Source organism: Mytilus edulis, chromosome 7 (assembly GCF_963676685.1).
Source record: "Mytilus edulis chromosome 7, xbMytEdul2.2, whole genome shotgun sequence".
NCBI lineage: Eukaryota > Metazoa > Mollusca > Bivalvia > Mytilida > Mytilidae > Mytilus > Mytilus edulis.
The window spans coordinates 67,731,953-67,784,348 of record NC_092350.1 but is presented as its reverse complement, the minus strand read 5'-3'; the positions used below and the strand labels follow the sequence as shown (position 1 = coordinate 67,784,348).

Genomic DNA, 52,396 nt, shown 5'->3' with positions numbered 1-52,396 from the left:
AGGATTTGTAGGCTTTGGAAACTCGGAAAGATTTGAGTATCGCTTCTCGGCCTTTTGGCTAAGATCAAAGTGTAGTATCTGTTCTTATCAGCTTAATATCTGATACGTACCCCATGTGGGTACTTCGATATTAAACTGATTTTTGCAACTAGGTGAGATGTTAGGTGCTTGCACCGCTCTTGCCACGAGTTGGCCTGGTATTGCAGTACCTCCAGGATCGGCTCACTCCCCCTGTTTGGGGAGAAAATTAAAATAGAAAAATAGCTTTCCCTTCAATAGCCTGCGAAACAGCCCCAGTAAAATATTCTCTAATGCTTTTCACTGAGCACTACATGTGTACTTTTTTCTATATATCTTTCTTATTTAAGGAGTTTGCGTAAATTGTATAGTTTTACTCATTGTTGTAAATCATTCTACTTCTCGTGCATGTAAAATAAGTTGCATTTTCTTTTTTTTCTTTTTTATGTCTGTTCTCTAAAAAGTTCTTTTCTTTTCTTGTAATGTAATATTTTTGTTGTCGCTTGCTTGTATTTATAACAGCACATGTCAGTGTATTAATGTATTCTCGTTCCTAAAAAGAAACTCTATAAATTTTTAGCGTTACGGAAAAACGCGGGGAAAAGAATTACGTCCCCTTCTACTGTTTCAATCATCGTTAATAGCGACGTCGCCTCAGAACGAGGGCAAACGATGGAAACTGCAGTCGGCCGGTAAGTTTTTTCCTCCTTCTGAAATTTATTTAAAAATTGCTGTACCGGTCAATTCCTTTAAAAAATAGAACAGGTGAACTGTTTATGTTTGTGTTAACTAAACGAGACAGTGAAAAGTCCGTGCTGATTGTGAAAAAGCGTTGAATTTATTTTCTGATTAATGAAATTTCCTAGGCTTTAAAAACTGCGTTCGTCGGACCTAGGATGAATCAACATGATCATGTTATTTCGTTCGATTAAGATTAAATACGTATACGTATGTTATACGTTTAAAAATATATTCTGGCGACTTGCCGTATTTCACAAGCCGCTTTTTATTTTCACACCCGTTTTGTCATGCAGAAATCGTTTCATGCTGTCAGGTATTTGAAGCAAAGCAAGATCTCGTGTTTCGTGTGCTTTTTGTATATAAATTTGCAAAATTTGTGTAGCTTTGGTTAAAATTAAAACACCGTGTTTGAGTAAGAAATAGGATTTGTAGGCTTTGGAAACTCGGAAAGATTTGAGTATCGCTTCTCGGCCTTTTGGCTAAGATCAAAGTGTAGTATCTGTTCTTATCAGCTTAATATCTGATACGTACCCCATGTGGGTACTTCGATATTAAACTGATTTTTGCAACTAGGTGAGATGTTAGGTGCTTGCACCGCTCTTGCCACGAGTTGGCCTGGTATTGCAGTACCTCCAGGATCGGCTCACTCCCCCTGTTTGGGGAGAAAATTAAAATAGAAAAATAGCTTTCCCTTCAATAGCCTGCGAAACAGCCCCAGTAAAATATTCTCTAATGCTTTTCACTGAGCACTACATGTGTACTTTTTCTATATATCTTTCTTATTTAAGGAGTTTGCGTAAATTGTATAGTTTTACTCATTGTTGTAAATCATTCTACTTCTCGTGCATGTAAAATAAGTTGCATTTTCTTTTTTTTCTTTTTTATGTCTGTTCTCTAAAAAGTTCTTTTCTTTTCTTGTAATGTAATATTTTTGTTGTCGCTTGCTTGTATTTATAACAGCACATGTCAGTGTATTAATGTATTCTCGTTCCTAAAAAGAAACTCTATAAATTTTTAGCGTTACGGAAAAACGCGGGGAAAAGAATTACGTCCCCTTCTACTGTTTCAATCATCGTTAATAGCGACGTCGCCTCAGAACGAGGGCAAACGATGGAAACTGCAGTCGGCCGGTAAGTTTTTTCCTCCTTCTGAAATTTATTTAAAAATTGCTGTACCGGTCAATTCCTTTAAAAAATAGAACAGGTGAACTGTTTATGTTTGTGTTAACTAAACGAGACAGTGAAAAGTCCGTGCTGATTGTGAAAAAGCGTTGAATTTATTTTCTGATTAATGAAATTTCCTAGGCTTTAAAAACTGCGTTCGTCGGACCTAGGATGAATCAACATGATCATGTTATTTCGTTCGATTAAGATTAAATACGTATACGTATGTTATACGTTTAAAAATATATTCTGGCGACTTGCCGTATTTCACAAGCCGCTTTTTATTTTCACACCCGTTTTGTCATGCAGAAATCGTTTCATGCTGTCAGGTATTTGAAGCAAAGCAAGATCTCGTGTTTCGTGTGCTTTTTGTATATAAATTTGCAAAATTTGTGTAGCTTTGGTTAAAATTAAAACACCGTGTTTGAGTAAGAAATAGGATTTGTAGGCTTTGGAAACTCGGAAAGATTTGAGTATCGCTTCTCGGCCTTTTGGCTAAGATCAAAGTGTAGTATCTGTTCTTATCAGCTTAATATCTGATACGTACCCCATGTGGGTACTTCGATATTAAACTGATTTTTGCAACTAGGTGAGATGTTAGGTGCTTGCACCGCTCTTGCCACGAGTTGGCCTGGTATTGCAGTACCTCCAGGATCGGCTCACTCCCCCTGTTTGGGGAGAAAATTAAAATAGAAAAATAGCTTTCCCTTCAATAGCCTGCGAAACAGCCCCAGTAAAATATTCTCTAATGCTTTTCACTGAGCACTACATGTGTACTTTTTCTATATATCTTTCTTATTTAAGGAGTTTGCGTAAATTGTATAGTTTTACTCATTGTTGTAAATCATTCTACTTCTCGTGCATGTAAAATAAGTTGCATTTTCTTTTTTTTCTTTTTTATGTCTGTTCTCTAAAAAGTTCTTTTCTTTTCTTGTAATGTAATATTTTTGTTGTCGCTTGCTTGTATTTATAACAGCACATGTCAGTGTATTAATGTATTCTCGTTCCTAAAAAGAAACTCTATAAATTTTTAGCGTTACGGAAAAACGCGGGGAAAAGAATTACGTCCCCTTCTACTGTTTCAATCATCGTTAATAGCGACGTCGCCTCAGAACGAGGGCAAACGATGGAAACTGCAGTCGGCCGGTAAGTTTTTTCCTCCTTCTGAAATTTATTTAAAAATTGCTGTACCGGTCAATTCCTTTAAAAAATAGAACAGGTGAACTGTTTATGTTTGTGTTAACTAAACGAGACAGTGAAAAGTCCGTGCTGATTGTGAAAAAGCGTTGAATTTATTTTCTGATTAATGAAATTTCCTAGGCTTTAAAAACTGCGTTCGTCGGACCTAGGATGAATCAACATGATCATGTTATTTCGTTCGATTAAGATTAAATACGTATACGTATGTTATACGTTTAAAAATATATTCTGGCGACTTGCCGTATTTCACAAGCCGCTTTTTATTTTCACACCCGTTTTGTCATGCAGAAATCGTTTCATGCTGTCAGGTATTTGAAGCAAAGCAAGATCTCGTGTTTCGTGTGCTTTTTGTATATAAATTTGCAAAATTTGTGTAGCTTTGGTTAAAATTAAAACACCGTGTTTGAGTAAGAAATAGGATTTGTAGGCTTTGGAAACTCGGAAAGATTTGAGTATCGCTTCTCGGCCTTTTGGCTAAGATCAAAGTGTAGTATCTGTTCTTATCAGCTTAATATCTGATACGTACCCCATGTGGGTACTTCGATATTAAACTGATTTTTGCAACTAGGTGAGATGTTAGGTGCTTGCACCGCTCTTGCCACGAGTTGGCCTGGTATTGCAGTACCTCCAGGATCGGCTCACTCCCCCTGTTTGGGGAGAAAATTAAAATAGAAAAATAGCTTTCCCTTCAATAGCCTGCGAAACAGCCCCAGTAAAATATTCTCTAATGCTTTTCACTGAGCACTACATGTGTACTTTTTCTATATATCTTTCTTATTTAAGGAGTTTGCGTAAATTGTATAGTTTTACTCATTGTTGTAAATCATTCTACTTCTCGTGCATGTAAAATAAGTTGCATTTTCTTTTTTTTCTTTTTTATGTCTGTTCTCTAAAAAGTTCTTTTCTTTTCTTGTAATGTAATATTTTTGTTGTCGCTTGCTTGTATTTATAACAGCACATGTCAGTGTATTAATGTATTCTCGTTCCTAAAAAGAAACTCTATAAATTTTTAGCGTTACGGAAAAACGCGGGGAAAAGAATTACGTCCCCTTCTACTGTTTCAATCATCGTTAATAGCGACGTCGCCTCAGAACGAGGGCAAACGATGGAAACTGCAGTCGGCCGGTAAGTTTTTTCCTCCTTCTGAAATTTATTTAAAAATTGCTGTACCGGTCAATTCCTTTAAAAAATAGAACAGGTGAACTGTTTATGTTTGTGTTAACTAAACGAGACAGTGAAAAGTCCGTGCTGATTGTGAAAAAGCGTTGAATTTATTTTCTGATTAATGAAATTTCCTAGGCTTTAAAAACTGCGTTCGTCGGACCTAGGATGAATCAACATGATCATGTTATTTCGTTCGATTAAGATTAAATACGTATACGTATGTTATACGTTTAAAAATATATTCTGGCGACTTGCCGTATTTCACAAGCCGCTTTTTATTTTCACACCCGTTTTGTCATGCAGAAATCGTTTCATGCTGTCAGGTATTTGAAGCAAAGCAAGATCTCGTGTTTCGTGTGCTTTTTGTATATAAATTTGCAAAATTTGTGTAGCTTTGGTTAAAATTAAAACACCGTGTTTGAGTAAGAAATAGGATTTGTAGGCTTTGGAAACTCGGAAAGATTTGAGTATCGCTTCTCGGCCTTTTGGCTAAGATCAAAGTGTAGTATCTGTTCTTATCAGCTTAATATCTGATACGTACCCCATGTGGGTACTTCGATATTAAACTGATTTTTGCAACTAGGTGAGATGTTAGGTGCTTGCACCGCTCTTGCCACGAGTTGGCCTGGTATTGCAGTACCTCCAGGATCGGCTCACTCCCCCTGTTTGGGGAGAAAATTAAAATAGAAAAATAGCTTTCCCTTCAATAGCCTGCGAAACAGCCCCAGTAAAATATTCTCTAATGCTTTTCACTGAGCACTACATGTGTACTTTTTCTATATATCTTTCTTATTTAAGGAGTTTGCGTAAATTGTATAGTTTTACTCATTGTTGTAAATCATTCTACTTCTCGTGCATGTAAAATAAGTTGCATTTTCTTTTTTTTCTTTTTTATGTCTGTTCTCTAAAAAGTTCTTTTCTTTTCTTGTAATGTAATATTTTTGTTGTCGCTTGCTTGTATTTATAACAGCACATGTCAGTGTATTAATGTATTCTCGTTCCTAAAAAGAAACTCTATAAATTTTTAGCGTTACGGAAAAACGCGGGGAAAAGAATTACGTCCCCTTCTACTGTTTCAATCATCGTTAATAGCGACGTCGCCTCAGAACGAGGGCAAACGATGGAAACTGCAGTCGGCCGGTAAGTTTTTTCCTCCTTCTGAAATTTATTTAAAAATTGCTGTACCGGTCAATTCCTTTAAAAAATAGAACAGGTGAACTGTTTATGTTTGTGTTAACTAAACGAGACAGTGAAAAGTCCGTGCTGATTGTGAAAAAGCGTTGAATTTATTTTCTGATTAATGAAATTTCCTAGGCTTTAAAAACTGCGTTCGTCGGACCTAGGATGAATCAACATGATCATGTTATTTCGTTCGATTAAGATTAAATACGTATACGTATGTTATACGTTTAAAAATATATTCTGGCGACTTGCCGTATTTCACAAGCCGCTTTTTATTTTCACACCCGTTTTGTCATGCAGAAATCGTTTCATGCTGTCAGGTATTTGAAGCAAAGCAAGATCTCGTGTTTCGTGTGCTTTTTGTATATAAATTTGCAAAATTTGTGTAGCTTTGGTTAAAATTAAAACACCGTGTTTGAGTAAGAAATAGGATTTGTAGGCTTTGGAAACTCGGAAAGATTTGAGTATCGCTTCTCGGCCTTTTGGCTAAGATCAAAGTGTAGTATCTGTTCTTATCTATAATTATCGAAGCGAACTGTGGGGGTAGCCGCCTAGGGGCTCTATTACCCACGGTCCAGAGATGACAAGCCAACATTACGACAGGGACGCGATGAGGCAAACGGTGAAGGTCAGGTTTTTTCACGGTACGAAGAAAATAAACACCAGAGAGAGGGTCTTGAAGGAAGTCGCTGATATTTTAGATGTCACACAACTGCAGGCAATTTATAAGTGTGGAGATGGTCGAGAATGGTATTTGAAATTCTGCGATGAGACGATTCCTAGAAGTTTAGGCCACGGGGATGCTTTAGATGGGAGTGATGGGATGAAGATCCGGATGGACAGGCTGGACAAGAGAAAAGTAAAGTTTCGTGTGCATTGGTTCCCAATGCACATGAAGATGTCTCTTGTCCAGGATTACTTTGAGTCTCTTGGGAACAACGTTATTGTGGATCATGAAGACCAGACCTACGGAGCACTGCGTCTGCAGACTGGGGCCATCAGAGGTGAAATGATTGTCACAGAAGATCAGTACCATGGGATTCCATATAGGGCAGCCATTATGGGCAGACCTGTCCTGATTACCGTCTTGGGCAGGAGATCACAGTGTTTCAAGTGTGGTTCCTTCGGCCACCAGAGAGCAACCTGTCCAGACGGAGGAAAACAGCCCCCAGTGCAACGGCGCAATTACGCAGGGGCTGTTACAGGACTAAACCCAGTAGCCTCTGAGGTCCCTGATGTAGAAGTAGTGCAGACGGCAACACCTACAGTGACTACCCAGGAGGATGGTAATGGGCTCCCGCAACCTCAGTGCGGTGGAGCGGATGATGGTACAGATAACCAATCCCAGGCGACATCACCTGAGGTAGGAGAGGAGCAAGTGGTAGTGGAGGACGATGTGATGGACTTGACCGGAGACAGTAAGAAGAGGATGAGGAGTGATAGTGGTGATGAGGAACAGGACGAGACAGCGGAGGATAGTGGTGGGAAAAAGAAAGCAGCATGGAATGGTGGATTCAAGCAGGAAGTTATCCCAGGTATGCTTATGAAGCCGATAAGTGACACCCCGGACTCTAATTTGAACGCTTAATGGACTATGAGAATATTGTAACCCCCCTTGTTTTGATTACGGAAATGCCCACGGACTATGAGACTGAATTGAGTATAATAACCCTTTTGTATGGGTTTATTTTGTTTAATTATTGTAGTATTATACTTTTTCTTGTTATGTATTTAATTTTCATTCTTTTTTTCATTGAGATTAAGTTTGTTTATTTAAATCCCCCTTTTTTATTTTTGGATTTAAAGTTTTCATTTAGAGCCTCAGTGCACTTTTCTAAAGTTTCTTTTCATTGTTCTTTTTTTCGTTCACCTGTTGATAAAATTCTGTTCACCTGCCTTATAATTACGTTTAAATTTTCAAGGCATTTAATTATCACCTGTTTTATTTTTGTTACTATTTTTAATCACACCTGTGTCGTGTGTTTATACCTTTATTTACTTTATAGACTGATTAGTATATATTATCTATGTAATAATATTATTTTTTTCAAACTTTAACCTTTACAATGAATACAACTGATAAAAATGTTTTGAATGTAGCTACCTTAAATGTAAATGGATTATTAGATTACCAGTGTCAGTATACCTTAAAAGAATTTTGTTTACAGCATCATATAGATATTCTTTTTTTACAAGAAACACATGTTTCTAATTCAAATATTTCAAAAAAGTTAGATAATTATTTTGATTTTTATAGATGTTTTTGGAATTTTGGCTCTAATAGAAGTAGAGGAACAGCTATTTTTATATCTTTTTCGTTAAATTTTTCTATTGTAAAATATCATAGAGATTTAGATGGTCGTTTTCAATATATTGATATTAAAATTGATGATGTATTATATAGATTGTTAAATATTTATGCACCTAATAATGAAGGTGAGAGGAAAGTTTTTTTGGATGATATATATCCTTTTATTTTAACACAGAATTGTAAGATTATGGGGGGTGATTTTAATTGTGTAATGAATCCTAAAATAGATAAGAAAGGTGGTAATCTAGAACGTGGTTCTATCGGGTCAGATAAAATTAGTCAGATCGTCACAGATTTTGAACTTGTAGATGTATATAGACATTTAAATCCTACGAAATTTAATGTTACCTGGTATAGTAAAAATATATCATGTCGATTAGATAGATTTTACTTTTCACGGGCTTTAAAGCCTTATATTAAACAGTGTTATAATTTACCTTTTTCTTTTTCTGACCATGATTGTATTGTGTCTAGTTTTATTAATAGTACAGAGGTGAAAAAAGGTGACGGTTATTGGAAATTAAATGCTTCTATTTTAAATGATAAAGTTTTTTGTGATAGTTTTAGAGAATGGTTTATTGAATTCACTAATGAATTAGATATATGTATTGAAATGTGGGATTATTTTAAAGAGAAAATTAAAGATTTTTGTATTAACTATTGTAAAAAGAAAAATAAAGTTAAATATAATGTTATTAAAGAGTTGGAAAGAAAATATTATAGATTATGTGGTGCAGAAAAATTGTCACCTGGACAATATTTTGAACAAATTAATGAGTTGAAAGTTCAGATTAAACATTTTCATTTAGATAATTTTAAAGGTAGCCAAATCCGAAGTAAGGCAAAATTTTTAGATACTTCGGAAGTTCCGGGTAAATATTTTTTTCAAAAAGAAGTAAAAAAAGGTAAAAAGAAAAATATTACAGAAATTAGAGATGTAGATAATGTTTATAATAAAATAGATGATATTGTTTTGCAATTTGAAAAGTTTTATACTAATTTATTTATGGAAGAAGAGATAGATGAAAATATTATGAATTTTTTCTTAAATGATTTACCTCAATTAGAGGCTGATGATAAAGATATTTGTGAGCAATGTATTACTATTGATGAAATAATTGAATCTTTAAAGGGTATGGAGAATAATAAATCTCCAGGACCCGATGGGTTATGTAAAGAGTTTTATTTGAAATTTATTGATATATTTGCACCTATGTTATTAAAATTGTATGAAAATATTTTTGACGAGAATACTTTGTCAGATTCTCAAAAATTAAGTTATATAACTCTTATATGTAAAGATCCATCAAAACATTTTGATGTAAAATTTTATAGACCTATTAGTTTGATGAACTATGATGTTAAAATTTTAAGTAAACTCATTTGTAAAAGAATGGGTATTGTATCTGATAAGATTGTTGGTATTGATCAAACCTGTGCTATTAAAGGTAGATGTATTTTGGATAATGCCCATTTACATCGTAATATTATTGATTATGTCAATCAGAAAAATTTGAAATGTTGTTTTTTATCAGTTGATCAAGAGAAAGCTTTTGACAAAATTATTCATAAATTTTTGTTTGCTGTTTTAGAAAAGTTTAACTTTGGTCCGAATTTAATTAAATGGATCAAAATTTTATATCATGATTTAAAGTCATCTATTATTGTTAATAATTTTATTTCGAATCCAGTAAATATTACTAGATCAGTTAAACAAGGCTGCAGTTTATCGCCTTTATTGTATATTTTATGTTTAGAACCTTTTGTTCGAAAAGTTTGTTTAGATAAGGATATTGTTGGTTTAAAATTACCAGGTTCGCCTGAAGAGTGTAAAGTATCTGTTTTTGCAGACGATACTATGGGTATTCTCACAACTGATGAGAGTATAAAAAAATTTGTTTATCTTATGGATCTTTTTGGTAAAGGATCAGGTTCAAAATTAAATAAAAGTAAAACGAAAGGCATGTTTTTAGGTGCCTGGAAAAAGAGAAAAGAAAACCATAGATTTGGTATTGATTTTGTTGATAATTTGAAAATTGTTGGTATTAAAATTGGAAATAATTTAACTGAAGATGATATTTGGAATCCTATTTATATAAAGTTTGAGAAAGTTTTAAATAACTGGAAAAGTAGAAATTTATCTTTATTGGAAAAATCTATTATAGTTAATACTTTAGCATGTGCTAAAATATGGTATGTTGGTACAGTTGTACACATGTCACAATTTTATGTGAAAAAGTTTCAAAAATGTATATTTTCCTTTATTTGGAAAGGTAGAGTGGAACCATTAGCCCGTAACACTTTATATTTAGATAAAGTTGCGGGCGGTTTAAATGTAGTTAATATTGATTTAAAGCTGAAAGCGTTACGCTTGAAGCATTTACAAGATATTGTTAACAATAAAGATGTAAAGTATTTAAAGTTTTCTATTTATTGGGTGGGCTATTCATTACGTTGTTTTAATAATGAATTAGCTTCACTATCCGTTCCACATAGTGATCTCATGTCACCTTTTTATAGCTATTGTGTTAGTATTTTGAAACTGTTTAAGGACAAGTGTCCTGATCAAGTTTTAGGTGGTTTGACCACTAAGTTATTATACAAGGCATTGTTGGAATATAACAAGTATGTACCTAAGGTGGAAACGAAGTTTCCAATTGTTGTTTACAAACCTATTTATAGGAATGTTTTTGACAAATTTATAGATAAATTTTCAAGGGACGTAATGTTTAAAGTTGTTCACCAGATTTAACCGGTGAATAACTTGATGTTTAATTATAATGTATATAAAAGTAACAAATGTACTTTGTGTGCGAAATCACCAGAAACTATTAGTCATTTATTTTTTGAGTGCAAACATGTTGCACAATTGTTGTTATTAATAAAAAATTGGATCTTTTCCCTGTCGAAGGGAATATTGAGTTTGTCTTTTTGTCATATAATGTTTGAAGATATTCATTTGTCTGATAAGCATATTAAAAGTGTTGTATTATTATTAATTGGTTTATACTGTAAAACTATATGGATTAAAAGAAATATAAAGAAATTTGAAAGGAAACATGTTTTACCAAATGATTTATTCATATTTTTTCTTTGTCAGGTAAGACTCAGAATTTTGGCAGATTTTGAGAGGTTACCGGAAGAAACTTTTAGTAAGTATTGGTGTCAAGACAACCTATTTTGTAGAATAGTGGATGAAAAATTAGAAATTTTGTTCTTTTGATTTGATGATTTATAGAGTAATTTATTCAAAAAGGGGGGTGTTCCACTCGTCTACTAGGTTTTTATATCTAACAATGAACCTGATAGCAGGTTCTTTGTCTAAGTATTTACTATTTATATAGAATAATTTAATCAAGTATATTTGGTATTATCTATTATTATATACATATTTCTGTTACAATTGTACTGTCTGTGATATTATGATTTTATAATTGATTGTATACAGTATATGATATGATATCTTTCGTAATAAAATGTTTGAAAAAAAAAAGTATCTGTTCTTATCAGCTTAATATCTGATACGTACCCCATGTGGGTACTTCGATATTAAACTGATTTTTGCAACCAGGTGAGATGTTAGGTGCTTGCACCGCTCTTGCCACGAGTTGGCCTGGTATTGCAGTACCTCCAGGATCGGCTCACTCCCCTATTTGGGGAGAAAATTAAAATAGAAAAATAGCTTTCCCTTCAATAGCCTGCGAAACAGCCCCAGTAAAATATTCTCTAATGCTTTTCACTGCTACATGTGTACTTTTTCTATATATCTTTTTTAGTATTCTATTTAAGGAGTTTGCGTAAATTGTATAGTTTTACTCATTGTTGTAAATAATTCTACTTCTCGTGCATGTAAAACAAGTTGCATTTTTTTTTTTTTTTATGTCTGTTCTGTTCTCTAAAAAGTTATTCTCTTTTCTTGTAATGTAATATTTTTGTTGTCGCTTTCTTGTATTTATAACAGCACATATCAGTTTAAAAATGTTTTCTCGTTCCTAAAAAGAAACTCTATAAATTTTTAGCGTTACGGAAAAACGCGGGGAAAAGAATTACGTCCCCTTCTACTGTTTCAATCATCGTTAATAGCGACGTCGCCTCAGAACGAGGGCAAACGATGGAAACTGCAGTCGGCCGGTAAGTTTTTTCCTCCTTCTAAAATTTATTTAAAAATAGCTGTACCGGTCAATTCCTTAAAAAAAAAAGAACAGATGAACTGTTTATGTTTGTGTTAACTAAACGAGACAGTGAAAAGTCCGTGCTGATTGTGAAAAAGCGTTGAATTTATTTTGTGATTAATGAAATTTCCTAGGCTTTAAAAACTGCGTTCGTCGTCGGACCTAGGATGCATCAACACGATCATGTTATTTCGTTCGATTAAGATTAAATACGTATACGTATGATATACGTTTAAAAATGTATTCTCGCGACTTGCCGTATTTCACAAGCCGCTTTTTATTTTCACACCCGTTTTGTCATGCAGAAATCGTTTCATGCTGTCAGGTATTTGAAGCAAAGCAAGATCTCGTGTTTCGTGTGCTTTTTGTATATAAATTTGCAAAATTTGTGTAGCTTTGGTTAAAATTAAAACACCGTGTTTGAGTAAGAAATAGGATTTGTAGGCTTTGGAAACTCGGAAAGATTTGAGTATCGCTTCTCGGCCTTTTGGCTAAGATCAAAGTGTAGTATCTGTTCTTATCAGCTTAATATCTGATACGTACCCCATGTGGGTACTTCGATATTAAACTGATTTTTGCAACCAGGTGAGATGTTAGGTGCTTGCACCGCTCTTGCCACGAGTTGGCCTGGTATTGCAGTACCTCCAGGATCGGCTCACTCCCCTATTTGGGGAGAAAATTAAAATAGAAAAATAGCTTTCCCTTCAATAGCCTGCGAAACAGCCCCAGTAAAATATTCTCTAATGCTTTTCACTGCTACATGTGTACTTTTTCTATATATCTTTTTTAGTATTCTATTTAAGGAGTTTGCGTAAATTGTATAGTTTTACTCATTGTTGTAAATAATTCTACTTCTCGTGCATGTAAAACAAGTTGCATTTTTTTTTTTTTTTTATGTCTGTTCTGTTCTCTAAAAAGTTATTCTCTTTTCTTGTAATGTAATATTTTTGTTGTCGCTTTCTTGTATTTATAACAGCACATATCAGTTTAAAAATGTTTTCTCGTTCCTAAAAAGAAACTCTATAAATTTTTAGCGTTACGGAAAAACGCGGGGAAAAGAATTACGTCCCCTTCTACTGTTTCAATCATCGTTAATAGCGACGTCGCCTCAGAACGAGGGCAAACGATGGAAACTGCAGTCGGCCGGTAAGTTTTTTCCTCCTTCTAAAATTTATTTAAAAATAGCTGTACCGGTCAATTCCTTAAAAAAAAAAGAACAGATGAACTGTTTATGTTTGTGTTAACTAAACGAGACAGTGAAAAGTCCGTGCTGATTGTGAAAAAGCGTTGAATTTATTTTGTGATTAATGAAATTTCCTAGGCTTTAAAAACTGCGTTCGTCGTCGGACCTAGGATGCATCAACACGATCATGTTATTTCGTTCGATTAAGATTAAATACGTATACGTATGATATACGTTTAAAAATGTATTCTCGCGACTTGCCGTATTTCACAAGCCGCTTTTTATTTTCACACCCGTTTTGTCATGCAGAAATCGTTTCATGCTGTCAGGTATTTGAAGCAAAGCAAGATCTCGTGTTTCGTGTGCTTTTTGTATATAAATTTGCAAAATTTGTGTAGCTTTGGTTAAAATTAAAACACCGTGTTTGAGTAAGAAATAGGATTTGTAGGCTTTGGAAACTCGGAAAGATTTGAGTATCGCTTCTCGGCCTTTTGGCTAAGATCAAAGTATAGTATCTGTTCTTATCAGCTTAATATCTGATACGTACCCCATGTGGGTACTTCGATATTAAACTGATTTTTGCAACCAGGTGAGATGTTAGGTGCTTGCACCGCTCTTGCCACGAGTTGGCCTGGTATTGCAGTACCTCCAGGATCGGCTCACTCCCCTATTTGGGGAGAAAATTAAAATAGAAAAATAGCTTTCCCTTCAATAGCCTGCGAAACAGCCCCAGTAAAATATTCTCTAATGCTTTTCACTGCTACATGTGTACTTTTTCTATATATCTTTTTTAGTATTCTATTTAAGGAGTTTGCGTAAATTGTATAGTTTTACTCATTGTTGTAAATAATTCTACTTCTCGTGCATGTAAAACAAGTTGCATTTTTTTTTTTTTTTTATGTCTGTTCTGTTCTCTAAAAAGTTATTCTCTTTTCTTGTAATGTAATATTTTTGTTGTCGCTTTCTTGTATTTATAACAGCACATATCAGTTTAAAAATGTTTTCTCGTTCCTAAAAAGAAACTCTATAAATTTTTAGCGTTACGGAAAAACGCGGGGAAAAGAATTACGTCCCCTTCTACTGTTTCAATCATCGTTAATAGCGACGTCGCCTCAGAACGAGGGCAAACGATGGAAACTGCAGTCGGCCGGTAAGTTTTTTCCTCCTTCTAAAATTTATTTAAAAATAGCTGTACCGGTCAATTCCTTAAAAAAAAAAGAACAGATGAACTGTTTATGTTTGTGTTAACTAAACGAGACAGTGAAAAGTCCGTGCTGATTGTGAAAAAGCGTTGAATTTATTTTGTGATTAATGAAATTTCCTAGGCTTTAAAAACTGCGTTCGTCGTCGGACCTAGGATGCATCAACACGATCATGTTATTTCGTTCGATTAAGATTAAATACGTATACGTATGATATACGTTTAAAAATGTATTCTCGCGACTTGCCGTATTTCACAAGCCGCTTTTTATTTTCACACCCGTTTTGTCATGCAGAAATCGTTTCATGCTGTCAGGTATTTGAAGCAAAGCAAGATCTCGTGTTTCGTGTGCTTTTTGTATATAAATTTGCAAAATTTGTGTAGCTTTGGTTAAAATTAAAACACCGTGTTTGAGTAAGAAATAGGATTTGTAGGCTTTGGAAACTCGGAAAGATTTGAGTATCGCTTCTCGGCCTTTTTGCTAAGACCAAAGCGAGTGAAAAGTTTACGTTTGCAAAGTCTTATCGTCAGAATGGAATCAGTAGACCTAGATATCCTGGAATGCAGTGTGAAGTTCATCTTTACTGATGGTGCTCCTGATAACCCTAGGACCTGGATCATCCGGACATTGAAGGCGGTAGTGGATTCTACGGACATCACAGCTGTCTTCAAGGTAGACGTTGGAGGTGCATGGTATACCAGTTTTACCACTCCCGAGATCGCGGAGAAGGTGGTGCAGACGGATTTTTCGTCGTTGGACACGAATATAAACGTGAGTAGGGCTGATAGAAAAACAGTTCAGTTAAAAATTCTTTGGTTGCCAGTATGGATAAAAGTTGGATCAGTTGAATTGTATATGGAACAATTTGGTACAGTGTTAAGTTGTAATAGGGAGACAGAATGTGTTGAAGGTGTAACGTTTTCTAATGGTAACATTCAAGTGGCTCTTGAAATGGCAGAAAAGGACGTTCCTAGTCTGCCATACCGTACCGTGATAGGTGGTAAAGACTGTTTGCTTACTGTGTATGGTAGGCCGCCGATGTGTTTAAAGTGTAGAGAATTAGGTCATATTCGTAGAAACTGTCCGTTAGTTAAGAAGTCAAAAGTACCGTCACAACCCGTGGCTGAGCCCGTGGCTATTCCAGAAACACAGGACATTCCTGGTAAAAGTGATGAACAGTCTGTAGGGTCTGAGCTATGGTCTGATATAGCTCAAGATCCTGGAAGTCTTCTTTCCGGAGAAGAAAACACAGATGATAGTCAAGTGATTGCCGAAACAGATTATCTTGAATTTCAGTCCGTTACTGAAGGAGGGAAAAAAGTGACTAAAGTTTTTAAGTTTAACAAGGAAAGAACTCAAAGTATGATAGTTGATCCGAATGCCGTTGAACAAGTTATAGGTAAAGAAAGGGATAAAACAAAACATGCTGAAATGTTACAAAAGGCATCAGGTGTTAAAGTGACAGTAAATTCTAATTATTTTGATTAGACAGTATTATATGTTTACAATTTGAACAGTTCAGTTAAATATTTAAAGGTAAAAGTAATTATCGTAGCACACATGACAATGCATTATGGACTTTAGTGGGTTGTGTGTGTACGATATTGATTTTGATGTTAAATGTAATCACTATGTATTGTGTATTTTTGATTTTGTTAAAGGTAAACATTATAGGTAAAATTTATCGGATGATATTTATTTATAGTTAAAGTTAAATGTAATACTAGTTTACAAAAACTGGTTTTAATTATAAAGGTAAATTATTTAAAGGAAAGTTTATATATAGATTGGTAAAAGGAATTTAAAACACTTTGTTGTTTATTTATAAATTGGGGGGTTTTCAGTAATTAATTAGGGGTTTTGAAAATAGATTTCATGTAAATTTATTTTTGGTAATTTCATTTAAATCTAAAAGTATTTGATTATCATTAATTTCCGGGACTTATTTAATATTGAGTTACAATCGTATTATCTGTGATATATGATTTTAACTATTGATTGTATTCAATATAGTTATCTATTATTAATAAAATGTTTGAAATATAAAAAAAGTATCTGTTCTTATCAGCTTAATATCTGATACGTACCCCATGTGGGTACTTCGATATTAAACTGATTTTTGCAACTAGGTGAGATGTTAGGTGCTTGCACCGCTCTTGCCACGAGTTGGCCTGGTATTGCAGTACCTCCAGGATCGGCTCACTCCCCTATTTGGGGAGAAAATTAAAATAGAAAAATAGCTTTCCCTTCAATAGCCTGCGAAACAGCCCCAGTAAAATATTCTCTAATGCTTTTCACTGCTACATGTGTACTTTTTCTATATATCTTTTTTAGTATTCTATTTAAGGAGTTTGCGTAAATTGTATAGTTTTACTCATTGTTGTAAATAATTCTACTTCTCGTGCATGTAAAACAAGTTGCATTTTTTTTTTTTTTTTATGTCTGTTCTGTTCTCTAAAAAGTTATTCTCTTTTCTTGTAATGTAATATTTTTGTTGTCGCTTTCTTGTATTTATAACAGCACATATCAGTTTAAAAATGTTTTCTCGTTCCTAAAAAGAAACTCTATAAATTTTTAGCGTTACGGAAAAACGCGGGGAAAAGAATTACGTCCCCTTCTACTGTTTCAATCATCGTTAATAGCGACGTCGCCTCAGAACGAGGGCAAACGATGGAAACTGCAGTCGGCCGGTAAGTTTTTTCCTCCTTCTAAAATTTATTTAAAAATAGCTGTACCGGTCAATTCCTTAAAAAAAATAGAACAGATGAACTGTTTATGTTTGTGTTAACTAAACGAGACAGTGAAAAGTCCGTGCTGATTGTGAAAAAGCGTTGAATTTATTTTGTGATTAATGAAATTTCCTAGGCTTTAAAAACTGCGTTCGTCGTCGGACCTAGGATGAATCAACACGATCATGTTATTTCGTTCGATTAAGATTAAATACGTATACGTATGATATACGTTTAAAAATGTATTCTCGCGACTTGCCGTATTTCACAAGCCGCTTTTTATTTTCACACCCGTTTTGTCATGCAGAAATCGTTTCATGCTGTCAGGTATTTGAAGCAAAGCAAGATCTCGTGTTTCGTGTGCTTTTTGTATATAAATTTGCAAAATTTGTGTAGCTTTGGTTAAAATTAAAACACCGTGTTTGAGTAAGAAATAGGATTTGTAGGCTTTGGAAACTCGGAAAGATTTGAGTATCGCTTCTCGGCCTTTTGGCTAAAATATCAAAGTGTAGTATCTGTTCTTATCAGCTTAATATCTGATACGTACCCCATGTGGGTACTTCGATATTAAACTGATTTTTGCAACTAGGTGAGATGTTAGGTGCTTGCACCGCTCTTGCCACGAGTTGGCCTGGTATTGCAGTACCTCCAGGATCGGCTCACTCCCCTATTTGGGGAGAAAATTAAAATAGAAAAATAGCTTTCCCTTCAATAGCCTGCGAAACAGCCCCAGTAAAATATTCTCTAATGCTTTTCACTGCTACATGTGTACTTTTTCTATATATCTTTTTTAGTATTCTATTTAAGGAGTTTGCGTAAATTGTATAGTTTTACTCATTGTTGTAAATAATTCTACTTCTCGTGCATGTAAAACAAGTTGCATTTTTTTTTTTTTTTTTTTATGTCTGTTCTGTTCTCTAAAAAGTTATTCTCTTTTCTTGTAATGTAATATTTTTGTTGTCGCTTTCTTGTATTTATAACAGCACATATTAGTTTAAAAATGTTTTCTCGTTCCTAAAAAGAAACTCTATAAATTTTTAGCGTTACGGAAAAACGCGGGGAAAAGAATTACGTCCCCTTCTACTGTTTCAATCATCGTTAATAGCGACGTCGCCTCAGAACGAGGGCAAACGATGGAAACTGCAGTCGGCCGGTAAGTTTTTTCCTCCTTCTAAAATTTATTTAAAAATAGCTGTACCGGTCAATTCCTTAAAAAAAATAGAACAGATGAACTGTTTATGTTTGTGTTAACTAAACGAGACAGTGAAAAGTCCGTGCTGATTGTGAAAAAGCGTTGAATTTATTTTGTGATTAATGAAATTTCCTAGGCTTTAAAAACTGCGTTCGTCGTCGGACCTAGGATGAATCAACACGATCATGTTATTTCGTTCGATTAAGATTAAATACGTATACGTATGATATACGTTTAAAAATGTATTCTCGCGACTTGCCGTATTTCACAAGCCGCTTTTTATTTTCACACCCGTTTTGTCATGCAGAAATCGTTTCATGCTGTCAGGTATTTGAAGCAAAGCAAGATCTCGTGTTTCGTGTGCTTTTTGTATATAAATTTGCAAAATTTGTGTAGCTTTGGTTAAAATTAAAACACCGTGTTTGAGTAAGAAATAGGATTTGTAGGCTTTGGAAACTCGGAAAGATTTGAGTATCGCTTCTCGGCCTTTTGGCTAAGATCAAAGTGTAGTATCTGTTCTTATCAGCTTAATATCTGATACGTACCCCATGTGGGTACTTCGATATTAAACTGATTTTTGCAACGAGGTGAGATGTTAGGTGCTTGCACCGCTCTTGCCACGAGTTGGCCTGGTATTGCAGTACCTCCAGGATCGGCTCACTCCCCTATTTGGGGAGAAAATTAAAATAGAAAAATAGCTTTCCCTTCAATAGCCTGCGAAACAGCCCCAGTAAAATATTCTCTAATGCTTTTCACTGCTACATGTGTACTTTTTCTATATATCTTTTTTAGTATTCTATTTAAGGAGTTTGCGTAAATTGTATAGTTTTACTCATTGTTGTAAATAATTCTACTTCTCGTGCATGTAAAACAAGTTGCATTTTTTTTTTTTTTTATGTCTGTTCTGTTCTCTAAAAAGTTATTCTCTTTTCTTGTAATGTAATATTTTTGTTGTCGCTTTCTTGTATTTATAACAGCACATATCAGTTTAAAAATGTTTTCTCGTTCCTAAAAAGAAACTCTATAAATTTTTAGCGTTACGGAAAAACGCGGGGAAAAGAATTACGTCCCCTTCTACTGTTTCAATCATCGTTAATAGCGACGTCGCCTCAGAACGAGGGCAAACGATGGACACTGCAGTCGGCCGGTAAGTTTTTTCCTCCTTCTAAAATTTATTTAAAAATAGCTGTACCGGTCAATTCCTTAAAAAAATAGAACAGATGAACTGTTTATGTTTGTGTTAACTAAACGAGACAGTGAAAAGTCCGTGCTGATTGTGAAAAAGCGTTGAATTTATTTTGTGATTAATGAAATTTCCTAGGCTTTAAAAACTGCGTTCGTCGTCGGACCTAGGATGAATCAACACGATCATGTTATTTCGTTCGATTAAGATTAAATACGTATACGTATGATATACGTTTAAAAATGTATTCTCGCGACTTGCCGTATTTCACAAGCCGCTTTTTATTTTCACACCCGTTTTGTCATGCAGAAATCGTTTCATGCTGTCAGGTATTTGAAGCAAAGCAAGATCTCGTGTTTCGTGTGCTTTTTGTATATAAATTTGCAAAATTTGTGTAGCTTTGGTTAAAATTAAAACACCGTGTTTGAGTAAGAAATAGGATTTGTAGGCTTTGGAAACTCGGAAAGATTTGAGTATCGCTTCTCGGCCTTTTTGCTAAGACCAAAGCGAGTTAAAAGTTAAACGTTCACAGTTATTTAGTCAAAATGGGATCAGTTGATGTACAGTTGTTGAGATGCAGTGCGAAGTTTATCTTCACAGATGGTGTTCCGGACAACCCGAGATCGTGGATTATCCATATTCTGAAAACAGTTGTCTCCCCTGAGGATATTACAGCAGTTTTCAAGTGTGATATTGGTGGTGCATGGTATGCAACGTTTACGTCAGAAGAAATTTCAGAGAAAGTTGTTAACTCTGATTTTTCAGCACTAGATACCAAGATTAATGTGAGTCGTGCAGACAAAAGAACAGTTCAGTTAAAAGTTTTATGGTTACCTATTTGGATTAAAGTGTTAGCTGTTGAAGATTATTTTGAACAGTATGGGAAACTACTTACCTGTCATAGAGAAACTGAAAATGTAGGTGTAACTTTTGCAAATGGAAATATTAAAGTGGCTTTAGAGATGAACGAACAGGATATATCAAGTATTCCGTATCGTGCCGTTATCGGAGGTAAAGACTGTCTGTTAACCGTATATGGAAGACCTCCAATGTGTCTTAAGTGTAAGCAAGTTGGACACATCCGTAAAAACTGTCCGTACATTAAAAAGGCACCGGTGCCTTCGCAAGAAGTGACTATACCTGAAACACAAAATAGTGATGTGACAGTTACAAGTGAACAGTCAAATGGTTCTATGTTGTGGAGTGATGCTGCTCCTGAACCCGAAACTCTTGTTATTGACACGGAAAAAACTGTGAAAAGTGGTAAAAAGAGAAAAGTGGGGAACAGTAAGGAGAAAGAGTACATTCGAGTTAGAAAGATGTTGGATGAAGATACAGGGAAAATCTTCACGGTAATAGGTAGAGTGGATGAGAATGGAGAATTATTTGAAGTGTTTGCTCAATCGGAAGTTGTTCAGATTTTAGGCGAAGATAACAAAGATAAAAGTAAGCATAGTAATTTGATAAAGAAACGTTGGCCAAAAATGACAGTAAAATTTGACAGTGATTACTATGATTAGTCAAAATACTGCAGTTTAGAAGTTCAAATTTGGATAGTGTTTGTTTTAATTTAAAGTTTATAGTACACGTTTAATTTAGAAAAGTGTTCTGTTTAAATGACATGAAAAGTTAAAAGTATTTATCGTAGCACACATGACAATGCATTATAGACTTTAGTGGGTTGTGTGTGTACGATATAGACCTTGATGTTAGATGTTAAATGTAATCACTTATAAATAGATATGTAGTTTGTGTTTTCATTCTGTTAAAGGTAAACATTATAGGTAAAATTTATCGGATGATATTTATTTATAGTTAAAGTTAAATATAATACTAGTTTACAAAAACTGGTTTTAATTATAAAGGTAAATTATTTAAAGGAAATTTATATATAGAATTGTAAAAGGAATTTAAAACACTTTGTTGTTTAATTTAAAAGGGGGGTTTTCAGTAATTATTTAGGGGTTTAAAAATAGATTTCATGCACATTTATTTTTGGTAATTTCATTTAAAACTAAAAGTATTTGATTGTCAGTAAATTTCGGATGTATTTAATATTGAGTTACAATCGTATTATCTGTGATATATGATTTTAACTATTGATTGTATTCAATATAGTATTTGATATCTATTATTAATAAAATGTTTGAAATATAAAAAGTATCTGTTCTTATCAGCTTAATATCTGATACGTACCCCATGTGGGTACTTCGATATTAAACTGATTTTTGCAACTAGGTGAGATGTTAGGTGCTTGCACCGCTCTTGCCACGAGTTGGCCTGGTATTGCAGTACCTCCAGGATCGGCTCACTCCCCTATTTGGGGAGAAAATTAAAATAGAAAAATAGCTTTCCTTCCCTTCAACAATAGCCTGCGAAACAGCCCCAGTAAAATATTCTCTAATGCTTTTCACTGCTACATGTGTACTTTTTCTATATATCTTCCTTAGTATTCTATTTAAGGAGTTTGCGTAAATTGTATAGTTTTACTCATTGTTGTAAATAATGCTACTTCTCGTGGATGTAAAATAAGTTGCATCTTTTTTTTTTTTTTTTTTTGTATGTCTGTTCTCTAAAAAGTTATTTTCTTTTCTTGTAATGTAATATTTTTGTTGTCGCTTTCTTGTATTTATAACAGCACATGTCAGTGTAATAATGTATTCTCGTTCCTAAAAAGAAACTCTATAAATTTTTAGCGTTACGGAAAAACGCGGGGAAAAGAATTACGTCCCCTTCTACTGTTTCAATCATCGTTAATAGCGACGTCGCCTCAGAACGAGGGCAAACGATGGAAACTGCAGTCGGCCGGTAAGTTTTTTCCTCCTTCTAAAATTTATTTAAAAATAGCTGTACCGGTCAATTCCTTAAAAAAATAGAACAGATGAACTGTTTATGTTTGTGTTAACTAAACGAGACACTGAAAAGTCCGTGCTGATTGTGAAAAAGCGTTGAATTTATTTTGTGATTAATGAAATTTCCTAGGCTTTAAAAACTGCGTTCGTCGGACCTAGGATGAATCAACATGATCATGTTATTTCGTTCGATTAAGATTAAATACGTATACGTATGATATACGTTTAAAAATGTATTCTGGCGACTTGCCGTATTTCACAAGCCGCTTTTTATTTTCACACCCGTTTTTGTCATGCAGAAATCGTTTCATGCTGTCAGGTATTTGAAGCAAATCAAGATCTCGTGTTTCGTGTGCTTTTTGTATATAAATTTGCAAAATCTGTGTAGCTTTGGTTAAAATTAAAACACCGTGTTTGAGTAAGAAATAGGATTTGTAGGCTTTGGAAACTCGGAAAGATTTGAGTATCGCTTCTCGGCCTTTTGGCTAAGATCAAAGTGTAGTATCTGTTCTTATCAGCTTAATATCTGATACGTACCCCATGTGGGTACTTCGATATTAAACTGATTTTTGCAACTAGGTGAGATGTTAGGTGCTTGCACCGCTCTTGCCACGAGTTGGCCTGGTATTGCAGTACCTCCAGGATCGGCTCACTCCCCTATTTGGGGAGAAAATTAAAATAGAAAAATAGCTTTCCTTCCCTTCAACAATAGCCTGCGAAACAGCCCCAGTAAAATATTCTCTAATGCTTTTCACTGCTACATGTGTACTTTTTCTATATATCTTCCTTAGTATTCTATTTAAGGAGTTTGCGTAAATTGTATAGTTTTACTCATTGTTGTAAATAATGCTACTTCTCGTGCATGTAAAATAAGTTGCATCTTTTTTTTTTTTTTTTTTTTGTATGTCTGTTCTCTAAAAAGTTATTTTCTTTTCTTGTAATGTAATATTTTTGTTGTCGCTTTCTTGTATTTATAACAGCACATGTCAGTGTAATAATGTATTCTCGTTCCTAAAAAGAAACTCTATAAATTTTTAGCGTTACGGAAAAACGCGGGGAAAAGAATTACGTCCCCTTCTACTGTTTCAATCATCGTTAATAGCGACGTCGCCTCAGAACGAGGGCAAACGATGGAAACTGCAGTCGGCCGGTAAGTTTTTTCCTCCTAAAATTTATTTAAAAATAGCTGTACCGGTCAATTCCTTAAAAAAATAGAACAGATGAACTGTTTATGTTTGTGTTAACTAAACGAGACACTCAAAAGTCCGTGCTGATTGTGAAAAAGCGTTGAATTTATTTTGTGATTAATGAAATTTCCTAGGCTTTAAAAACTGCGTTCGTCGGACCTAGGATGAATCAACATGATCATGTTATTTCGTTCGATTAAGATTAAATACGTATACGTATGATATACGTTTAAAAATGTATTCTGGCGACTTGCCGTATTTCACAAGCCGCTTTTTATTTTCACACCCGTTTTTGTCATGCAGAAATCGTTTCATGCTGTCAGGTATTTGAAGCAAATCAAGATCTCGTGTTTCGTGTGCTTTTTGTATATAAATTTGCAAAATCTGTGTAGCTTTGGTTAAAATTAAAACACCGTGTTTGAGTAAGAAATAGGATTTGTAGGCTTTGGAAACTCGGAAAGATTTGAGTATCGCTTCTCGGCCTTTTGGCTAAGATCAAAGTGTAGTATCTGTTCTTATCTATAATTATCGAAGCGAACTGTGGGGGTAGCCGCCTAGGGGCTCTATTACCCACAGTCCAGAGATGACAAGCCAACATTACGACAGAGACGCTATGAGGCAAACGGTGAAGGTCAGGTTTTTTCACGGTACGAAGAAAGTAAACACCAGAGAGAGGGTCTTGAAGGAAGTCGCTGATGTTTTAGATGTCACACAACTGCAGGCAATTTATAAGTGGAGAGGGTCGAGAATGGTATTTGAAATTCTGTGACGAGACGATTCCTAGAAGTTTAGGCCATGGGGATGCTTTAGATGGGAGTGATGGGATGAAGATCCGGATGGACAGGCTGGACAAGAGAAAAGTGAAGTTTCGTGTGCATTGGTTCCCAATGCACATGAAGATGTCTCTTGTCCAGGATTACTTTGAGTCTCTTGGGAACAACGTTATTGTGGATCATGAAGACCAGACCTACGGAGCACTGCGTCTACAGACTGGGGCCATCAGAGGTGAAATGATTGTCACAGAAGATCAGTACCATGGGATTCCATATAGGGCAGCCATTATGGGCAGACCTGTCCTGATTACCGTCTTGGGCAGGAGATCACAGTGTTTCAAGTGTGGTTCCTTCGGCCACCAGAGAGCAACCTGTCCAGACGGAGGAAAACAGCCCACAGTGCAACAGCGCAATTACGCAGGGGCTGTTACAGGACTAAACCCAGTAGCCTCTGAGGTCCCTGATGTAGAAGTAGTGCAGACGGCAACACCTACAGTGACTACCCAGGAGGATGGTAATGGGCTCCCGCAACCTCAGTGCGGTGGAGCGGATGATGGTACAGATAACCAATCCCAGGCGACATCACCTGAGGTAGGAGAGGAGCAAGTGGTAGTGGAAGACGATGTGATGGACTTGACCGGAGACAGTAAGAAGAGGATGAGGAGTGATAGTGGTGATGAGGAACAGGACGAGACAGCGGAGGATAGTGGTGGGAAAAAGAAAGCAGCATGGAATGGTGGATTCAAGCAGGAAGTTATCCCAGGTATGCTTTTGAAACCGACAAGTGACACCCAGGACTCTTAATTTGAACGCTTAATGGACTATGAGAATATTGTAACCCCCCTTGTTTTGATTACGGAAATGCCCATGGACTATGAGACTGAATTGAGTATAATAACCCTTTTGTATGGGTTTATTTTGTTTAATTATTGTAGTATTACACTTTTTCTTGTTATGTATTTAATTTTCATTCTTTTTTTCATTGAGATTAAGTTTGTTTATTTAAATCCCCCTTTTTTATTTTTGGATTTAAAGTTTTCATTTAGAGCCTCAGTGCACTTTTCTAAAGTTTCTTTTCATTGTTCTTTTTTTCGTTCACCTGTTGATAAAATTCTGTTCACCTGCCTTATAATTACGTTTAAATTTTCAAGGCATTTAATTATCACCTGTTTTATTTTTGTTACTATTTTTAATCACACCTGTGTCGTGTGTTTATACCTTTATTTACTTTATAGACTGATTAGTATATATTATCTATGTAATAATATTATTTTTTTCAAACTTTAACCTTTACAATGAATACCACTGATAAAAATATTCTTAATGTAGCTACCTTAAATGTAAATGGTTTATTAGATTATCAGTGTCAGTATACTTTAAAAGATTTTTTTGTTTACAACATCATATAGATATTTTTTTTTACAAGAAACACATGTTTCTAATTCAAAAATTTCAAAAAAGTTAGATAATTATTTTGATTTTTATAGATGTTTTTGGAATTTTGGCTCTAATCGAAGTAGAGGAACAGCTATTTTTATATCTTTCTCTTTAAATTTTTCTATTGTAAAATACCATAGAGATTTAGATGGTCGTTTTCAATATATTGATATTAAAATTGATGATGTACTATATAGATTGTTAAATATTTATGCACCTAATAATGAAGGTGAGAGAAAAGTTTTTTTGGATGATATATATCCTTTTATATTAACACAGAATTGTAAGATTATGGGAGGTGATTTTAATTGTGTAATGAATCCTAAAATTGATAAGAAAGGTGGTAATTTAGAACGTGGTTCTATCGGGTCAGACAAAATTAGTCAGATCGTCACAGATTTTGAACTTGTAGATGTATATAGACATTTAAATCCTACGAAATTTAATGTTACCTGGTATTGTAAAAATATATCATGTCGATTAGATAGATTTTACTTTTCACGGGCTTTAAAGCCTTATATTAAACAGTGTTTTAATTTACCTTTTTCTTTTTCTTACCATGATTGTATTGTGTCTAGTTTTATCAATAGTACAGAGGTGAAAAAAGGTGACGGTTATTGAAAATTAAATGCTTCTATATTAAATGATAAAGTTTTTTGTGATAGTTTTAGAGAATGGTTTATTGAATTCACTAATGAATTAGATATATGTATTGAAATGTGGGATTATTTTAAAGAGAAAATTAAAGAGGTTTGTATTAGTTATGGTAAAAAGAAAAATAAAGTTAAATATAATGCTATTAAAGAGTTTGAAAGACAGTATTATAGACTATGTGGTGCAGAAAAATTGTCACCTGGGCAATATTTTGAACAGATTACAGAGTTGAAAGTTCAAATTAAACATTTGCATTTAGACAATTTTAAAGGTAGCCAAATATCGAAGTAAGGCAACATTTTTAGATACTTCGGAAGTTCCGGGTAAATATTTTTTTCCAAAAAGAAGCAAAAAAGGGTAAAAAGAAAAATAGAACAGAAATTAGATATGTAGATAATATTTATAATAAAATAGATGATATTGTTTTACAATTTGAAAAGTTTTATTCTAATTTATTTAATATGGAAGAAGAGATAGATGAAAACATTATGGATTTTTTCTTAACTGATTTTCCTCAATTAGAGGCCGATGATAAAGATATTTGTGAACAATGTATAAATATTGATGAAATAATAGAATCTTTAAAGGGTATGGAGAATAATAAATCTCCAGGACCCGATGGGTTATGTAAAGAGTATTACTTGAAATTCATTGATATATTTGCACCTATGTTATTAAAATTGTATGAAAATATTTTTGACGAGAATACTTTGTCAGATTCTCAAAAAATCATTTATATACTTAGTAACTCTTATATGTAAAGATCCATCAAAACATTTTGATGTAAAGTTTTATAGACCTATATTAGTTTGATAAAATATGATGTTACAATTTTAAGTAAACTCATTTGTAAAAAAAAAAATATGTCCAGTGTTTGATATTCCGTCCGACAAATCAGACTATGTTGATGCAGAAAAACAATCTTACGCACAGATTATTGATATAAATAACAAATAACCAGAAAATATTGATGAACCTGAGAAATGGAAAAACATTAGAAACTAGAACAAAACCATCATTCAGACTTTTGTAAAGGAGATCAAGGACTTGGAAATTTTCGAGTCCTCAATGCTCTTCAACTTTGAACTTGTTTGGCTTTTTATTTGTTTTTGTTCTGAGCGTCACTGATGATTCGAATGTACACGAAAACGCGCGTCTGGCATATTAAACTAAAATCCTGATACCAGTGAAAACTATTAGTTATAATGGTAAAACATAGTGTGATATATATTTTTAAGACATGTTATATTAAACATGATTTTGTTATTTATGTCTTATCTTTTTTATTCGTCACGTTGTATATAAAAAAAAATGTTTTTATTACAAATAAAAATTGTTAAATTATATTCATTTGCAACATAGTAAAACAGATTTTTATTGATTGAAGGGTATTTTTAAATGATTCGCAATATCTAATTCTTTTAAGAGAAAATAATTGGATGATCTCAATTGTTCAAATGAACATTATTTTATATAATGCGTAAGTTTTCAACGCGAGCCTAGATTTGTAATAAAGAGTCCAGTTTTTCATAATTAAAATATAGTTTCTATAATGCCACCAAGAAAGAGTTACACTGTCGCCTTCAAGCAAGAGGCCGTTAAATACATGAAATATGCTACAGAAAACGGCAACCGAGCTGCAGCTCGCAACTGTACAATCAATGAGTCCACGAAACGCTCATAGAAAAACAAGAGAAACTGCGAGCTTCTGCTCACTGATGATACCTCCGCCGCAAGTGGATAATATTAATAGTGTAAAAATATGCAAGTGTTGGGTAAACAGGAAGTTGCCGAGTGATGAATCTGTAAACGCATCACACGATGTAGCGGACTTATATCAAGCCTGAAACCAAATTTTAGAAATCCTTATAGTATAGTTCCTGAGAAAAATGTGACGAAAATTTTTAACTTGGCTATCAGGTGTAAAATGATACAAGTGTTCGATAAACAGGAAGTTGTTGAGTGATAAATCTGAAAATGCATCACACATTAGAGCTGACATATATAAACTCTGAAACCAAATTTCAAAAATCCGTGAAGTATAGTTCCTGAGAAAAATGTGACGGATGGACTAACGGAGGTAAAACAGTATACCATCCCCACCCCTTTTTTTTTTAAAGCGGGGGTATAATCAACTAAGTCTGAAACAGAAATCTTAGCGTACCAGGGGTCAAAAGACAAGGTGGTTTGCCTTAGAAGACCAGGTTAAGAGCTAGATCTTCTAAAAAAAAGGCAACAGTAGTATACCGCTGTTCAAAACTCGTAAATCTATGGACAAAAAAACAAAATTGGGGCAACAAACTAAAACTGAAGGAAACGCATTAAATATAAGAGTAGAACAACGACACAACATTAAATTGTAACATACACAGAAACGGACTAAGCATTTAACAAAATCCGATGAGAATAACAAATATAACATCAAAACCAAATACATGCATTTGGGATAGAAAAGTACCTTGACACGTCTTATAGTAATGTGAATTCACACTCAAATATATGAGAAAACAAACGACACAACGGAAACACAACGTTAAAATGTTACACACACATTCTAACAGAGTGCATCACTTATTGGCGTTAGTACTTCCCATACTTGTCTTAAGGCGGTTGCTTCTGCCAACTAAAAGGATCAACTTGTCAACTTTAGACAGTACTGTATAGACAAAATTACAGAATAAAAACATTTGTCCATACTCAGTCATTAACATGGACGAAGTCGTACTAACATTTGACATGCTAATAAATGCAGCAGAGAAAATGGTAAACAAACCATAAGCACTAACACCACCGGCCAAGAAAAATCTAGCTTCAAATGTGTACTATCGTGTACCGCCTCTGGATTCCTCTTACCACCAATACCCATCTTTAAAAGGAATTAGACCATACCAAAAGAGAACTTCCAAAAACGGCATCGCCATCAATGTGAACGAGAAAGGGTGTATTGACAATGAGATAATGAAACCCCGGATCACAGAATGTTACGTGAAACGTCCTGGTGGGTTTTTCAACGGCAGTAGTTTGTGTTTGTAATGGTAGTTTATTTTGCGAGTATCTTTTTTATCTGAGAAAGTACAACTGCAATTTTTAAACTGATAAAACTTTTGTTGTAGATTAAATTTCTGTTTTGATGGTAGGAAACACACATGATGATGTGGATCAATTGTTCAACAGAGTCAGCACTAAGTTATGCCAAGAAAATGCACCAACGCTTCAAGAACTTCATTCAAGAATTAGAGAAGCATCAACACCTTCACCCGTTGCCTGGACAGCAGTTTTAATTTTAAAGAACAAATAATAAATATAAACGGATGTGGCGGAATAAAATCTTCACACGAGTCTAAAGTTGTGAAAGATGGTTCAAGTGTGAATATGTCAATAAAAGATTGGCCTTTAGACTATGAAGAGTACATTGAATTTTGAGAACATTATAATATGATAGTGTAGTTAGTAATTGAAATAAGAATATATATCAAATGTTACCTTTGCAGTACTACCTTTAACTATTCTGTAAAAAGAAAAAAAGATACGACCGTGTATCCATTGACTCTAAATTGAATTGAAACAATAAAACTATGCGTGAAGTGCTCACCTGTTTTGGGTGTACACCCGAAAAACTTGCTAATAATATGCTCAGCCTGGTGTGCTTGTGCCCAGCTATTGTCAAAACACCAGATCAATCAGAAAAAGAAACTAGAATCACTGAATGAAATAAAATTAAAAACATCTGGGACTTTTATCTGGGCCACAAAATTGAATACTTATATATAATGAAAGACTGCTCAAAGTATGACCAACTTACCCATGTTACCATATCTTATGTTTTTATTTTATTTTAAAAAGCACACATGTTATATAAAACCGTTAATTATAATTATAAATCACACTGTATAAAATTGAGAATGGAAATGGGGAACGTGCCAAAGAGACAACAACCCGACCATAGAAAAAAACAACAGCAGAAGGTCACCAACAGGTCTTCAATGTAGCGAAAAATTCCCGCACCCGGAGGCGTCCTTCAGCTGGCCCCTAAACAAATATATACTAGTTCAGTGATAATGAACGCCATACTAATTTCCAAATTGTACACAAGAAACTAAAATTAAAATAATACAAGACTAACAAAGGCCAGAGGCTCCTGACTTGGGACAGGCGCAAAAATGCGGCGGGGTTAAACATGTTTGTGAGATCTCAACCCTCCCCCTATACCTCTAGCCAATGTAGAAAAGAGAACGCATAACAATACGCACATTAAAATTCAGTTCAATATGATAGTGTAGTTAGTAATTGAAATCAGAATATATATCAAATGTTACCTTTGCAGTACTACCTTTAACTATTCTGTAAAAAGAAAAAAGATACGACCGTGTATCCATTAACTCTAAATTGAATAGAAACAATAAAACTATGCGTGAAGTGCTCACCTGTTTTGGGTGTACACCCGAAAAACTTGCTGATAATATGCTCAGCCTGGTGTGCCTGTGCCCAGCTATTGTCAAAACACCAGAGCAATCAGAAAAAGAAACTAGAATCACTGAATGAAATAAAAATAAAACCACCAGGTTCTTATAAATGTATGGATTTAGACTTCAACAAAAGCATTATTAGATGAGGTTAACTTTTGATTGATAAATATACAATTATTGTATCGATTATCGAAACAAAAATCATTTGCTTTATATATCAGGAGTCTGACAACGTTTATGGCGTTATAGCAGCAATCAGCTTTAACAGGTTGGGGATAACCCACATTTTCATGGACTGTTACCCATATCGTCATTTGTTACTCCTTAGGGAAACGGAAGATTCATCATATGACGTATACCCTCATTTTCATTTAAATCCACGTCGTTGAAAGATGATTGGCATCATGACACCGACAGTTGTTAGTTTTTGATGTCTTGATTAAACTATTGAAGCTAGTGTTTACCTGAAACATGAAGTGAAAGACAGAGTAGTATGTAGGCTTGGACCGGAAAGTGTAAACTTGATGCTTAAATAACAATTATTATGTCACGAAACAATATTTGATACATAAAAAATCACCGACATTTTTATGTTGCTTTCTGCCATCTTGTCCAATATGAATGGTAAATGGTCAAACTAACCGATGAGAGGCAAATTGGACGACTGGCAAATATTACACGAAGTCACTTTGTATAAGGCGATATGATAAAAACAGTAGCACTGAAATATTTCGGACACTTTCCGCACGTACTTTAAATAATTATTCAATAAACATATTTTTTTCTCATTCTTCTAATTAATTTATAAGAGTAGTTGTGTTCTGTGTTACATAGATGAATAAATAAAGGCAACAGTAGTATCAGTGTATATAAAGTGCGAATCCAGCTAGTTCATTTTCACTGTCATATTCGGGTATGTCTATTGTAGAATAAAGGATCATGGGAAAACTGTATTTGTTTACGTTTTGAAAATACCAAATTAATTGATTTGAAGGAAAGTTTTTACATATTTTCATTGTGATATGTCTTTATTATGTACAAACATAGCATTAAAGTTCAAATAAGTGTTACAAAAGCAACATAATATAGCATATCGATTTTTGAAAGCGATCCATTTTAACTATAGATGCGGTGAATTATCACTGTTAGTGCAGTCATTTCTGATGTGGAATTTTCGAAGATGCGAGGAATTTTTATTGTAGAATTATGTGATAAATGCACTTAGTTGATGACTTTAGAATTTATGATAAATGTATTTTCAAATTGAAATACAAACTCCTCATTCATTCTTTATCAAATATATAGCTTTTCAAACTTGTAACAAAAACGCTTCTCAAAATGTCATATTGTATTCTTCAAATAACGTTTTTCCTTGATTTAAAAAAAAATTAAAAGATATTTCTGTATTTTTTTTAAGTCAAAGATTGATATTACGGAGTAAAAGTGCAGTCTGTGTAAAATAGAGACGAGTACATTTGAGGGCGTTATCTTCCACGCAATAAATACACAAGTTTGCGAACAGAGAAATATGCATCTTGAAACGCAATGGTGACAGAAAAGCTTATAAAAGATTAACTTTTCCCAGTTGTACCCTCAACTGCTTCAATTTCCATATTCTGAAAAAGACAGTTTTGGTAGAACAAATGTTCTTGACTCGATTGTTGCTTGCATGATTTTAACTGTATAAGGTGAAACGGTATGTGACATAAATTATCCAGTCATTAAAACATGAAATGTAAGGTGTGGGCGAACTTTTTTGTTTGCATTGGTACGTGAAGTAGAGCACCCTTGATACAAAATTTTTTATCCGTAATGAACAGCTCGATACCAGAGGAGGATTTAGGGGGACAGGGGGTTGCCCCCTTTTTGGGAAAACATTTGGTTACTTTTATATGGAATCACTGGAGCGGGCCCCCTCTTAGGTAGTCATTGAACCCCTACTTATAAAAATTTCTAGATCCGCAAGTGGATACTACCACAGAGGTCAAACAATGCACATTTGGGTAATTGTACACAACATGCATGCTACAATTCATGTTTGATGATCTTAGACCGTTTGGACCTCTATGTGGGCTGTTTCGGTAACTTGGTACAATGTTAGATTCAGCGTGTCAAAGAACCCCAAATATCCATAAGGTCTTTTGTCTATAAAAATGCATGCATGGGATACATTTGTTATTGAAGGCATGACTGTAACAATAGGATGAAGATAAAAAAACATATCTTATTCTGGGGTCTCATAGGGGGGGGAGTCTGATCCCTGATCCCGCTTACTGCTTTATCAGATTCCCGTATCCCGCTTATACTATGCAGTTCTCATTTTTTTAAATTTTCCATGTCTCGCTATACTTTATTTCTCGTTTTTACGACACAATCATTTGACTATCACGTGTCACGCTTACAAAAAAATCGGCAATTCCGCGTCACGCTTACACCAACGCGACCCACTATTCTACTCTTTTCTGACTCGTATTAAGCCCATTATAAATATATTAAAAAAGTGTGTTTTTTATCCCTTTTTATCCCGTCTCGTTTCGGGTTGAGCCACAGATAGATAAGATGTCAAATGTGACAATGAGACAACTCTCAAAACGAGTCACAATTTATAAAAGTATACCTTTATACGTCAAAATACGGTCTTCAACATGGAGTCTTGGCTCACACCGAACAGCAAGTTATAAAGGGCCTCAGTGTAAAACCTTTTAAACGGGAAAACCAACGATTCAATCTTTATCAAGATGTACGTAATTAGTGGTGAAGTGTCATGGAAATGGATAAAAAAACAAGGATATGGAAATGGATAAAAAAACAAGGATATGGAAATGGATAAAAAAAAACAAGGATAAAGATCCCTATACGATTCATAAGAAATTTTAAAAATGGAATACATTTGAAATAAATGTTATTTCTATTGAATTTATTTAGAGTGTTTTAAAACCAAACTTTCCTCCGTAAGTTAAATTTTATCAAATCCGTCTCTTACTTTATCTATTGTTTGAGCAAGTCGGCTAAATTAAGGCTTTACAGCTAATTTCCTAATGCATGTAAAGCAAAACTTTGGTTGACTTGATTGCTTAGTTTGTATAATTGTTTATACAAACTTTGTAAATAAGATTGACATCTTTAAACAATATGTATCGGCATAGTTTAACCTGTATTTATATAATTATTATATTTGAATTAAATTGGGTGTTATCATAATGATTGTACAAAAAAAAACGAAGCAAGCACGCTAACTAAAGTCTTGCTTTACATGCTTAAAAAAATACGCCGTAATAGATAAAAAAATAAATATATCATACAGTGAAAATGCGCCGCATATACAATACTAATGAATCGCTATACAGTGAAAATGAAAGAATAGTATCATTATTCGACAGTAAACATGACTCGCATGAAGAAAGCATCATAGTGGAATTCAGTTCAATATGAAGAAACTGAATGACAAATCCTATTCTACGTTATACAACTTTAATAATTGTGTTGAAATGAATATTTTTTCTGCAACATCTTACCTGTTAGTTATAAAACACCTGCACGATCTGTTCGTGAAATGTCCTAAATATTCACCTATTTTTTGTATATATTTCACAGCTATTTGGATTTAGGCGCGAAAAAAACCCGTTCGCATCTCTTACTTTGTTTTATTAGTATTATGTGTTTCTTAACATATACTTTTTAACTAATTTTCTTCATTTTCTTCAAAAATAAAAAAAAAGTCGTCTGTTTTTTTATCATTCTACATCAAAAATTTCTGGCATATACAGTGAAAATGATATTTTAGGATCCGCACTTTACATACACTGAGTATACCGCTGTTCAAAACTCATAAATCCATGGACAAAAAACAAAATCGGGGTAACAAACTAAAACCGAGGGAAAAGCATTAAATATAAGAGGAAAACAACGACATAACACTAAAATGTAACACACATAGACAAAATCCCACGAGAATAACAAATATAACATATATATATAACATCAAAACCAAATACATGAATTTGGGATAGACAAGTACCGTGACACGTCTTATCGCAATGTGAATTTACACTCACACATTGAAACAAGGGGAAAAACATGTTACTAAACTTCAATTATGTTGTATTTCAAAATTTTATGAGAACAAATTTGCACTTTTATTGTTACAAGGAGACAACAAACTAACCTGGAAGAACGTCCACAATAGAGATTGTGAAGAAAGGAAAAACGGCAACCATAAAATAATAGGAGATATAAGAATAAATATGTCTTTTTGTATGAGAAAAGAGACCGCTTTATACACAACACACACAACTGAATCGATTACAACACATACAACAAATAACATTAAATATCAACATAATACATATTTCAGTAGACATAACCAGTACTTCATTGCACGACTCGAATAATAAAACTGAGGTCATCTGTTACACCTGTACAGGTAACATTTACCGATATTGATTAAAACAGGTTGTACAGGTTTAAAAAGTAATCTTGAATATTATACAATTATATTTTTTTAAGTGCATTTTCTATATTTGCAAGCAGGAACAGAGAGTTCGGAAATTAGCATCTTTTTGACAAACTTTATACAATTGCAAAGGCTCTATCGCAGCTTTAAATTTATTGTTTTTAAAGTATGTCATTTTAATGTCTAAATTTTAATTATAAAACATTCTGATAGAATTTATATTAGAAATTGTCATTTTACTCTAGATTATTGTCACAATCATAATTTTCAAGGTTAGCAAGTCCTTTTGTATTAAGTTTTGTTACAGACGCGAAATGTAGACAGCAAAGGCGGGCATGCAATTGTGTAAAAGCTACACTATAACTTGTTTAGTTTTAAGAAATGATAAGTTTGCGTTAATACATTTGTGCCGGTTTTTTTTTAAAGAAAGATTATGGTGTAAAAGCAGCAATCAGCTTTAACAGGTTGGGGATAACCCATAATTTCAATGACTGTTACTCATATATAATGGTCAGTTGCTACTCAACGGGGAACGGGCATGTTACTTGCATGACGTATACCCTCGTTTAAATAAAAGCCACGTTGTGAAAAGGTTTGATTGGCATCATAACACCGACAGTTGTAAGTTTTTATATCTTGTTTAAACGATTCAAGCTAGTGTACACCTGAAACATGAAGACAAAGACAGAATAGTATATATTCTTGGACCGGAAGGAGCAAACTTGATGTTTAAATAACAATGATCATGTCAAGAAACAACATTTGATACATAAAAATTCACGGACATTTTATGTTGCTTTCTGCCATCTTGTCCAATATGAAAGACATTGGGTCAAATTAGCCAATGAGAGGCAAAATGGACGATTAATGTATGGAACGCAGATATTACATTAAGAAACGTTGTACAAGAGAGAATAAAAAAAAATAGCAATGCAATATGTGTCACACTTTACGCACGTACTTTAATAATAAATTATTCAACAAACATATATTTTTTTTTTTTCATTAGGCTTATTTATAATAAAATAGAGAATGGAAATGGGGAATGTGCCAAAGAGACAACAACAGAAGGTCACCAACATGTCTTCAATGCAACGAGAAATTTCCGCACCCGGAGGCGTCCTTCAGCTGGCCCCTAAACACATATATACTAGTTCAGTGATACTGAACGCCATACTAAACTCCAAATTGTACACAAGAAACTAAAAGTTAAAATAATACAAGACTAACAAAAACCAGAGGCTCCTGACTTCGGACAAGCGCAAAAAGGCGGCGGGGTTAAGCATGTTTGTGAGATCTCAACCCTCCTCCTATACCTCAAGCCAATGCAGAAAAGTAAACGCATAACAATACTCACATTAAAACTCAGTTCAAGAGAAGTCCGAGTCTGATGTCAGAAGATGTAACCAAAGAAAATAAACAAAATGACAATAATACATAAATTACATCAAAGTACTAGCTGTTTTTTGTATTACATAATGAAACAAGGGAAACATTCATATTACTAAACTTCAACTGTTGTATTGCATAACTTTATGTGAACAAAATGGCATTTTTACTACTAAAATGAGAAAACAAACAAACAAGGAAGAACATCCACAATAAATATTGTCAAGAAAAGAAAAAAAGGCCACCTTTCACAGGTAATTGAGAAAAAATACTATAGTTCTCAAGGAACAAGATAAACTGTTTGCATAAACAGTTATCAAATACATAAATAGAAAAAAAAGTGTTATAAATTAATATGAAATAAAAATATTTAAATATTCCAAGCAGGTATTTTCACATAATACTTCAAATTACTGAGACGCACAAGATTAACATATCACATTGAAAATTTTATAGTTCCTAGAAAATCATGTTTTTTTTTTTGTTTGTTTTTTTTTTTATCTTTTTCCATCTATTGTTCATTTCTGTGTGTCCTCGTTGGCTGCAGTTCCATTTCAATCACACTTGAAATTTCTGATTTTGTCTTATTTGCAATATTTCCAATGATGTTACTTTAGTTTCTAAAATAAAAATTGACTCATACTTTTTTTTTGAATTGTGCCATGTTCACAAAACCACTGAGTCTGTGCCATGTTCACAAAACCACTGAGTCCAATCTATTCCACTGTATTGGTTAATCAATTGCGAGTAATTGTCAATTCATTCAATGGTGGAAAAACCCCATAAACATGTTCAATAGGAAAACAAATTGAGACAGGCACATGACTTATGAGAGAAAATGTATTTAATAAGACTAACAAAAGATTAACACATGTTGTACGCAGGAAAATATGACCCCTTAGTAGAAGTTGATATATTTCATCTATGTCACTACAAGTGTATCTTTCCTGAGCACCGACAGTATACTAGTAGATAGACTTGTGTCATTAAAAACTGCAGTTTGTCATGGAACACACCAAACACAGTACCGAGAACACCATCATTATCAAGACTGCTTAAAAATGGTACAACCAACTGGTTTCGGAGAAAAGTTACATCTCATCTTCGCCAAAAAAGTTAAGGCAGACAGGTTATGGTCCTATAAAATTACACACGTATGACCCGCTTTTTACAACACACACACACGCACATCTGAACAGATTCGAACACATACAACAGACAACATCAAATATTAATATGATAAATAATTCAAGATGACTAAACAGTACTGCATTGCACGATTCGCAGAATAATATGTCACACCTGTACAGGTAAAATTTACCTGATATCGATTTGAACAAGTTTTAAAATAATCTTGAAAATTATAAAATTTATTTTTTAAAGTGTTTTTTTTTCTCAGAAATACTATGATATTGTTTACTCGCGTAGTGGTATTAACCATATGTGGGTTCTTAAAAATTCTAAAGAACTTCTAGACAATTTTAAATGTAGTTTTTTTTTCTGTCATTAGTTCTATCAAAACTTTTGATTTTTCAACCCTGCATACCACCATTCCTCATGTGAAATTGAAAAAATTGACTGAAAGAAATAATCCATAATGCCTTTCCACACAAACATGGTAGCATACGCTATAAATGTATTACTTTGGGATATCATCAGCCATATTTTGTTAACAGTAAACAGAAGGGTAAAACATGCAAAAAAGAGGAACAAGTGATCAGTATGCAGGATTTTTTTGTCGACAACATATTTGTTGAATTTGAAGGTGGAGTTTTTCAACAAAATGTCCTATGAAACCCAACTGTAAGCCTCTTCTTGCCGACCTCTTATTATTTTCATATGAATCGGAGTTCCTTCAGACAATTGTCAAAAACAATGAGATCCAAGAAGCCAGATTATTTAATTTCACTTTCAGATGATGTTCTTTCCATTAACAAGACTTTTCTGACTGCGTTCCTTTGATATTTACCCCAGAACTAGAATTTAATGAAACAACAGACACGGCTTCCTCTTTCTCATTTTAGACTTATAACTAAGTCGAATATAACATACACAGTCATCTAGGTACAAGAAACCATGACAAATCTAATTTTGAAATTATCAATTTCCCCCACCTTAGTAGCAATATACCAACTTCACCTGCATATGGGATATACATTTCCCAACTTATTCGATTTTCAACAATTTGCAGCTCCTACTCAGAATGTGTAAAACGTCACCAGTGTCTAAGCAGAAAGTTCATGAACCAGGGGTATGTCAAAGAACGTCTCGTTATATTCGTAAAAAAGATCATCGAAATGTACCAAGATCTTGTTGATAAATATTCAGTATCTACTGCACAAATAATATATGATGGTCTTATATAGATTCTGCGTTCTGACATTGTTTGTCATCTTAATAACGTGTTAACTTTTTTTTGTTTTTGTCCTATTATTAATATTTCTTTTACCTATACTTAGTATTAGAAATATATATTCCCATTGTGTCCGAAAATATATCAATGCATATAACTATACTTATATCGCAATTATTGTTACACTGATACACGAAGCTTAGCTCTTACAAATGTACCTGACTATATTTTCATATAATTTTTATCGATTTACTATTAATATATCTACATGCAAGTTTTAATAACGCATCAGCCTTGTCAACATTACATCATGTACATTGACATTTCTTGTTTTTCAGCCTATTCATTATTATTCAAATGCGTAGGTTAGTTTGGTCTTGATCATTTCTTTGTTTGAAAAGAAACAAGAAGGTATGTTTTGTACAAAGTTAATGTATACGAGCGTAAGAAACCGTGAAAAAACGCTAGTTTCACAAACAAAATACAACAAAGTACATTTATTGCATTTATTTCATGCAATTTGCATTTACGTTTATTTTATCTTACCTTCAAATTTTATCACATAGACCGATTTATACTTGGAGCACGAAGATGATCACTTCTTATCGTCTATGTGGCTTATTGTGTGTCAAGCTGTCAAAACTCGATAAGCCCGTTGCGAAAACGCCGAATAATGCTGGTACTATTTTACATTGTGGTCATTAGACGTCACATTAGAAAATTTAAATGAAAGCAAGCCAATTTCATTACATAATATTATTTTTACCAGTGAGGAACGTATTTCAAACGGATCACATGTTAATTAAATAATTTAAAAAAAACAATCTAAAGGTCAGGAGATGCAATTTGAACATTGCAATCGACCAGAGATTGACGAACGATACTAAAGGGATATTTAAACTCATTTGTCGAAAACCATGACATCAAAAAGAAATATGCCACCGTGTAAACAACAGTTTACAAAAAACACAATAGAAAACTACAGATTGAGCAACACCAACCTCGCAAAAAATGTTGGGATATCTCAGATGCTCCATATATGACAAATATGATTTGAAAAATCCAACTAAGTATTCAAGTTCTTTTCATATCTTTAAGTGGTCTGTATTTTAGATTCACTAAAGAAGATGTTTTGGATTACGCTAATGAGACAGCTATCCAATTATATAGCCACAATTTAGAGGTCAAAACATAGATCGCAACAATAATACACTGAATTTCTCCCAAGTTTAAAAGTCTGAAAAAGATATAAACGACGTCAATTTTGTAGTTTGATGAGTAGTTCATTTAAAATTATTTGGTTTATTTAGAATTGAAATACTTTCTAAAATAAGATGATTAATAGTTAATTTAAATGATTTATACTATTAACGTTTAGACGCGTAATTTAAAAAAATGATTGTTTAAGAAAAAATTGCATCAATCATTTCGATTCTAAATAGGACAATTAAGGTCATTTCTATGTCCGATAAGTATAAGTGTAAAAGCGATTGTGTAGGCTCTTTCATGAACCTCCCTTTTTTGTTTGTAAAGAAGCAAACGACTAGCAATGTGATTTTTTAGAGGGAGACGTTTTGACAGTCAGCATGAACAGTTGTCGTATGTAGGTCAAATATGTCAATTTCGGAATGCAACACATTACAGTCATAATACATGAATTAGTAACATAATATGCACCATTTAAGAGTTTGAAAGTGTTTTAAAGTTATGGAAATATATTTAGTGCATGATAATTTGATAAAATTCATTCCTTCTGAAGAAGTCAATATACGCATGTGCAAACACACTCTATTGGATTAAGAGCATGGGATTGTTCACAAAGCGAAAGAAGCACGTCATATTAGAATTATCTTCAAGTAAAATATTTTCTGATTCTACTGTTTATTGCAACTTAAAAGTGATGTTGTACTAACTGGTACTCTTCGAATTTGGATTATGTAGTTATTTTCAAGAAAAGTAATGATTTTAGAGAAACATAAACTGAGATGGTGAAGTATAATCTATATTCACCGGAACATTTGCAGAAAGCCTATTTTTTTCGCTCACTATGTTATTCTTGCATATGGAACACGTCGCGTACTACATGTGGAGCAACTGGTAAAACCTTGAAAGCATACGTGTTGCTCTATTTTACGTTTTGAATATTGTGATTTGTATATAGTTGATTGTTTGAAGCACTCTTTTCATTTTGTCATGTGTTTGCAATTTATTTTATTCGTATGAGTTTGAATGTCTCTTTACTTTTTATCACCACTATTTTAAAATATGTCTTCGACGAATTTAACATAAGTTCTATACCAAACACAATAATGACCACAAGGCGAGCAACTTCCAATTTAGAACACCTGACTGTACCTCTGATTTAAGGTTATGTTCCTTAGTTCCAGGTGTAGTGTGATTTGAACTCTTTTTTCTGCTCGTCATATTTTCAATCGCGTTTTTTTTTTCATCCATTCGTTGTTTTTGTTTGATTCCTTAGTACGATCTATCCTGTTCAACCCACCATTGTTTCTTAGAATGTCCTGTACCTAGTCAGGAAAATGGCAATTGTTATCTTATAACTCGTTAAAGTATGTGTTGCATTGTCGTCTTTTTTTATTGCACCTCATTGTTTCTGTTGTTTCGTTGTTTTCTTCTCATATTTGATGTGGTCCCTCAGTTTAAGTTTGTAGCCCGGATTTCTTTTCTCAATTGATGACTTTTAAACAGCGGTATACTACTGCACTACACGAAATCCCTGATTTGAAGAGGTATGCAAATGTTATGTAAATGTATTCAGAGACCGACATTTACATATATTTATAAACCGCTGCATTTAGTTTATCTTGTCTTTACATGTAGTAAATATCAACATTTCTTGTGCTATACCCTCCTATGGGCGGTTATAAGAGACCGCGGTGTATAAAATATATTAACACCTAATCAAATCATTTTAAAGTTTAGAATTTGCATATATTTATAACCATCTCAAAAGTTTCGCAAACTTATGTATTTGTATACCTCTGCAAATTGAAATCTTTGTCATGTATTTTTCTATGATGTAAATTCATCCGCAAATGTGTTTCTTTGTCTAGGTAGCAAAGCATCATCATTTAAATAATTTTATAGGGGTTATAAAGTGTAAGGTGCATCTACATTTGCCTGGTATGTAAACCAATTGAAAACGAGAACTTTATAGAGGGGTGTAAAGCATCATTTCCTTTATTCTGCAGAGACCTGTCAAATGTATTGTAAAGGAATATTTTTGTTAGTCTTTATAGTCGGCTGAAATGTATGTCAAATCAGAACATATCAAAAGCCTTTGAGCATATTCCTAAATGTATGGTAAATATATAGATTTGCAGACAATTTGTTTAATTAAGAAATGTGGCCAAATGATAATATCAATGACATGTGTAAATATATTGGGCATATGTAGCTTTGAATACATATGCAAAGAAATGATAAAGAAAGATATTTCAGACAGCTAGAAGTGTATGTGTAAATATATTGGACATATGAAACTTTGAATATGTATGCAAAGATATTATAAAGAAAGATATTTAAGACAGCTAGAAATGTATGGTAAATAGTTATATTTGCTTTTAGTTTGCTGATATATTTGAAAGGTGCATATTATATGGACAAAATTAATATTGCCATAGCTTTACTGGTAAAGCTATGATATGACAAATATAGCTGCTTTGGGATTAGTTTGGCATATTGGTAATATCATTTATTATACATGTATTTTAATAATTTCGTTTTAATAAAAAAAAAATCGGGTCTACAAAATCGGTTCTTGATCTCTTGATGTACTGCGTGAATTTCTTTATCCATCATGGTTCATTCGCGTAGCATAACACGATCGTTTCCTTTGAGTATCTCTTTGAAACTTCTGGAATTGCACGAGTCATAATTCACTCTGTTTATAAAACATAGAATTTACTTTTTTTAAAAGAGACATATACTACAATATGTATTATATGTTACTGCAGAGACATCAGGGGCGGATGCAGGAATATATATGTCTCTTGTTACTGGTAGAAATAATACACATATACAAATTAAGCCAAAACATACTAGATAGTAACAAATTTAAAATCGGTAGCATTCGGAAGGTTATTGAGCGCTTTATCAAGTTTTTATAAAAAGTCCAAGTTTCTGAAATAGTGTAGAAATATTCCTTCATCTGTAGTAAAGTTGCCACATAATATTTGACACAAAACACATCTTGAGAGAATGTTTTTTTTTTAAAGAATCGGCTAGTTTGCACACATAATTATATAAACGTTAATCTATTGACGAATATTTTCCTTATCCGTTAGTCCTGTCACGAGATGTTGAACTCCGTGTGCTTCATGAAGTGTCCTCAGCAAAAACTTTCTTATTAAAGTTAAAAATTACAAACAAAGAACCAGCAGTTTTTATGAAACTTTGGTGAATTGTTTATATCTATTGACGTAAGCTCCCTTTTTAATTTTATAAATTTTTTGAGCAGTTATCAAAAATCTTTGGTGACTGGTTTATATTTATTAAGATAACCTCCCTTTAGTTTTTCATGATTTTCTAATATGACATTGAGAAGTTATTGAACTTTATTCTTTGAAAAAGTGACGGGCGTATCATGCGCTCATGGCGCAGCTGTTTATATTTTCTATCATGATCAAATAAGTTTTTTTTTGTGTTTTTTGTTGTTGCAATAATTGCATTGAACATAGTCTTTGCACACATTTCAATTGAAATAACATTGAAACAAGATTGAAGGTTATATAAGTCTCAAAAAGTTTTAACATAATTCAAGAAGATTTGTAAACGACAAATACATATTACACTAATGTTGATAGGGGCTCATGATTTTCTAATATGACATTAATTAATAAATAAAAATATTGAGAAGTTATTGAACTTTATTCTTTGAAAAAGTGACGGGCGTATCATGCGCTCATGGCGCAGCTGTTTATATTTTCTATCATGATCAAATAAGTTTTTTTTTGTGTTTTTTGTTGTTGCAATAATTGCATTTAACATAGTCTTTGCACACATTTCAATTGAAATAACATTGAAACAAGATTGAAGGTTATATAAGTCTCAAAAAGTTTTAACATAATTCAAGAAGATTTGTAAACGACAAATACATATTACACTAATGTTGATAGGGGCTCGTATCATGGAAAACCTATCTTTAAAAAATAAGGCAATTGTACCCTGTACAACAAGACGAAGTCTAGACTTACAGTTTTAGCGGAAATGTATATGATTCGTGTTTGAATAATGGAATATCTTGCACTTCTTTCTTATACATATTTACGCAAAGTCTTAAAATAACTACATGTATCATTGTACTTGCTTTCCACACAGGCGGAAAATAAGGAAAGAGGGGCAACAAAAGTAAACTACCATTATTGTTAAATCGCATTGATAAGCGTTTAAAACTCTAAATAAGTTGAAATATTTTCCAATAAAAGAATAAAACAAAAACTTTTATTTTACATACTCCTCCGTTCACGATGTTGTAATACCTATGCAGGTTGAACTTCAATTTAAAGGTTTATCTATTGAAGTTTTAGTTCTTTGGGTACCAAACGTGACCTTTTTAAATAAATTAATTTGTAATTAGTTAATTATGCAAAGTGCAAATCTGGCAGAATCTATCAATGCAAATGCCCATATATTCAAATTACTATTCAAAATGTGAGGTTAGTTTATAAATTAATAGTCATTGTAAAAAATGCTTCAAAAATTAAAAAAAATCACAGGTGGCTCAAATGTAAAAAGAAATGTTAAAATGAATTGCTTTTGGCAAGAGACGCACACTCATTTCATGATTGTATCTACTAATCAATGCACATAAGTTATTGACTAGTACTGCACCCGTATAGACTAGCATTGGGGGTCGCAGGTCATAGTCCAGGTACTAGCAACAGTGATTTTTTTTATTGTTTTTTTTTGGGGGGGGTGGGGGTATGTGAAATACTGCTTTCCTGTGTTATGTCTCGTAAACTTAGGTTCTTAGTTTGTTAGGACAACAGTTATGAGCTGGGGAAAAAACTGCAGTTGCTATTTTCATTAACTAAGATAAAGATATGGGTGCCCCTGACCACTCTTACAATTTTCTGTAAAGTTTTCAGTAAAACAAGAATGTTGACAAATATCATATGCTATGAGAATTCAAAGACGATTTAAGTAGAGCAAATAAAAATTAACCAATCGTTCCGAGAAGGGTAAAGAGTACTCTAAGGGTTGCAAGCGCAACATGAGTTAAAAGGCTGTCAATCCTTCTAAGATTGCTACTAGATACACTCTTAGCAGATGAGATTAATCTTTAGCACTAAGATTGTGCCAAAACTAATTTATGACAGACTGAGTGCTTCGTTTTTATCAACCAAGTTTCATTAAGCATTTACACAAAAAATTAAGTGTGAACGTTTACAACACAAAGACAAAAGTACAGAAATGAAAAATGCTACCCAGGACGTCAGAGTAGAGAGGAGACATGCAACAACGCCAGCGGATGAATACAATGAACGAAATGGTCAACAAAAGTAAAAAATAACCTAAGACTAGAACTATGTTATATGAAAGTCATAAAATGAACTACCTAAATATAAATCTTGTTCATTGTAAATAATAATAATCAAACTTAATACGTACGTAACTTTTTTGTAAATCGTGACTTTTTTGTCATGTGATTTCCTGTCCTTTTAATTTTTGTCCCTTATTCGTAAAATGCACTAGTAAACTGAACTCTTTGATTCGTAAAATAACGAATAGATAACAATTTCATTTGTATTAATAAGTATACCTAGTTGACAATGTTTCCAACTATACAAAAGACTTTATGAGAAAAAATAATATTTTTCAAATCTATTTGTTCCTATGAATTACGGCGCTTCTTTCTTTTAACAGTCATAGGATAAAAGAGGGTCTGGAAAAGCAGGGAGGTGGGTGTTCTTCAATTCTTAATATTATTTACGCCATTTTGTCTCTATTCTATATAAATTTTGCCCATTATTCTCTATTTTTTATATTGTAGAAGCCCACTATTCTCTATTCTTAAATTTTTGGCCTATCCTTTTCTTTTCTATTCTTTATTTTTTTAGCACATTATTCTCTATTCTGTAAACTCCATCCACACCCTCATATATAGAAGATACCATTCAAGTTATCTACGTCTTTTTTTATTTCACTAAATTATTATGATTGTATCTCTTAATGTTAATTTTTTTTTATTTCTTTTTTAAAAGTAGTGTCTTTTTCTAACCTAGACTTGTATACATGTTTAATTTTGCTCCAGATTTTTTTTCATTTTCAATGCAGTTTCGTGTTCCCCTCTAAGTGGGCAATTTTTCTTCATAATCCAAAACTGTGTACTTATATTTCAAGATAACACGACACCGAATGGCATATCTCCCTATTTCTAAAATTTTTGGCACACATTTTTACTTTGAATCGAGTTACATCGGAATATGTAATAAAAATAAATGGGGTCACCACTTCTGTTTTTTCGTAAATTTGATTAGAAAACGTCAATTTTGACGACAAATTTACACATGGAAAATGCTTTGTTTTAACTTTTCTTTTTTTTAATTTTTTTTTCAATAGATGGCTTTGTTCTTATATACGGAGAAAACTAAAAACTAACATAATATCCCGGATTATGCCTCGATCTAAGGTGCATGCTTTTTGTATTAGTTGTTATTAGCTTTCAACTAGCTGTCAGTAACTGCGAGTACTCTGTACTTAAAGTCTTTTGGTTGTCGGGATGTATAAGTACCCTTCCACGTCCACTCTCTTTTTGTAAGATGTATTCTATTTGCATCCATCTGATGAGTTAAGCCTTTTTTAACTGATTTCTACAGTTTATTCTCATGTTGTACTGTTACACCACTGTCCCAAGTTAAACTGGTCCGTCATTCCATCTTAAGCTTCGCACCGTTAGTGTAACGATAAGGGAACACAACAGGGGTCCAGTTTATGTCCCAGGTTAGGGGAAAGAAGGGTTGGCGCCTTTAAACGAGTTTAGCCTGACCACATTCTGTATGTTCCTGTCCCGAGTCAAGTAGTCTGTAATTTAGTTTGTTGCTATGTAACATATTTGTTTTTCGTTCATTATTTTGTACATAAATTAGGGTTTCTCGTTTGAATTGTTTTACATATGTCATTTCGGGGCCTTTTATAGCTGACTATGCGGTATGACTTTGCTCATTGTTGAAGGCAGTACAGTGACCTATATATGTAAATTTCAGTGTCATTTTGTCTCTTGTGGAGAGTTGTATCATTGGCAATCATACCACATCCTTTTATTTTTTTTTATATATATAGAAACACATATATATACAAGGGTCATAATCACAGGGTAAACACTACTAAGTTATATCATTGTCACATGTATCCTATTGTAGTACTTTAATCAGCATGACTTTATCAGATGACAATATCAATACTAAATATCCAGGATAAAATAAGGCTTACACAACGTTATGTACTTTAATTCAGTCAAAACCAGCGATTTCACGAGTGTGTTCTAGTTATGTTATAAAACAAGTACACAATACTGAATATTTCATAACACCGATCAAGTTTAAATTTTGTTGGCAACACTTTTTTGGAACTGTGCCCCTTAATATGAAAGCTAAGGTATCAATGTGTCCCATGCACATGTGAACTTTTAATTTTTTTTCTATATGTTTTTCAAATTTGATATTTTAACTATCTATAGCTAAGATTGAAAAAAAAAACTAAAGATAAAATGACAAGAAATAATATCAAAACAAAATTGTAAACATTATATATATATGGCAGGCTGAACACTAGAAAAGATAATGGTAGGCATCTTTTGTAATTAAGTCCCTCATTGTCTTTCAGCCTCATTTTAATCAGGAAATAAAGTTAAAAACAAGTCTATTCCTTAATTTATTGATTTAATGCCAGCTAGAGTGCCTAGAGAAAATTGACAACACTCTGCTGAAAAATTTACTATCCTGTTTATCCAATATTTTTTTCTGCCGCAAGTTGGATTCAAACTTGTAACTTCCGTAGGTATTGACATGCTAGGTATATACAGAAGTTGACTATTTAAATACCTCAGCCATCTAGACCATTAATGTCAATTAAATATAAATCGTACATGTAAAGTCTTGTCCTCAATTTCAGTACAATTTTTAAAAATGCATTTATGAAAAAAGTGCCTACTATTTTGGTTTTGCCTGCAGCATCCTACAATAGGATGCAAAATTTAGATTACTATATATAGTTAGTATAATTTATGCACTCAATATAGCTAATGGGCTGATTTTTTTTTTAATACCAACCGTCAATATCAAATTTTTACTTTTTTGTTTCACCCGGAGATTTTCTACTAGTGTAACAACTTTTTTCTTTTTCTTGACAAGGTTTGAATTGAAAATCAATGTGCAACAACTTACTAAATCACCAAGAGCATACATTTAGATTCTTTCATGCAGTTATGAACTAAAATTTATTTTTTTCTGCATGAAAAACACTGGGTCGGAGGAGAAAAAAAAATAAAAATCAACATTTTTAATTTTATATTTTTTCCTATTTGGCAAAAATTAGGGTAGGAGGGTTCGTAAAACTAAAAATAAAAAAACTACGGCCTAAGTCACATGGTATCTCTCAAAAAGTCATGTGACATGCTGAATTAAAGTTGAAAAAATGTTTCAGTTTAAGGGGAAAAAGATGTTGTACAGACATTTAGTTAGAAAAATAGAACATAATTATAGTGTAAAATAAATGCATGAAGACATTTGGAAACGTACTAGGTGAAAACTTTATACAGAAAGATGTAAAACATGCCAGATGGGTAGAAATATCTATGCTTGAGACACCGAAAAATATTGGATTTTTAAAGAATTTTTGTCAAAGTCAAATATATGACCCAAGTTTATGTAAAAGATGGGGTATTCACTACTGCTTGCAGAATGATTGAACCTTTAAGAAAGAATTTTTTTCAGTAAACAAATTTAAAGAAAATCTGTTATGGTTTAGTTCCCAGGCTAAACATGTAACAGAAGCAGAGAGAGAAAAAAAAGGGGGAGAGAATTAATTTTCTTATAAGCTTAATAATGCATTTCAGTTGTAACTCTAATTGAAAAATAGCCGTTATATTACACATCTTTTGGTGGTGTGGCAGTATATTTCAGGAAAATGAAAAAAAATTGAAGAGAACTGTTAGAAAAAATATGATACTGCTGAAAACTTATGTTATCCCTTCTGGTGAATTGTTGCGGCAGATCTGCCGCAAACTCTGCAGTAAGGTTGCTGCAAATAGGTTGCTGCAACTCATACCTTCCAACTTTTGAAAGTGCCCATGGGCGTTTAAGTGCGCGACAACAATTTCAAAGGTTACAATTCTTTGCGACGACTAGCTGCTATTTTGCGCTTGCTGTTTTGTGGTCTAGAAAAAGTGTCATATTTGTAAGATGAGCTTACATGCCTTCTTCTTCAGTTTATTTGCATGATTCTATTTATTATATATCAGTAGAAAGTATGAACATGTGACTGCAAAACGAGGAATTAATTTCATGTGTAAGGATATTAAATTATTGTTGACTTTTCCAATTTAAAATTATGCACAAAGAAGGACCATTATCAGGTTGGGAACAACACCTAGGGGTAACCCCTCAATGGATGGACATTAAAAACCACTTTTAAAGTAAAAATGAGCACATATTCATATTATTTGAAGAAACTTTTCCAAAAGAACTATACATCTTAATTACAGTTAACTCTCGTTGTCTCGAACTGGCTTGACTCGAAATTTCGGATGAGTCGAAGTTTTCATGTGGTCCAGAACTTTGTTCCATATAAATGTATGTAATTCGACTCAAATGTTCGAAACAAATGTATATGATCTATGTGGTATTATATGGTCAACACATGTCTAAGAATTTGATATGTTATTGGCCTAAAATCTACTATATTTTTCAAAATTATTGGACCCTTCTTTTAGAAAAGTTGTTCTAAATATAATGTCAGAATTTGACTAAGATATGTCCCTCATTTAAGAGATTCCTCATGTGGGTTTTTTTGTTTTGTCCATGTGAAAAATAAAGAACAGTACATTTTACTCTAAATAATTTGGTAATTTAATTGTAATTTGAATATATAAATTTATAGCATTTGTTACAGCAAGTGTAATATATCAATTAATTAGTGAATAAACTACTATTTATTATCTTTATGGTAGTACTGCATCATTGAAGTTTGTCAATCAGTCAGGCTTTTATTCTTATTCTGTGTAAGAACCTCCTTGCAGGTAAATAATAATTTGCCAGGTTGACGATTTTTAAAACAAATTAAAGGAATACAACAAATCTAGGATGTTTAGAATATTCTTTTTGATTGGCTGATTATTTTGATCATGAGAAACCTAGAATTTGATTGGCTGAACACAATTGTATTCCATTGTACACAGTTCATAATCAGGAACAATCATATTTTTCGTGTAGATTTTCACCAAATCGTGTTTTGGAGGGCTTTTCAGGATCACGATCGTGCCATCGTGACAAAGAGTCAAAATCGTGTATTACACGCCTTAATCGTGAAAGTTGCAGGTATGCAGGTTGCAAATTAAGGTTGTAGCAGACTTGCTGCAAAGTTTTATAGCTTTATATAGTTTGTGATGAACTTCCAGCGACTATTTGTGGTGAACCTCTTGCAAACTTTGATAGCCTTATATAGTTTGTGGCGAACTTCTGGCAATTTTTGCAGTGTACTTCTGACAAACTTCCAAAGCCTTATATAGTTTGCAGTGAACTACTGGCAAATCAAGTGACTGTGGTAATAATTGTACCAATAATAGCAAATTTACATGCAAAAACTGCCAAAAACTAACAACTACAAAGTTGATTGATGATGTATGGCCTGTTCAAAGAACTAATTGAATCATAAATAATCTATCATATATAACATCCATTTACTTTTTATATAAAAACACCAACATTAAAACTTCCCTCCTATCATCAAAGAAACAGGGAGATTTTAGTACAGGGATCATGATCAGTATGCTATTAAAAAAAAAGGTTTGTGTAGAATGTGTAGAAGTTCCAGCACACTTTAGGACTGCTTTAAAGTTTGTTTGCAAAGTTCCTTTTAATTTAAGAACATTAAGAGTTTGTGACAACCTTGCGGCAACTTTTAACACACTGGTGAACAACTTTCAGGTTGCAGCAATGTGTCTGTTTCTCTTTTTACAAGGGATGTAGAGGTTTTGAGTTTCTCTAAATTTGAGTTAAAAGAAATTGATTTGTTATACAAGACATTTATTTTTTAAAGTGTTTTATAAGGCTGATGATCTTCTTTTATTTTTATTAATACACATGTCCTCAGAAATGAAGTCTGCAGATGATTTATTGCAGTGAAACTACACCCTGAATGTTAGTTTATGAATCATGGAAAGACTTGACTTGAAACTTTATCTTTTTAAACTCTAATTGTTCAGTAGAATCTTTTTAAGCAGCCATTGAAATTAAGGTTAAAATTTTGAAAAATACGAAATATTGGATTGGAGTCAAATGCACCCGCACAATTGCATGGTTATAACTCACAACCTCAGTGTTTACTGTCTAGTGATTACAGTGATAACTTCTAAGACCTGCACTCAGCCACCGAGGCCCCCTATTAAATTTGAATATAAAGATCTAAGTATTAAGGACCATGTACAGTCAAGTCTGTTTTAAGCATTAAAAGGGGTTCTGAAATATTCCCAGTCCAAAAAAAAAAAACACATGTGGCTGGGATTGAAAATTGGTTAAGTGTTACAGTTGGAAGATTTATTGTTCTGACATGTGAGCAGACAAATATTGAATGGTGGATTCTTGCTCTGTAAATTTAAAGAAGACATTTAAAGGTGTTGATACAATTGGCTTAATAATTTGGTTTAACACTTTCAGTGGTATTAATTGAAGGGAGTGGAATACAAGGAGTCACAAATTTACTTCCTATTTCTAGATCCATAAATAAGATGATCACTGAAATATATAGAGAAAATTCTTGATATAGTATCCAAGGGACCATTTATAGAGATAGTTGACTTAAACAAGTGATGACCTTGAGGCAGGTTTGACTATACTTGATATGGTATCCAAGAGACCATTTATAGAGATAGTTGACTTAACCCTTTCGCGGCAAGTGTATCCTTGAGGATACACAATGCGCAGGGCGAGTGTATCTTTCAGGATACATAAATGTTGTCCCAACAAAAGCTGCAACTTTCCGCTATTTACCGTTCTTAACAGTTGAAATGAATGTTTCGATTAAAATCTACGATATCTGAGGGTATTATTTCAGTTCTTCAACAGAATTAAAAACATCGTGAAAGGTAAATAAATCAAATCGGAAAATTTTATTTTCTAAAATTAGAACCGGAAACACGTTTTGAGGTCCTGT

The 52,396-nt window shown here is 33.3% G+C and overlaps 1 long non-coding RNA gene, 13 other non-coding genes and 2 pseudogenes across 14 annotated transcripts; all 16 read left to right on the top strand.

The window, feature by feature from the left end:
* Positions 1-38: 38 nt before the first annotated feature.
* On the top strand, positions 39-231 carry LOC139483657 (U2 spliceosomal RNA). The gene has a single exon (XR_011655072.1). It is a non-coding gene; the product is annotated as a U2 spliceosomal RNA (small nuclear RNA).
* A 987-nt stretch (positions 232-1,218) lies between these two features.
* Positions 1,219-1,411, top strand: LOC139483687 (U2 spliceosomal RNA). The gene has a single exon (XR_011655097.1). It is a non-coding gene; the product is annotated as a U2 spliceosomal RNA (small nuclear RNA).
* Positions 1,412-2,397: 986 nt separating this feature from the next.
* Positions 2,398-2,590, top strand: LOC139483686 (U2 spliceosomal RNA). The gene has a single exon (XR_011655096.1). It is a non-coding gene; the product is annotated as a U2 spliceosomal RNA (small nuclear RNA).
* Positions 2,591-3,576: 986 nt separating this feature from the next.
* On the top strand, positions 3,577-3,769 carry LOC139483679 (U2 spliceosomal RNA). The gene has a single exon (XR_011655092.1). It is a non-coding gene; the product is annotated as a U2 spliceosomal RNA (small nuclear RNA).
* Positions 3,770-4,755: 986 nt separating this feature from the next.
* On the top strand, positions 4,756-4,948 carry LOC139483667 (U2 spliceosomal RNA). The gene has a single exon (XR_011655082.1). It is a non-coding gene; the product is annotated as a U2 spliceosomal RNA (small nuclear RNA).
* A 986-nt stretch (positions 4,949-5,934) lies between these two features.
* On the top strand, positions 5,935-6,040 carry LOC139483681 (U2 spliceosomal RNA; annotated as a pseudogene).
* A 5,198-nt stretch (positions 6,041-11,238) lies between these two features.
* On the top strand, positions 11,239-11,429 carry LOC139483675 (U2 spliceosomal RNA). The gene has a single exon (XR_011655089.1). It is a non-coding gene; the product is annotated as a U2 spliceosomal RNA (small nuclear RNA).
* Positions 11,430-12,422: 993 nt separating this feature from the next.
* On the top strand, positions 12,423-12,615 carry LOC139483672 (U2 spliceosomal RNA). Its single transcript, XR_011655086.1, has one exon. It is a non-coding gene; the product is annotated as a U2 spliceosomal RNA (small nuclear RNA).
* Positions 12,616-13,609: 994 nt separating this feature from the next.
* LOC139483673 (U2 spliceosomal RNA) lies at positions 13,610-13,802 on the top strand. Its single transcript, XR_011655087.1, has one exon. It is a non-coding gene; the product is annotated as a U2 spliceosomal RNA (small nuclear RNA).
* Positions 13,803-16,351: 2,549 nt separating this feature from the next.
* On the top strand, positions 16,352-16,544 carry LOC139483677 (U2 spliceosomal RNA). The gene has a single exon (XR_011655091.1). It is a non-coding gene; the product is annotated as a U2 spliceosomal RNA (small nuclear RNA).
* A 994-nt stretch (positions 16,545-17,538) lies between these two features.
* Positions 17,539-17,733, top strand: LOC139483674 (U2 spliceosomal RNA). The gene has a single exon (XR_011655088.1). It is a non-coding gene; the product is annotated as a U2 spliceosomal RNA (small nuclear RNA).
* A 997-nt stretch (positions 17,734-18,730) lies between these two features.
* Positions 18,731-18,923, top strand: LOC139483671 (U2 spliceosomal RNA). The gene has a single exon (XR_011655085.1). It is a non-coding gene; the product is annotated as a U2 spliceosomal RNA (small nuclear RNA).
* A 2,643-nt stretch (positions 18,924-21,566) lies between these two features.
* Positions 21,567-21,757, top strand: LOC139483676 (U2 spliceosomal RNA). Its single transcript, XR_011655090.1, has one exon. It is a non-coding gene; the product is annotated as a U2 spliceosomal RNA (small nuclear RNA).
* Positions 21,758-22,757: 1,000 nt separating this feature from the next.
* On the top strand, positions 22,758-22,950 carry LOC139483656 (U2 spliceosomal RNA). Its single transcript, XR_011655071.1, has one exon. It is a non-coding gene; the product is annotated as a U2 spliceosomal RNA (small nuclear RNA).
* Positions 22,951-23,179: 229 nt separating this feature from the next.
* Positions 23,180-30,070, top strand: LOC139482046 (uncharacterized). Its single transcript, XR_011654755.1, has 2 exons — positions 23,180-23,442; positions 29,457-30,070. It is a non-coding gene; the product is annotated as an uncharacterized lncRNA (long non-coding RNA).
* LOC139483678 (U2 spliceosomal RNA) lies at positions 23,949-24,054 on the top strand (annotated as a pseudogene).
* Positions 30,071-52,396: the final 22,326 nt, after the last annotated feature.